The sequence below is a fragment of the Lolium perenne genome, chromosome 6 (genome assembly GCF_019359855.2).
Source record: "Lolium perenne isolate Kyuss_39 chromosome 6, Kyuss_2.0, whole genome shotgun sequence".
NCBI lineage: Eukaryota > Viridiplantae > Streptophyta > Magnoliopsida > Poales > Poaceae > Lolium > Lolium perenne.
Window position 1 is genome coordinate 222,352,452 of NC_067249.2, and position 72,089 is coordinate 222,424,540.

At 44.2% G+C, this 72,089-nt stretch overlaps 2 protein-coding genes across 2 annotated transcripts; one reads left to right on the forward strand and one right to left on the reverse strand.

Moving 5' to 3' along the window:
• Positions 1-29,675: 29,675 nt before the first annotated feature.
• On the forward strand, positions 29,676-30,741 carry LOC127309268 (thaumatin-like protein). Its single transcript, XM_051340177.2, has 2 exons — positions 29,676-29,812; positions 29,909-30,741. Exons 1-2 carry the CDS (start codon positions 29,761-29,763, stop codon positions 30,649-30,651), a joined length of 795 nt encoding a protein of 264 aa, XP_051196137.1. The 5' UTR covers positions 29,676-29,760; the 3' UTR covers positions 30,652-30,741.
• Positions 30,742-33,040: 2,299 nt separating this feature from the next.
• On the reverse strand, positions 33,041-37,814 carry LOC127309269 (probable beta-D-xylosidase 7). Its single transcript, XM_051340178.2, has 6 exons — positions 37,412-37,814; positions 36,913-37,212; positions 36,635-36,804; positions 36,371-36,468; positions 33,832-34,596; positions 33,041-33,750 (listed from the first exon to the last, which is right to left on the reverse strand). The coding sequence occupies exons 1-6, from the start codon at positions 37,811-37,813 to the stop codon at positions 33,161-33,163; spliced, it is 2,325 nt and encodes a 774-aa protein (XP_051196138.1). The 5' UTR covers position 37,814; the 3' UTR covers positions 33,041-33,160.
• Positions 37,815-72,089: the final 34,275 nt, after the last annotated feature.

A 72,089-nucleotide genomic window follows, 5' to 3' on the forward strand; every position in this document is an offset into this window, starting at 1 on the left:
ACCCTAGTTTTCATAATCGTCGAGTACTTTTCGGCTGAAACCTTCGAGATCTACTTGCCCTCTACTTCCAACTAAACCCTAGCCTACAATCCATAGGCATTGACAAGTTGATACCTTGTCACTCGTACCGTGGTATGTGGTCTCTTATGAACTTATTCATATGCTTGCAAGACATTAGACGACATTCCACCGAGAGGGCCCAGAGTATATCTATCCATCATCGGGATGGACAAATCCCACTGTTGATCCATATGCCTCAACTCATACTTTCCGGATACTTAATCCCACCTTTATAACCACCCATTTACGCAGTGGCGTTTGGTGTAATCAAAGTACCTTTCCGGTATAAGTGATTTACATGATCTCATGGTCATAAGGACTAGGTAACTATGTATCGAAAAGCTTATAGCAAATAACTTAATGACGAGATCTTATGCTATGCTTAATTGGGTGTGTCCATTACATCATTCATACAATGATATAACCTTGTTATTAATAACATCCAATGTTCATGATTATGAAACTAATCATCCATTAATCAACAAGCTAGTTAAGAGGCATACTAGGGACTTCTTTGTTTGTCTACATATCACACATGTACTAATGTTTCGGTTAATACAATTATAGCATGATATATAAACATTTATCATAAACATAAAGATATAAATAATAACCACTTTATTATTGCCTCTAGGGCATATCTCCTTCAGTCTCCCACTTGCACTAGAGTCAATAATCTAGATTACATTGTAATATACCTAACACCCATGGCATTCTGGTGTTGGTCATGCTTTGCCCTAGGGAGAGCTTTAGTCAACGGAATCTGCTACATTCAGATCAGTGTGTACTTTGCAAATCTTTACTTCTCCATCTTCGATGTACTCGCGAATCGAGTGGTAACGCAGCTTGATATGCTTCAGCCTCTTGTGTGACCTTGGCTCTTGTGCATTGGCGATGGCACCCATGTTATCACAGTAAATGATTAATGGGTCCAATGCACTAGGAACCACACCAAGCTCTACAATGAACCTCTTCATCCATACCGCTTCTGATGAAGCCTCTGAAGCCGCTATGTACTCTGATTCTGTTGAAGACTTCGCCACCGTGCACTGCTTCGAGCTTGCCCAGCTTACTGCAGCACCATTCAATATAAACACGTACCCAGTGACTTAGAGTCATCAGGATCAGTGTTCCAACTTGCATCGGTGTAACCACTTACAACGAGCTCTTGGTCACCTCCATAACAAAGAAACATATCCTTAGTTCTTTTCAAGTACTTCAGGATATTCTTGACCGCTGTCCAGTGTTCCATTCCTGGATCACTTTGATATCTGCTAGTCAAACTAACAACATGTGCTATATCCGGTCTAGTACATAGCATGGCATACATGATAGATCCTACTGCCGAGGCATAGGGGATATTACTCATCCTTTCTCTTTCTTCTGCCGTAGCCGGTCCTTGAGTCTTACTCAAGACCTTGCCTGGTAACATAGGTAAGAATCCTTTCTTACTTTCGTCCATTCTAAACTTCTTCAGAATCTTGTCCAGGTATGTACTCTGTGATAGCCCTATTAGGCGTCTTGATCTATCTCTATAAATCTTGATGCCTAATATATATGATGCTTCACCAAGGTCTTTCATCGAAAAACTATTATTCAAATAACCTTTAACACTGCTTAATAGTTCTATATCATTCCCGATCAACAATATGTCATCTACATATAATATCAGGAATGCTACAGAGCTCCCACTCACTTTCTTGTAAATACAGGCCTCTCCATGACACTGTATAAACCCGAAGTCTTTGATCACCTTATCAAAGCGTCGGTTCCAACTTCTCGATGCTTGCTTCAGTCCATAGATTGAACGCTGAAGTTTGCATACTTTGTCAGCATTTTTAGGATCGACAAAACCTTTGGGTTGTACCATATACAACTCTTCCTCAATGTCTCCATTAAGGAACGCCGTTTTGACATCCATCTGCCAAATCTCATAATCGAAAAATGCAGCTATTGCTAACAAAATCCTCACAGATTTTAGCTTCGCTACAGGTGAGAAAGTCTCATCGTAGTCAACTCCTTGAATTTGTCGGAAACCCTTTGCGACAAGTCGAGCTTTATAGACAGTAATATTACCATCAGCATCTGTTTTTCTCTTGAAGATCCATTTATTCTCGACAGCCTTTCGGCTATCAGGTAAGTCTACCAAAGTCCATACTTTGTTATCATACATGGATCCCATTTAGGATTTCATGGCTTCTTGCCATTTGTTGGAATCTGGGCTCATCATCGCTTCTTCATACGTCGCAGGGTCCTCATCATTGTTATCCACAATCATGACATTTAGACAAGGATCATACCAATCAGGAGTGGTACGCTCCCTTGTCGATCTGCGAGGTTCAGTAGTTTCCTCGTTCGAAGTTTCATGATCATTATCATTAGCTTCCTCTGTTGCCGGTGTAGGCGGTACAGGTACAACTTCCGATCGCGCTACTCTGATCAACGAGTATAGATTCATCAATCTCATCGAGTTCTACTTTTCTTCCAGTCACTTCTTTAGTGAGAAATTCTTTCTCAAGAAAGGTTCCGTTCTTAGCAACAAAGATTTTACCTTCGGATTTGTGATAGAAAGTGTACCCTATAGTTTCCTTAGGGTATCCTATGAAGACGCATTTCTCCGCTTTGGGTTCTAGCTTGTCCGGTTGTAACTTCTTTACATAGGCTTCGCAACCCCAAACTTTCAGGAACGACAGCTTAGGTTTCTTATTAAACCATAATTCATACGGTGTCGTTTCTACGGATTTTGATGGTGCTCTATTTAAAGTGAATGCGGCTGTCTCTAATGCATAACTCCAAAATGATAACGGCAAATTAGTAAGAGACATCATAGAACGAACCATATCTAAGAGAGTTCGATTACGACGTTCGGACACACCGTTACGTTGAGGTGTTCCCGGCGGTGTCAATTGTGAAAGTATTCCGCATTTCTTTAAATGCATGCCAAACTCATAACTCAGATATTCACCTCCACGATCAGATCGTAGAAATTTAACCTTCTTGTTACGTTGATTTTCTACTTCACTTTGGAATTCCTTAAACTTCTCGAAAGTTTCGGATTTATGTTTCATGAAATAGATATACCCATATCTACTCATATCATCTGTGAAGGTTAGAACATAGCGATAACCACCGCGCGATGCTACGCTCATTGGTCCGCACACATCGGTATGTATGATTTCCAATAAGTCAGTAGCTCGCTCCATCATACCAGAAAATGGAGTCTTAGTCATTTTTCCCATTAGACATGCTTCGCATCTATCAAGTGACTCAAAGTCAAGTGATTCAAGTAATCCATCAGTATGGAGTTTCTTCATGCGTTTCACTCCAATATGACCAAGACGACAGTGCCACATATAAGTAGAATTATCATTCAATTTAATTCGCTTAGCATCAATGTTATGTATATGCGTATCACTACTATCGAGATCTAACAGAAATAAGCCATTCTTTTCTGGTGCTCGACCATAAAAGATATTATTCATAAAAATAGAACAACCATTATTCTCAGACTTGAATGAATAACCGTCTTGCATTAAACAAGATCCAGATATAATGTTCATGCTCAACGCGGGTACAAAATAACAATTATTTAGGCTTAAAACTAATCCCGAAGGTAGATGTAGAGGAAGTGTGCCGACAGCGATCACATCGACTTTGGATCCATTTCCAACGCGCATCGTCACTTCATCTTTCAGTAGTCTTCGTTTATTCTTTAGTTCTTGTTTCGAGTTACAAATATGAGCAACCGAACCAGTATCAAACACCCAGGTACTAGAACGAGAACCAGTGAGATAAACATCTATAACATGTATATCAGATATACCTTCTTTCTTCTTCTTGACAAGGCCGCTCTTTAGATCAGCCAGATACTTGGAGCAATTACGCTTCCAGTGTCCCTTCTCCTTGCAGTAATAGCACTCAGCATCAGGCTTAGGGCCGTTCTTAGGTTTCATAGGAGGCGTGACAGCTTTCTTGCCACCCTTCTTGAATTTTCCCTTAGACTTGCCCTGTTTCTTGAAACTGGTGGTCTTGTTGACCATCAACACTTGGTGCTCTTTCTTGATCTCAATCTCAGCAGCTTTTAGCATGCCAAAGAGTTCAGGTAACTCTTTGTTCATGTTCTGCATATTGTAGTTCATCACAAAGTTCTTGTAACTTGGTGGCAGTGATTGAAGGACACGATTAATCCCCAGTCTGTTAGGAATCACTATTCCCAAGTCACTGAGTTTCTTCGCATGCCCGGTCATGGCGAGCATGTGCTCACTAACGGAGCTGCCTTCTTCCATCATACAGCTGAAGAAATGTTTCGATGCTTCATAGCATTCCACAGCCGCATGAGTCTTGAATATAGCTTTCAGCTCATTCATCAACTCATGAGGATCGTGGTGCTCAAAACGTTTTTGAAGATCGGATTCCAGACTGCACAGGATGGCACACTGAACTTGAGAGTACCGAGTTTTTCGAGTCTCGTAAACAGCTTTTACTTCATCGGTTTCAGTTTCTGCAGGAGGGTCACCTAGCGGTGCATCAAGCACATATTGCAGATTTCCGCCAGAGAGGAAGATCCTCACATGACGGAACCAGTCGGTGAAGTTGCTACCGTTGCTCTTAAGTTTTTCTTTCTCTAGGAACTGGTTAAAATTGATTGGGGACGCCATCTCTACAACATATATTTGCAAAAGTTTAGACTAAGTTTATGACAAATTGAGTTCAAATTTTAATTCAACATAATTAAAAATCTAGGTGAACTCCCACTCAAAACAATATCCCTCGCATTGTCTTAGTGATCACACGAACCAAATCCACCGCACCTATGTCCGATCATCACGAGACAAGGTGTGATTTCAATGGCGAACACTCGAAGTGTTCATCATATCAACCATATGATTCATGCTCTACCTTTCGGTATCATGTGTTCCGAGACCATGTCTGTACATGCTAGGCTCGTCAAGGCCACCTTAGTATCCGCATGTACAAAACTGTTTTGCACCCGTTGTATGCACTTGTTGATTCTATCACACCCGATCATCACGAGATGCTTCGAAACGACAAGTCTTGGGAACGGTGCTACTAAGGATTAACACTTTATTATCTTGAGATTTTAGTGAGGGATCATCTTATAATGCTACCGTCGCGATCTAAGCAAAATAAGATGCATAAAAGGATTAACATCACATGCAGTTCATATGTGATATGATATGGCCCTTTTGTCTTTGCGCCTTTGATCTTCATCTCCAAAGCACAGACATGATCTCCATCATCTTCGGGCATGATCTCCATCATCGTCGGCGTAGCGTCAAGGTCAATGGCGCCATCTTCATAATTGTCCTCCATGTAGCAACTATTACAACTACTTTGAAATACTACTCAACATGAAATTTAAAGACAACCATAAGGCTCCTGCCGGTTGCCACAATACAATAATGATCATCTCATACATATTCATCATCACATTATGGCCATATCACATCACCAAACCCTGCAAAAACAAGTTAGACGTCTCTAATTTGGTTTGCATATTTTACGTGGTTTAGGGTTTTCGAGAGAGATCTAATCTACCTACGAACATGAACCACAACGTTGATACTAATGTTTTCAATAGAAGAGTAAATTGAATCTTCACTATAGTAGGAGAGACATACACCCGCAAAGCCTCTTATGCAATACAAGTTGCATGTCGAACGAGGAACAAGTCTCATGAACGCGGTCATGTAAAGTTAGTCCGAGCCGCTTCATCCCACTATGCCACGAAGATGCAAAGTACTCAAACTAAAGATAACAAGAGCATCAACGCCCACAAAACCATTGTGTGCTACTCGTGCAACCATCTATGCATAGACACAGCTCTGATACCACTGTAGGATAACGTTGCATAGAAAACAAAAAAAATTCCTACCGCGAACACACAATCCAAGCCAAGATGCAATCTAGAAGACGGTAGCAACGAGGGGTTATCGAGTCTCACCCTTGAAGAGATTCCAAAGCCTACAAGATGAGGCTCTTGTTGCTGCGGTAGACGATCACTTGCCGCTTGCAAAAGCGCGTAGAAGATCTTGATCACCGGCGCCACGAACGGGCAGCACCTCCGTACTCGGTCACACGTTCGGTTGTTGATGAAGACGACGTCCACCTCCCGTTCCAGCGGGCAGCGGAAGTAGTAGCTCCTCTTGAATCCGACAGCACGACGGCGTGGTGTCGGTGGCGGTGGAGAACTCCGGCGGAGCTTCGCTAAAGCACACGGGAGATATGGAGGAGAGGGGGGGCTAGGGTTTGGGAGGGGGTGGCCGGCCACTTCAAGGGGGGCGGCCAGCTTGTGGTCTTGGGGTTGGCCGGCCCCCTCCCTTGGCCCCTCATTATATAGGTGGAACCCCAAGTGTTGGACTACAAGTCTTCGAATAAGACCCGAACCCAAAACCTTCCATAGAATAGGGAAACCTACCCAAGCTAGGACTCCCACTTGAGGTGGGAGTTCCACCTTCCATGGAGGGGGTGGCCGGCCCCCTATGGGGGAGTCCACTTGGGACTCCTCCCCCTCTAGGGTTGGCCAGCCATGGAGGTGGAGTCCCTCCGGGACTCCACCTTCCTTGGTGGTTTCTTCCGGACTTTTCTAGAACCTTCTAGAACCTTCCATAGAACCTTCCGCATCATTTTAATTCACATAAAATGACATCCTATATATGAATCTTATTCTCCGGACCATTCCGGAACTCCTCGTGATGTCCGGGATCTCATCCGGGACTCCGAACAAATATTCGAACTCCATTCCATATTCAAGTTCTACCATTTCAACATCCAACTTTAAGTGTGTCACCCTACGGTTCGTGAACTATGCGGACATGGTTGAGTACTCACTCCGACCAATAACCAATAGCGGGATCTGGAGATCCATAATGGCTCCCACATATTCAACGATGACTTTAGTGACCGAATGAACCATTCACATACGATACCAATTCCCTTTGTCACGCGATATTTTACTTGTCCGAGGTTTGATCTTCGGTATCACACTATACCTTGTTCAACCTCGTCTCCTGACAAGTACTCTTTACTCGTACCATGGTATGTGGTCTCTTATGAACTTATTCATATGCTTGCAAGACATTAGACGACATTCCACCGAGAGGGCCCAGAGTATATCTATCCGTCATCGGGATGGACAAATCCCACTGTTGATCCATATGCCTCAACTCATACTTTCCGGATACTTAATCCCACCTTTATAACCACCCATTTACGCAGTGGCGTTTGGTGTAATCAAAGTACCTTTCCGGTATAAGTGATTTACATGATCTCATGGTCATAAGGACTAGGTAACTATGTATCGAAAAGCTTATAGCAAATAACTTAATGACGAGATCTTATGCTATGCTTAATTGGGTGTGTCCATTACATCATTCATACAATGATATAACCTTGTTATTAATAACATCCAATGTTCATGATTATGAAACTAATCATCCATTAATCAACAAGCTAGTTAAGAGGCATACTAGGGACTTCTTTGTTTGTCTACATATCACACATGTACTAATGTTTCGGTTAATACAATTATAGCATGATATATAAACATTTATCATAAACATAAAGATATAAATAATAACCACTTTATTATTGCCTCTAGGGCATATCTCCTTCAGAAACAACAAAGAGACAACGCCGTCGTCCGATCCCGCGGGATCTAGGTTTTCACCCGAAGTTGTGAGCCCGAGGGCAGCGAAGGTCGGAGAGCTCCACGACCGCCCCCCAAGAAGGACGGCGACATCCACAGACGCCGCGCGGTTAGGCTTTCGCCCGGAGCTTACGAGCCACCACACCCTCACGCGGCCAAACAGCGAGAAGAAGGCCGAACGCTGCCGGCCCGCACTCCACAGACACACCTCATGTGCAGAAGCGGCGCCACAGCCGCACACAAGCCACCACCTGATATGGGGAGGCCCGATCTTCTCAGTAAGCAACGGTGGTGATGATGATCACGGGGTGATGGCAGCGGAGAAACATGACGATGTAGTGGATGATAACTTGTATGACGCAACGAGATCTCTCGATTGGTCCCTGTCGCCAATGCAACAGCTCTCAACCCTGCAAGATATTCGCAACTCCACACACTTGCGCACGTAACCGCCGACCACGAAGCGGTAAGTTGCAACCGTCTAATTCCCAATGGAACAGCAGATCACACAAGACTTTTTCAGGATCTACACAATATCAAGCAATATGGTGTAGGGATTCAATAGTTTTGCTAGAGCAAACAACTAAGAACTAGGGTTTATCTTAAACGTGGTCTAAAACAGCTAGGGGCGTCCTGGGCACTTATATAGGCGTCCGGGATGACTTCTGGTCGAAAAGATACAAGAATAACCGACCCAGAATAGATCTGGTCGAGCCAGACTCGAACGAATCCGGTCTGGAATCCGGTCAACCGGGCCAGGGACCGGATCGGCCGGTCTGGCGTCCGGTCAACCGGGCGGCAACCGGAAACTTCGCAACTTTCATCCGGTTATGCCCGGTACGATGCATCCGGTTGGCGCCCGGTCAACCGGGCCAGGGACCGGACTGGCCGGTCTGGAGGCCGGTCTAACCGGGTGCTGGACCGGCCTGGACGTCTTCTTCTCCTCTCGCGCATGCCTCCCGCTCCTCCCTCGCGCGTCCATGAGATATCTTCATGTCCAGCTCCATGTCTAGCTTCACGTCCATCTTGACGTCCATATTCATGTCCAGCTGCTCCTCTCCTCCTCGTGCGATGCTCGTCTCCTCTTGATACCTGATGATACATAAGTAATAGGACTTAGGCAGTATAAAGTTCTCATCAATCAAAGTACCGTTTAGAAACAAGTTCACCTGTTGTTTAAGTAGCTTCGCACGAGCCCTTGTAATTGGTTGATACGTCTCCGACGTATCGATAATTTCTTATGTTCCATGCCACATTATTGATGATATCTACATGTTTTATGCACACTTTATGTCATATTTATGCATTTTCTGGAACTAACCTATTAACAAGATGTCGAAGAGCCAGTTGCTGTTTTCTGCTGTTTTTGGTTTCAGAAATCCTAGTAAGGAAATATTCTCGGAATTGGACGAAATCAACGCTCAGGGTCCTATTTTGCCACGAAGCTTCCAGAAGACCGAAGAGTCAACGAAGTGGGGCCACGAGGTGGCCAGGAGGGTAGGCGGCGCGGCCCCACCCTTGGCCGCGCCGACCTGTCTCCTGGGCCCCTTGCGACGCCCCCTGACCTACCCTTCCGCCTACAAATAGCCTTCGTCGCGAAACCCCCAGTACCGAGAGCCACGATACGGAAAACCTTCCAGAGACTCCGCCGCCGCCAATCCCATCTCGGGGGATTCAGGAGATCGCCTCCGGCACCCTGCCGGAGAGGGGAATCATCTCCCGGAGGACTCTACGCCGCCATGGTCGCCTCCGGAGTGATGTGTGAGTAGTCTACCCCTGGACTATGGGTCCATAGCAGTAGCTAGATGGTTGTCTTCTCCTCATTGTGCTTAATTGTCGGGTCTTGTGAGCTGCCGAACATGATCACGATCATCTATCTGTAATTCTATATGTTGTGTTTGTTGGGATCCGATGAATAGAGAATACCATGTTATGTTGATTATCAATTTATATCTATGTGTTGTTTATGATCTTGCATGCTCTCCGTTATTAGTAGATGCTCTGGCCAAGTTGATGCTAGTAACTCCAAGAGGGAGTATTTATGCTCGATAGTGGGTTCATGTCTCCGTGAATCTGGGGGAGTGAGAGAAACCTCTAAGATTATGGATGTGCTGTTGCCACTAGGGATAAAACATTGATGCTATGTCCGAGGATGTAGTTATTGATTACATTACGCGCAATACTTAATGCAATTGTCTGTTGTTAGCAACTTAATACTGGAGGGGGTTCGGATGATAACCTGAAGGTGGACTTTTTAGGCATAGATGCATGCTGGATAGCGGTCTATGTACTTTGTCGTAATGCCCAATTAAATCTCACTATACTCATCATAATATGTATGTGCATGGTCATGCCCTCTCTATTTGTCAATTGCCCAACTGTAATTTGTTCACCCAACATGCTGTTTATCTTATGGGAGAGACACCTCTCGTGAACTGTGGACCCCGGTCCAATTCTCTATACTGAAATACAATCTACTGCAATTGTTCTACTGTTCTCTGCAAACAATCATCATCCACACTATACATCTAATCCTTTGTTACAGCAAGCCGGTGAGATTGACAACCTCAATGTTTCGTTGGGGCAAAGTACTTAGTTTGTGTTGTGCAGGTTCCACGTTGGCGCCGGAATCCCTGGTGTTGCGCCGCACTACATCTCGCCGCCATCAACCTTCAATGTGCTTCTTGGCTCCTACTGGTTCGATAAACCTTGGTTTCATACTGAGGGAAAACTTGCCGCTGTACGCATCACACCTTCCTCTTGGGGTTCCCAACGGACGCGTGCTGTACGCGTATCAAGCTCTTTTTCTGGCGCCGTTGCCGGGGAGATCAAGACACGCTGCAAGGGGAGTCTCCACATCGCAATCTCTTTACTTTGTTTTTGTCTTACTTAATTTTATTTACTACTTTGTTTGCTGCACTAAATCAAAATACAAAAAAATTAGTTGCTAGTTTTACTTTATTTGCTATCTTGTTTGCTATATCAAAAACACACAAAAATTAGTTACTCGCATTTACTTTATTATCATGTCTAGTCCCGTAGCTGTTACTCTATCACCTGAGGAATCAATCTTCACTTTTAAACAAGGAGGTGAAGAGAATTTTAAAGAAGCATGGTCTAGAATTTTTGATTCTTATAGTAAAACTGAACCTAAAATGACCTTAAGTTTGCTTCTTAGTAATTTTTATTTTGGGCTTATTCTTCGCTATAGATATGCCTTAGATGTTGTAGTGGGAGGAGATTTCCTTCATTGTGATGGGGATCAAGCTTTTAATGCCATAAGGAAATTGATTACATCATTTAGTTCCGATAATAATTTTGATCCATCTCATACTAGCATGCATAATAGATTAAACACTATTGAAACAAATATATCCTGTTTAAAAGAAGTGTATAACCAAATTCGCGAATACTATGATTATGTTCCATTAAGCTTCGAACCTTCAATGTGGGTGCCTACCGTTAAAGCTACTATTGGTGGTGAAACTTTTCCTGCTCGTTGTGATATTATGTCTGAGTTTTGCCTTATGCCTGAAAGTATTTATAAATCTTTGACACTTTGGGAACTTACTGAAGGGGGAGAAGAAATAACTCTTACGGATAACTCTGTTGTAATTCCTAAGGGTATAGCTGAAGGTGTTTTCACAACCTTTCTTGGAAGGACGGTATCCACTGATTATCTCGTTATTGAATGTGTAGGGACAGGACAAATCACGCTTGGAAGATCCCTGCTGAAACTCATGGGAGCAGTCATAGATGTTGGGAAAGGCACTCTAAATTTTACCTCTACACCCGGATGCGGTCATGTATTCCCCAGACCAAAGAGTAGGAATAAGAGTAAGAAAGGTAAGAGCAACACCCCTGGTAAGAATGCCAACGCATCATCTCTTGATAATACTTGATACACACTTTCTGCGCCTAGCTGAAAGGCGTTAAAGAAAAGCGCTTATGGGAGACAACCCATGTTTTTACTACAGTAATTTTGTTTTATATTTGAGTCTTGGAAGTTGTTTACTACTGTAGCAACCTCTCCTTATCTTAGTTTTGTGTTTTGTTGTGCCAAGTAAAGTCGTTGATAGTAAGGTTCATACTAGATTTGGATTACTGCGCAGAAACAGATTTCTTTGCTGTCACGAATCTGGGCAAAATTCTCTGTAGGTAACTCAGAAAATTATGCCAATTTACGTGAGTGATCCTCAGATATGTACGCAACTTTCATTCAATTTGAGCATTTTCATTTGAGCAAGTCTGGTGCCTCAATAAAATTCGTCATTACGAACTGTTCTGTTTTCACAGATTCTGTCTTTTATTTCGCATTGCCTGTTTTGTTATGTTCGATGGATATTTCGATTCCATTGACTTTCAGTAGCTTTGTGCAATGTCCAGAAGTGTTAAGAATGATTATGTCACCTCTGAACATGTATATTTTGATTGTGCACTAACCCTCTAATGAGTTGTTTTGAGTTTGGTGTGGAGGAAGTTTTCAAGGATCAAGAGAGGGAGATGATACAACATGATCAAGGAGAGTGAAAGCTCTAAGCTTGGGGATGCCCCGGTGGTTCACCCCTGCATATATCAAGAAGACTCAAGCGTCTAAGCTTGGGGATGCCCAAGACATCCCCTTCTTCATCGACAACATTATCAGGTTCCTCCCCTGAAACTATATTTTTATTCCATCACATCTTATGTACTTTGCTTGGAGCGTCGGTTTGTTTTGTTTTTGTTTTGTTTGAATAAAATGGATTCTAGCATTCATTGTGTTGGAGAGAGACACGCTCCGCTGTTGCATATGGACAAATATGTCCTAGGGCTTTACTCATAATATTCATGGCGAAGTTTCTTCTTCGTTAAATTGTTATATGGTTGGAATTGGAAAATGATACATGTAGTAATTGCTATAATGTCTTGGATAATGTGATACTTGGCAATTGTTGTGCTCATGTTTAAGCTCTTGCATCATATACTTTGCACCTATTAATGAAGAAATACATAGAGCATGCTAAAATTTGGTTTGCATATTTGGTCTCTCTAAAGTCTAGATAATTTCTAGTATTGAGTTTGAACAACAAGGAAGACGGTGTAGAGTCTTATAATGTTTACAATATGTCTTTTATGTGAGTTTTGCTGCACCGCTTCATCCTTGTGTTTGTTTCAAATAGCCTTGCTAGCCTAAACCTTGTATCGAGAGGGAATACTTCTCATGCATCCAAATACTTGAGCCAACCACTATGCCATTTGTGTCCACCATACCTACCTACTACATGGTATTTCTCCGTGATACGTCTCCGACGTATCGATAATTTCTTATGTTCCATGCCACATTATTGATGTTATCTACATGTTTTATGCACACTTTATGTCATATTCGTGCATTTTCTGGAACTAACCTATTAACAAGATGCCGAAGTGCCGTTCTTTGTTTCAAGCTGTTTTTGGTTTCAGAAATCCTAGTAAGGAAATATTCTCGGAATTGGACGAAATCAAAGCCCAGGGGCCTATTTTCTCACGAAGCTTCCAGAAGTCCGAAGGAGAGACGAAGAGGGGCCACGGAGGGGCCACACCATAGGGCGGCGCGGCCCCCCCCTTGGCCGCGCCGGCCTGTAGTGTGGGGCCCCCGTGCCGCCTCTTGACCTGCCCTTCCGCCTATAAAAAGTCTCCGTGACGAAACCCCCGCACCGAGAGCCACGATACGGAAAACCTTCCAGAGACGCCGCCGCCGCCGATCCCATCTCGGGGGATCCAGGAGATCGCCTCCGGCACCCTGCCGGAGAGGGGAATCATCTCCCGAAGGACTCTACGCCGCCATGGTCGCCTCCGGTGTGATGTGTGAGTAGTCTACCCCTGGACTATGGGTCCATAGCAGTAGCTAGATGGTTGTCTTCTCCCCATTGTGCTATCATTGTCGGATCTTGTGAGCTGCCTAACATGATCAAGATCATCTATCTGTAATTCTATATGTTGCGTTTGTTGGGATCCGATGAATAGAGAATACTTGTTATGTTGATTATCAAAGTTATGCTATGTGTTGTTTATGATCTTGCATGCTCTCCGTTATTAGTAGATGCTCTGGCCAAGTTGATGCTAGTAACTCCAAGAGGGAGTATTTATGCTCGATAGTGGGTTCATGTCTCCGTGAATCTGGAGGAGTGACAAGAACCACTAAGGTTATGGATGTGTTGTTGCCACTAGGGATAAAACATTAGTTCTATGTTCAAGGATGTAGTCACTAGTTACATTACGCACCATACTTAATGCAATTGTCTGTTGTTAGCAACTTAATACTGGAGGGGGTTCGGATGATAACCTGAAGGTGGACTTTTTAGGCATAGATGCAGTTGGATGACGGTCTATGTACTTTGTCGTAATGCCCAATTAAATCTCACAATACTCATCATGATATGTATGTGCATGGTCATGCTCTCTTTATTTGTCAATTGCCCAACTGTAATTTGTTCACCCAACATGCTGTTTATCTTATGGGAGAGACACCTCTAGTGAACTGTGGACCCCGGTCCAATTCTCTTTACTGAAATACAATCTACTGCAATACTTGTTCTACTGTTTTCTGCAAACAATCATCTTCCACACAATACGGTTAACTCTTTGTTACAGCAAGCCGGTGAGATTGACAACCTCACTGTTTCGTTGGGGCAAAGTACTTTGGTTGTGTTGTGCAGGTTCCACGTTGGCGCCGGAATCCCTGGTGTTGCGCCGCACTACATCTCGCCGCCATCAACCTTCAACGTGCTTCTTGGCTCCTCCTGGTTCGATAAACCTTGGTTTCTTTCTGAGGGAAAACTTGCTGCTGTGCGCATCATACCTTCCTCTTGGGGTTGCCCAACGAACGTGTGAAATACACGCCATCAAGCTCTTTTTCTGGCGCCGTTGCCGGGGAACTGAAGAAAAGCTACACCACAGAGAATTGCCTCCCACGACAACAGCTCTTTTTCTGGCGCCGTTGCCGGGGAGATCAAGACACGCTGCAAGGGGAGTCTCCACTTCTCAATCTCTTTACTTTGTTTTTGTCTTGCTTAGTTTTATTTACTATTTTGTTTGCTGCACTAAAATCAAAATACAAAAAAATTAGTTGCTAGTTTTACTTTATTTGCTATCTTGTTTGCTATATCAAAAACACAAAAAAAATTAGTTACTTGTTTTACTTTACTTAATATCATGCATGTTTTTATTTCACTAGTTAAGCATAATGGAAAACAACAAAAATATGAGAGATCTTTATGAACTTTATCTTGAATTAGGACATGATGTGTTTGAAGAGAGAATTAAAAAACCCATGGAACTTTATATGTATGCTAATGGGAATGTTATTACTATGAATGCTTTGAACACCATTGTTGCTAATGCTATGGAAAATTCTAAGCTTGGGGAAGCTGGCTTTGATGAGCATGATCTTTTTAGTCCCCCAAGCATTGAGGAGAAAATTTTCTTTTATGATTACAATATGCCTCCTATATATGATGATAGCTACTTTGTTGAATTTGCTCCCACTACAACTACTAATAAAATTGATTATGCTTATGTGGAGAGTAATAATTTTATGCATGAGACTCATGATAAGAATGCTTTATGTGATAGTTATATTGTTGAGTTTGCTCATGATGCTACTGAAAGTTATTATGAGAGAGGAAAATATGGTTGTAGAAATTTTCATGTTACTAAAACACCTCTCTATGTGCTGAAATTTTTGAAGCTACACTTGTTTTATCTTTCTACGCTTGTTACATTATGCTTCTTGAACTTGTTTATTTACAAGATTCCTCTTCATAGGAAGCATGTTAGACTTAAATGTGTTTTGAATTTGCCTCTTGAAGCTCTCTTTTGCTTCAAATACTATTTCTTGCGAGTGCATCATCAAAACTGCTGAGCCCATCTTAATGGCTATAAAGAAAGAACTTCTTGGGAGATAACCCATGTGTTATTTTGCTACAGTACTTTGTTTTTATTTTGTGTCTTGGAAGTTGTTTACTACTGTAGCAACCTCCCGTTATCTTAGTTTTGTGTTTTGTTGTGCCAAGTTAAGCCGTTGATAGAAAAGTAAGTACTAGATTTGGATTACTGCACAGTTCCAGATTTCTTTGCTGTCACGAATCTGGGTCCACCTCCCTGTAGGTAGCTCAGAAAATTAAGCCAATTTACGTGCATGATCCTCAGATATGTACGCAACTTTCATTCAATTTGAGCATTTTCATTTGAGCAAGTCTGGTGCCATTTTAAAATTCGTCAATACGAACTGTTCTGTTTTGACAGATTCTGCCTTTTATTTCGCATTGCCTCTTTCGCTATGTTGGATGAATTTCTTTGATCCACTAATGTCCAGTAGCATTATGCAATGTCCAGAAGTGTTAAGAATGATTGTGTCACCTCTGAATATGTCAATTTATATTGTGCACTAACCCTCAAATGAGTTGTTTCGAGTTTGGTGTGGAGGAAGTTTTCAAGGATCAAGAGAGGAGTATGATGCAACATGATCAAGGAGAGTGAAAGCTCTAAGCTTGGGGATGCACCCGGTGGTTCACCCCTGCATATATCAAGAAGACTCAAGCGTCTAAGCTTGGAGATGCCCAAGGCATCCCCTTCTTCATCGACAACATTATCAGGTTCCTCCCCTGAAACTATATTTTTATTCCATCACATCTTATGTGCTTTTTCTTGGAGCGTCGGTTTGTTTTTGTTTTTTGTTTTGTTTGAATAAAATGGATCCTAGCATTCACTTTATGGGAGAGAGACACGCTCCGCTGTAGCATATGGACAAGTATGTCCTTGGTTTCTACTCATAGTATTCATGGCGAAGTTTCTCCTTCGTTAAATTGTTATATGGTTGGAATTGGAAAATGATACATGTAGTAATTGCTATAAATGTTTTGGGTAATGTGATACTTGGCAATTGTTGTGCTCATGATTAAGCTCTTGCATCATATGCTTTGCACCCATTAATGAAGAAATACATAGAGCATGCTAAAATTTGGTTTGCATATTTGGTATCTCTAAGGTCTAGATAATTTCTAGTATTGAGTTTGAACAACAAGGAAGACGGTGTAGAGTCTTATAATGTTTTCAATATGTCTTTTATGTGAGTTTTGCTGCACCGGTTCATCCTTGTGTTTGTTTCAAATAAGCCTTGCTAGCCTAAACCTTGTATCGAGAGGGAATACTTCTCATGCATCCAAAATACTTGAGCCAACCACTATGCCATTTGTGTCCACCATACCTACCTATACTACATGGTATTTTTCCGCCATTCCAAAGTAAATTGCTTGAGTGCTACCTTTAAAATTCCATCATTCACCTTTGCAATATATAGCTCATGGGACAAATAGCTTAAAAACTATTGTGGTATTGAATATGTAATTATGCACTTTATCTCTTATTAAGTTGCTTGTTGTGCGATAACCATGTTCACTGGGGACGCCATCAACTATTCATTGTTGAATTTCATGTGAGTTGCTATGCATGTCCGTCTTGTCTGAAGTAAGAGAGATCTACCACCATATGGTTAAGCATGCATATGTTAGAGAAGAACATTGGGCCGCTAACTAAAGCCATGCTCCATGGTGGAAGTTTCAGTTTTGGACAACAATCCTCAAATCTCAAATGAGAAAATTATTAATTGTTGGTATATGCTTATGCATAAAAGAGGAGTCCATTATCTGTTGTCTATGTTGTCCCGGTATGGATGTCTAAGTTGAAGAATAATCAATAGCGAGAAATCCAATGCGAGCTTTCTCCTTAGACCTTTGTACAGGCGGCATAGAGGTACCCCTTTGTGACACTTGGTAAAAACAATGCATTGTGATGACCCGGTAGTCCAAGCTAATTAGGACAAGGTGCGGGCACTATTAGTACGCTATGCATGAGGCTTGCAACTTATAAGATATAATTTACATGATGCATATGCTTTATTACTACCGTTGACAAAATTGTTTCATGTTTTCAAAATCAAAGCTCTAGCACAAATATAGCAATCGATGCTTTTCCTCTATGGAGGACCATTCTTTTACTTTCAATGTTGAGTCAGTTCACCTATTTCTCTCCACCTCAAGAAGCAAACACTTGTGTGAACTGTGCATTGATTCCTACATACTTGCTTATTGCACTTATTATATTACTCTATGTTGACAATATCCATGAGATATACATGTTACAAGTTGAAAGCAACCGCTGAAACTTAATCTTCTTTTGTGTTGCTTCAATGCCTTTACTTTGAATTATTGCTTTATGAGTTAACTCTTATGCAAGACTTATTGATGCTTGTCTTGAAGTGCTATTCATGAAAAGTCTTTGCTATATGATTCACTTGTTTACTCATGTCATATACATTGTTTCGATCGCTGCATTCACTACATATGCTTTACAAATAGTATGATCAAGATTATGATGGCATGTCACTCCAGAAATTATCTGTGTTATCGTTTTACCTGCTCGGGACGAGCAGAACTAAGCTTGGGGATGCTGATACGTCTCCGACATATCGATAATTTCTTATGTTCCATGCCACATTATTGATGTTATCTACATGTTTTATGCACACTTTATGTCATATTCGTGCATTTTCTGGAACTAACCTATTAACAAGATGCCGAAGTGCCAGTTGTTGTTTTCTGCTGTTTTTGGTTTCAGAAATCCTAGTAAGGAAATATTCTCGGAATTGGACGAAATCAAAGCCCAGGGGCCTATTTTCTCACGAAGCTTCCAGAAGTCCGAAGGAGAGACGAAGAGGGGCCACGGAGGGGCCACACCATAGGGCGGCGCGGTCCCCCCCTTGGCCGCGCCGGCCTGTAGTGTGGGGCCCCCGTGCCGCCTCTTGACCTGCCCTTCCGCCTATAAAAAGTCTCCGTGACGAAACCCCTAGTACCGAGAGCCACGATACGGAAAACCTTCCAGAGACGCCGCCGCCGTCGATCCCATCTCGGGGGATCCAGGAGATCGCCTCCGGCACCCTGCCGGAGAGGGGAATCATCTCCCGGAGGACTCTACGCCGCCATGGTCGCCTCCGGTGTGATGTGTGAGTAGTCTACCCCTGGACTATGGGTCCATAGCAGTAGCTAGATGGTTGTCTTCTCCCCATTGTTCTATCATTGTCGGATCTTGTGAGCTGCCTAACATGATCAAGATCATCTATCTGTAATTCTATATGTTGCGTTTGTTGGGATCCGATGAATAGAGAATACTTGTTATGTTGATTATCAAAGTTATGCTATGTGTTGTTTATGATCTTGCATGCCCTCCGTTATTAGTAGATGCTCTGGCCAAGTTGATGCTAGTAACTCCAAGAGGGAGTATTTATGCTCGATAGTGGGTTCATGTCTCCGTGAATCTGGAGGAGTGACAAGAACCACTAAGGTTATGGATGTGCTGTTGCCACTAGGGATAAAACATTAGTGCTATGTTCAAGGATGTAGTCACTAGTTACATTACGCACCATACTTAATGCAATTGTCTGTTGTTAGCAACTTAATACTGGAGGGGGTTCGGATGATAACCTGAAGGTGGACTTTTTAGGCATAGATGCAGTTGGATGACGGTCTATGTACTTTGTCGTAATGCCCAATTAAATCTCACAATACTCATCATGATATGTATGTGCATGGTCATGCTCTCTTTATTTGTCAATTGCCCAACTGTAATTTGTTCACCCAACATGCTGTTTATCTTATGGGAGAGACACCTCTAGTGAACTGTGGACCCCGGTCCAATTCTCTTTACTGAAATACAATCTACTGCAATACTTGTTCTCTTGTTTTCGCAAACAATCATCTTCCACACAATACGGTTAACTCTTTGTTACAGCAAGCCGGTGAGATTGACAACCTCACTGTTTCGTTGGGGCAAAGTACTTTGGTTGTGTTGTGCAGGTTCCACGTTGGCGCCGGAATCCCTGGTGTTGCGCCGCACTACATCTCGCCGCCATCAACCTTCAACGTGCTTCTTGGCTCCTCCTGGTTCGATAAACCTTGGTTTCTTTCTGAGGGAAAACTTGCTGCTGTGCGCATCATACCTTCCTCTTGGGGTTGCCCAACGAACGTGTGAAATACACGCCATCACTCCGCCATTCCAAAGTAAATTGCTTGAGTGCTACCTTTAAACAATTCAAAATTTATCACCTCTGATTTGTGTCAATGTTTTATAGCTCATGAGGAAGTATGTGGTGTTTATCTTTCAATCTTGTTGGGCAACTTTCACCAATGGACTAGTGGCTTCATCCGCTTATCCAATAATTTTGCAAAAAGAGCTGGCAATGGGATTCCCAGTCCCAAATTAATTAATAAAAATAGACACTCCTCCATGGTATGTGATTGTTGGACGGCACCCGAAGGATTCAGTTAGCCATGGCTTGAGAAAGCAAAGGTGGGGAGGAGTGTCATCATAATAAAACTAAAATAAAAAGGCACTCCTTCATGGTATGAGATTGTTGGCAGGCACCCGAAGGATTCGGTTAGCCATGGTTTGTGAAAGAAAGGTTGGAAGGAGTGCCACACAAAAATAAAATAAAATGGGAGCCGCTCTTTGAAGGTTTGTCTGGCAAGGGGGTTAGAGTGCCCACTACCATTCGTTGACAACAACAAACACCTCTCAAAATTTTACTTTTATTGCTCTCTATATGTTTTCAAAATCAAAGCTCTAGCACAAATATAGCAATCGATGCTTTCCTCTTTGAAGGACCATTCTTTTACTTTTATTGTTGAGTCAGTTCACCTATCTCTCTCCACCTCAAGAAGCAAACACTTGTGTGAACTGTGCATTGATTCCTACATACTTGCATATTGCACTTATTATATTACTTTACATTGACAATATCCATGAGATATACATGTTACAAGTTGAAAGCAACCGCTGAAACTTAATCTGCCTTTGTGTTGCTTCAATGCCTCTACTTTGAATTATTGCTTTATGAGTTAACTCTTATGCAAGACTTATTGATGCTTGTCTTGAAGTACTATTCATGAAAAGTCTTTGCTATATGATTCAGTTGTTTACTCATGTCATTTACATTGTTTTGGTCGCTGCATTCACTACATATGCTTACAATAGTATGATCAAGGTTATGATGGCATGTCACTCCAGAAATTATCTTTGTTTATCGTTTACCTGCTCGGGACGAGCAGAAACTAAGCTTGGGGATGCTGATACGTCTCCGACGTATCGATAATTTCTTATGTTCCATGCCACATTATTGATGATATCTACATGTTTTATGCACACTTTATGTCATATTTATGCATTTTCTGGAACTAACCTATTAACAAGATGCCGAAGAGCCAGTTGTTGTTTTCTGCTGTTTTTGGTTTCATAAATCCTAGTAAGGAAATATTCTCGGAATTGGACGAAATCAACGCACAGGGTCCTATTTTGCCACGAAGCTTCCAGAAGACCGAAGAGTCAACGAAGTGGGGCCACGAGGTGGCCGGGGAGGGGGTGGCGGCGCGGCCCCACCCTTGGCCGCGCCGACCTGTCTCTGGGCCCTCGCGACGCCCCGACCTACCCTTCCGCCTACAAATAGCCTTCATCGCGAAACCCCCAGGACCGCGAGCCACGATACGGAAAACCTTCCAGAGACGCCGCCGCCGCCAATCCCATCTCGGGGGATTCAGGAGATCGCCTCCGGCACCCTGCCGGAGAGGGGAATCATCTCCCGGAGGACTCTACGCCGCCATGGTCGCCTCCGGAGTGATGTGTGAGTAGTCTACCCCTGGACTATGGGTCCATAGCAGTAGCTAGATGGTTGTATTCTCCTCATTGTGCTTAATTGTCGGGTCTTGTGAGCTGCCGAACATGATCAAGATCATCTATCTGTAATTCTATATGTTGTGTTTGTTGGGATCCGATGAATAGAGAATACCATGTTATGTTGATTATCAATTTATATCTATGTGTTGTTTATGATCTTGCATGCTCTCCGTTATTAGTAGATGCTCTGGCCAAGTTGATGCTAGTAACTCCAAGAGGGAGTATTTATGCTCGATAGTGGGTTCATGTCTCCGTGAATGCAGGGGAGTGAGAGAAACCTCTAAGATTATGGATGTCTTTGTTGCCACTAGGGATAAAACATTGATGCTATGTCCGAGGATGTAGTTATTGATTACATTACGCGCAATACTTAATGCAATTGTACGTTGTTAGCAACTTAATGTTTGGAGGGGTTCGGATGATAACCTGAAGGTGGACTTTTTAGGCATAGATGCATGCTGGATAGCGGTCTATGTACTTTGTCGTAATGCCCAATTAAATCTCACTATACTCATCATAATATGTATGTGCATGGTCATGCCCTCTCTATTTGTCATTGCCCAACTGTAATTTGTTCACCCAACATGCTGTTTATCTTATGGGAGAGACACCTCTAGTGAACTGTGGACCCCGGTCCAATTCTCTATACTGAAATACAATCTACTGCAATTGTTCTACTGTTCTCTGCAAACAATCATCATCCACACTATACATCTAATCCTTTGTTACAGCAAGCCGGTGAGATTGACAACCTCACTGTTTCGTTGGGGCAAAGTACTTGGTTTGTGTTGTGCAGGTTCCACGTTGGCGCCGGAATCCCTGGTGTTGCGCCGCACTACATCTCGCTGCCATCAACCTTCAATGTGCTTCTTGGCTCCTACTGGTTCGATAAACCTTGGTTTCATACTGAGGGAAAACTTGCCGCTGTACGCATCACACCTTCCTCTTGGGGTTCCCAACGGACGCGTGCTGTACGCGTATCATTGGTCCAATCCGAACTTCATTGGACTTGAGCTTCACAGCAGGTTCATCTTTATTTATCAGTGACAGAGGTAATGGTGTAGTAGGTATGTCCTCATCATCTCCCCCCCCCCCCCCTTCAAAAGGCGTCGACCTCGATGCTCCAAGGTCTTCTCCGTCATATGGTGTCAAATCAGCAACATTGAAAGAATTACTGACACCAAACTCATCAACTACAAGATCTATCGAGTATGCATTATCATTGATCTTGGCAAGCACTTTGTAAAGACCAGCTCCACGAGGCTTCAACTTAGACTTCCGCAGATTCGGGAACCTATCCTTGCGAAAATGTACCCAGACCATATCACCAGGCTTGAACAACATCTCTTTGCGCTTCTTATTCATCCTTGCAGCATTGCTCTTGCCTTTCTTCTCTATCAACTCTTTAGTCTTCACATGTATTTTGCGCACAAAATCTGCCCTCTTGGATGCCTCCATATTAACTCTCTCATGTATGGGCAAAGGCAACAAGTCAAGTGGAGTAATGGGTTTAAAACCATACACCACCTCAAAAGGACATAGCTCCGTGGTAGAATGTACCGCCCTGTTGTAAGCAAACTCGACATGAGGCAAACACTCTTCCCACTCCTTCAGGTTCTTCTTGATCATGGATCTCAATAGTTGTGACAAGGTTCGATTCACCACCTCAGTTTGACCATCAGCTTGGGGATGACAAGTAGTACTGAACAGCAGCTTTGTCCCTAGCTTTCCCCAAAGTGTCTTCCAGAAGTAGCTCATGAACTTCACATCACGATCAGAAACAATAGTCTTCGGGACTCCATGTAGTCAAACAATCTCCCTGAAAAACAGGTTAGCAATATGCGACGCATCGTCGCTTTTGTGGCAGGCAATAAAATGTGACATTTTAGAAAATCTGTCCACTACCACAAATATAGAATCATGGCCTCTTTTAGTACGCGGAAAACCCAACACAAAATCCATACTAATATCTTCCCAAGGTGTAGTAGGTGCCGGTAATGGAGTATACAAACCGTGAGGCTTCAGCTTGGACTTGGACTTGTTGAAAGTAATGCATCTCTTCACATACCTGTCCACATCCCGCCTCATCTTTGGCCAATAAAAGTGATCAGCGAGCATGAGTAGCGTCTTCTCACGCCCAAAGTGACCCATCAAACCTCCAGCATGTGATTCCTGCAATAAGAGCAAACGCACAGACGATTCTGGAACACATAGTTTGTTAGCTCGAAACAAGAACCCATCATGTATGTGATATTTTTCCCATGCTGTACCAAGAGCACATAAGCGATATGGTTCAGCAAAATCATGATCCGTAGCATACAAATCACATAGCACTTATAATCCAGGAATTTTAACATCAAGTTGAGTTAATAGCATATTCTTCCTAGATAAAGTATCAGCAACAATGTTATCTTTTCCCTTCTTATGCTTAATAATGTATGGAAAAGACTCAATGAACTCAACCCACTTAGCAAGATGCCTATGCAAAGTAGATTGGGCTTTCAAATATTTCAAAGCTTCATGATCAGAATGTATGATAAATTCTTTTGGCCACAAATAATGTTGCCAAACCTCAAGAACTCTAATTAAAGCATACAATTTTTTATCATATATTGGATAGTTCAACTTAGCACCAGAAAGTTTCTCAGAAAAATATGCAATTGGACGACCCTCTTGCATCAACACACCACCAATTCCAATACCACTAGCATCACATTCAATCTCAAATTGCTTATTGAAATCAGGAAGTGCAAGCAACGGTGCAGAAGTTAACAATCGTTTCAGTTCATCAAAAGCATGATCTTGGGCAACGCCCCACTCAAATGCAACACCCTTTTTAGTCAATTCATTCAAAGGTGCAGCAATAGTAGAAAAATTGGGCACAAAACGGCGATAAAACCCAGCTAGACCATGAAAACTTCTAACTTGACTCACATTCATGGGAGTTGGCCAATTTTGAATAGCTTCAATTTTAGACACATCTACTTCTACTCCATGCTTAGAGACAACATAACCCAGAAATATGACCTTATCTTTGCAAAATGTGCACTTCTCAAGATTACCATAGAGTTTACTATCACGCAACACTTGCAAAACATGTCGAATATGTATAATATGATTAGATTTATTGCGGCTGTAAATTAATATGTCATCAAAATGCACAACCACAAATTTGCCAATAAAATCACGCAAAACATGGTTCATCAGTCTCATGAAAGTGCTAGGTGCATTAGTCAAACCAAAAGGCATTACTAACCACTCATATAAACCAAATTTTGTTTTAAAGGTGGTTTTCCACTCATCCCCTTCTTTCATCCTAATTTGATGATAACCACTACGCAAATCAATTTTAGATAACACAGCAGCACCACTCAATTCATCTAGCATATCCTCTAAACGGGGAATAGGGTGACGATATCGAATAGTGATATTGTTTATAGCTCTACAATCTACGCACATACGCCATGTACCATCTTTCTTAGGAACAAGAATAACAGGAACAGCACAAGGACTAAGGCTTATGCGGATATAACCTTTGTCGAGTAGCGCTTGTACTTGCTTCTGTATCTCCTTCGTCTCTTCGGGGTTCGTTCTATATGGTGCCCGATTGGGTAGCGAAGCTCCGGGAAATCAAGTCAATTTGATGCTCAATACCTCGCAATGGTGGAAGTCCTACGGGTACCTCATCCGGAAACACGTCGCCAAATTCCTGCAAAATATTAGAAACACCAAGAGGAAGAGGGGTCATGTCGTTAAAAACCAAAACCGTACCCCTGTACCAGAGCACAAGAGGCATGGTTGTAGGATCCTCACTAAATTCTCTCATGTCTTCTTTGGTGGCTAATGAGACTAAGGAATTCACTCTCTCACTTTTCGTTATATCACTCACAACATTACAATTCTCTCGCCTATCTAAAGAAGCATCCTCCAAGTTGACTTCAACTTTCTGACGAGACTCATTGACAATTTGCTGTGGTGTCATAGGTTGTAAATTGATTTTCTTGCCCTTGAACTCCAAGTGATATGTATTGGCACGGCCATTATGTTGCACATAACGGTCATAGAGCCAAGGCCGACCCAATAGTAGGTGACACACCGTCATAGGAACGACATCAAAATCAATGCAATCCTTATACGGTCCAATAGCAAACTCAACACGCACCATGTGGTTTACCTTCATCTCACCATTGTCGCTCAACCACTGAATATAGTATGGATGCGGGTGCGGTAGATACTTCAACTTCAGCTTGGTACACAACTCCTTGCTTGCTAAATTGCGGCAACTCCCGCCATCAATAATGACCTTGCAAGCCTTGTCAGGACCAACTAAAGCCTTTGTTTAGAACAAATTGCAGCACTGAGTAGATGCACTAGGCAACACATTAAGAGCACGCTGCGACACAACAATGGTGCGACATCAGACGGATATGCATATTCACCATCAGTGTCATAGTCATCATCTTCTGGAGCATTAGGATCAACATCATCTCCAGTCTCGTATTCATTGTCCTCATTGATAATCATGACCTTGCGGTTAGGACAATCTCTCTTGAAGTGACCCTTGCCACCACATGTATGACAAAGCATGTCACGGTTATGCGCAGTAGACACATTAGAGCCACTCATACTTGCAGCAGATTCGGACTTCTTTGTGTTAGACACATTGGAGACCGGCTTACTAGACGGAGTAGAGTAAGGTGCGGAGCGCGTCGAAGGCGCCGGCGCCGTAGATGGGGCCGCACGGGGTGTGAAACGCCCAGCTCCTGTAGCTCGACCTTTGATCTTTGCTTCGTCAGCCAACTGTGATTCAGCTTCTCTTGCATGATGTAACAATTGATTCATATTGGTGTAGCTGTAGTGACGAACAATGCCTTTGATATCATACTTCAAACCTGTAGTATTCATCCACAGTCTTCACACCTTGTCTCAATAGAGTCAGCTTATCATATATATTCCGCAAGTAATTTGTAGGCACAAAGCGAGAAGTCATCGTCTCCTTCATGGCACGCCATGTGCATATAGGTTGCTCACGATCCTCTTCGCGGTTACGAACAAAAGCATCCCACCAACGCAAAGCATAGCCATCAAATTCGGAAGAAGCAAGCTTGATCTTCCGATCTTTAGTATAATGTGGATGTAAGCTCCACAACTTCTCAATCTTGAGCTCCCAAGTGAGGTATTCTTCAACATCAGCTCCTCCTTCAAACTTGGGTATCGAAAACTTGGTTTACCCAAACCATCTTCCTCATCTTGTCCACGAACATTGCGGCCAAGTGGAGCCCAACCACGAGGACGATTACCACGTGGTGCATCACGAGCATTGTGTGCGTCATCTTGAAGCTCAGGATCATCGTCATCTTCTTGTTGTTGTTGCGCGGTCAAATTCTCAACAGCTAAGCGCAAATCAGCAAGATTGCGTTGTACATCCATCATTTGATCTTGCATTGTAGTGACGGTCACATGAGTAGTATCCAGCTTTTGGGAGATCTCGTCAATCTTCCCATTAAGCACCTCGTCCTGAGTGCGGAATTCACGTCGCATCTCATTACGAAGAGCCTCATACTCCCTCCATGTGATGATATCTGCAGCACTCTTGTTTTCCTGGTTAACAATTCTATGATCACTAGCAGACATCGTTAGTAGATTAGTGCACTAAATCAAAAATATATGGTGGTACTCTCACAACTCACTCAAAACTGATAAGAAAAGGAGATCTTACCGTTCCAAAGTAAATTAGTGTTGCTTACCACTTGTAGTAACAACTAGTGCACTGATGTAGCGAAGCGAATATCAAGGGTATAAGAACAAATCACACGACAAAGCAGGGTATATGTGGGGCTGTAGGTAGGCTACCTATTTGCACCAATAACAAGCTCTAGCGCTGACCGTAGACAACCAATGATACTCACACAAGGCGATATAATAGGGCAATGCAACTATATGTGGGAAAAAAGGTTGCAATGCACAAGAGAGACGCTAGCAAAGCTCAACGAGACAAGCACAAGATTGCTCAACTACGGGTGCAGTAAAGTAAACTTAGGCCTTCACTTGATTCAACTAGCACTTCACTTTTCTTTTTGGATTTTTCTTTTTGTAGAACACACGCAGCTATGTAGCTCTTTTTGCTTCTTTTCAATTTTCTCTTTTTTTTGATTTTCTGACACAACTCCTTGATAACACGGCCAACAGAAATATGCAAAGCACCGATAACCTAACGAGCAGCCTGTCGAGCGGTAAAACTAGTCTCTTCTGGGGAAGTTCCTAGTCACTTTATATCGAAAGGCTGTGTCTATGGTTGGGAACAAGCACACTGTACGCTATGTGGACTCGGAGTAACAAAAACTGCAACTAGACGACAAAGAAATACAAGATGATAGAGTAAACTCAAACCCTAAAAGATTAGATGGAAAGAAAAGATACGCAAAAATAACTACGAAAAGCAACTAAAACTTGAAATTAGTGCAATCTAAGGCTATGGCAAACCCTAACCCTAACTTTTTATGGCTTTTTCTAGATAGGAAAACACTCACAACTCAACTATGGGGTGGATTGTGGATGGCTTACCGAGGAAACCTAGAAATCTGATACCAAGATGATATATGGAGGCCCGATCTTCTCAGTAAGCAACGGTGGTGATGATGATCACGGGGTGATGGCAGCGGAGAAACACGACGATGTAGTGGATGATAACTTGTATGACGCAACGAGATCTCTCGATTGGTCCCTGTCGCCAATGCAACAGCTCTCAACCCTGCAAGATATTCGCAACTCCACACACTTGCGCACGTAGCCACCGACCACGAAGCGGTAAGTTGCAACCGTCTAATTCCCAATGGAACAGCAGATCACACAAGACTTTTTCAGGATCTACACAATATCAAGCAATATGGTGTAGGGATTCAATAGTTTTGCTAGAGCAAACAACTAAGAACTAGGGTTTATCTTAAACGTGGTCTAAGCTAGGGGGCGTCCTGGGCACTTATATAGGCGTCCGGGACGACTTCTGGTCGAAAAGATACAAGAATAACCGACCCAGAATAGATCTGGTCGAGACAGACTCGGACGAATCCGGTCTGGAATCCGGTCAACCGGGCCAGGGACCGGATCGGCCGGTCTGGCGTCCGGTCAACCGGGCGGCAACCGGAAACTTCGCAACTTTCGTCCGGTTTTGGCCCGGTATGATGCATCCGGTTGGCGCCCGGTCAACCGGGCCAGGGACCGGACTGGCCGGTCTGAAGGCCGGTCTAACCGGGTGCTGGACCGGCCTGGACGTCTTCTTCTCCTCTCGCGCATGCCTCCCGCTCCTCCCTCGCGCGTCCATGAGATATCTTCATGTCCAGCTCCATGTCCAGCTTCACGTCCATCTTGACGTCCGTCTTCATGTCCAGCTGCTCCTCTCCTCCTCGTGCGATGCTCGTCTCCTCTTGATACCTGATGATACATAAGTAATAGGACTTAGGCAGTATAAAGTTCTCATCAATCAAAGTACCGTTTAGAAACAAGTTCACCTGTTGTTTAAGTAGCTTCGCACGAGCCCTTGTAATTGGTCCAATCCGAACTTCATTGGACTTGAGCTTCACAGCAGGTTCATCTTCATTTATCAGTGACGGAGGTAATGGTGTAGTAGGGATGTCCTCATCACCACCACCACCACAACCAGACCAAGGAGCTCCGCGAGCTCCACTGCCACCACCCGCACCGCGCGGGGCTAAAGAGCCGAGTCGCACCACCACTGCCGACCAAGCTCACCGAGAAGAGCTCCGCGGGCGCCGCCAACCGCCACAGAGAGGCAGCTTCAACGAACGCCAACAGAGGGTTCCAACATCGAGCCGTCGGCCGCAGCAGCGCGAGCTCCCCGGTCTAGCCACCATGTCGCCCTAGCAGCCACAGCGGCCGCCAAGTCACCCAGAGCACACGCAGGGCCGCCGCCCCGCAGCACTGCGCCCACCCGTGCACTGCCCGCAGCCCCGCCTCCAGCAGGGCGTCTCCACTGAAGTGTTCAACAGTTCAAGCTTACCTAGTGCTAACAGATAAAATTTCCTTACCCACCGAATCTTTTTTCGGCCCAGCAGGTCTCTGCACTCGGCCGCTCTCATAATGCCCTAGCTTTACTTCCATTGCAATGCAAGTCACACTAATGCTAATCTCCTCCTCCCAGTCCTAGGTAGGCTTAGTTAAACTCAATCAGTCCTCATCTCTTCCCTGCATTTTGCAAGTATAAAGCTCGGCCGGCTACATCTCCATTTGCATTGCAGATTTGTAGGTGTCCTCCTCAACAGATTGGAGAGATGGCTGTTCTTCCTCTAGTTTTCTTGTGCATCCTCGCGCTGGTTCTCCCAGGTGAGTCTGCTCGCGACGAACGCCAACACCTTCAAGTGCTGCGTTTTGCGTTGTACTGAACACGTACTTATACATCATCGTAATATGGTATTGCAGGGTCGGTGGTGGGCGTCACGTTCCACGTAAACAACAAGTGCCCCTTCCCGGTGTGGCCGGCGGCGGCGCCCAACTCCGGCCACCCCGTGATCGGCGACGGCGGCTTCTTCCTCCCGCCCGGCCAGTCGAAGCGCGTCATGGCGCCGGCCACCTGGAACGGCCGCATCTGGGGCCGCACCGGCTGCGACTTCAGCGCTACCAACGCCGCCGGCCGCTGCCTCACCGGCGACTGCGGCGGCCACCTCGTCTGCAACGGGTCCATCGGCGCCCCGCCTGCCACGCTCGTGGAGGTGAACCTGCACGAGGACGAGAGCAAGGGGAGCTCCTACGACGTGAGCGTGGTGGACGGGTACAACCTCCCGGTGGCCGTGTGGACCAGGCCGGCGAACCGCAGCAGCAAGTGCTTCATCGCCGGGTGCGCCAAGGACATGAACGCGCTGTGCCCGCCGGAGCTGCAGGTGAGGACGAGCGGCGGCGGGAAGGGCAAGACGACGGTGGTGGCGTGCAGGAGCGCGTGCCTGGCGTTCGGGCTGGACGCCTTCTGCTGCCGCGGCGCGTACGGCACGGCGGAGACGTGCCGGGGCAGCGTCTACTCGCGCATGTTCAGGGACGCCTGCCCTGGCTACTACAGCTACGCGTACGACCAGGCCGCCGTCGCGCCGCGCTGCTACGCGCCGGAATACGTGGTCACTTTCTGCCCGTCCAGATGGGGCGCCGCGCCTGATCGTGTGGCCCAGCTTTGATCTCTGTCGGGAGCAGCACGCCGCGCGCGCTCTTCCACTGCCACTAGCAAAACCAACTAATATCGCGTATACCTGCGGCGTATATTTTTCGATAAAAAGAATATATTAATATTAAAAGATACCAATTACATTCAGTTTTTGCAACAATGCAACACACTAATGGCAGTACGAATGCAAACAACTAAAAAAGAGAAAAGAAATATAAGAAACAAAAGTCCCGCTACATCATCCTAGACCTGGCAACAGCAATACATCCACAACCAAGACAACACCTGGAATACAGACTCTCCAAAAGAGACGCCTTCAAGAAGGGAACAGTGCACCAGCGCCACCGTCGCCCGACCAGAGATCTTAGGTTTTCACCCCGAAGATAGTCCCCGCTCTCAAAACAATGCCTCCAACAAGGTCATTGCCAGACTTTCACTGTGGAAGGTAGTGTTGTCGCCCCCACTTTCATAACACTGTTGCGGAGCCCGGAACGCCAAGCAAGTCTCTCAACATCGCGGAGACTTGAACCTCCCTTAGCTAGTCCTCCAATCCGGCCTTCATGATATTCCTTCTTCTGACTTCACCATAGACCAAAAAGTCACTTGATGTCAACACAAAATAGAGCTTTGTGCCGCTCCCTTCAGAACCAAACGGTCGGAATAAAAGCATGGATGCGCGGGACCGAATACCACCCGATCCATCAAACTCCAGGCAAAATATGCACTGTTCTATTGGCCGGCGGCACCTTCCAAAAGTCATCATTCCAGCCAAATCAAGGCAGACTGGCCTCCTGCAGGTCTTCATCTTCACATGAGAGAAACCCGAGGACCGCCACCAAAAAAAGCTAGACCAGCAGCCCCCACCCCACCAGTCACTCCTGCCGGATCACCAGAGAGGAAAAAGGCGGCGCGTATCATGCGTACCACCGCCGAACCGCCACCGGGGGCGAAGGCCGCCACCGCTCCACCCACTCCTCTATGGCTACTGGCGAAGTGCATCAGGCCACGGCCAAGCAGCCATGCCACCCGTCATCCTCAACCTGCGCCTCATCGCCTCCCATGATGCGCCGCCGCGGAAGCCCTTTCCTTCCCATCGTCGTTCGACGGGAGGGGCGCCGCCATCACCACCGGAGACAGCAGCAGTGGCGGCCTGAGGGGCGGTGGCCGAGGGACAGCTGCTATTTGTACTGGCATGGTGCACATATAAACTATGTGATATTTAGACTAAAATCGTTACATGTATACACTATATGATAGCATCTCTAAACTTTTCCCTAAATTCGCTCAGCTACTTATTTAAAAATAAACCTTAGCAATACAAATATAACATTTTGCACAAATATATTAACTCTCAAAAATAGCGAAAGATCATAAAAACTTCGATTGATGCACTAGACAACTCAAGCAAAAGTCCAAACTTGATGAGGCAAGGCAATATATTTCAACAAACAGTTGTCCCAAGTGTAGGAAAATAAAACCATTTGTTTATGTTCATCACTATCAGCTTTTTTTTGTTGTACCAAGCATTTCTGCCCGAAATCATAAACTGACCTTGCCTCTAGCACCATCCCTGGGGGAATGGATCGTGCCACTCTTCAAATCTCCACAATCTCACCCCCGACTCCTAGGCGACGAAGAAGCAGGGCAAGGTCATGCTATCCGCCGCGCTAGCATAGAGGCACCACTTCATGTGCTAGCCGCCGCAGGCAAGAACCACCTCGCACTCTCTATCGCATTCAACCTGCCTCCCAAGTGTCGCCACGGCCAGTGAGGCCAAAGATGATGTGGTGGATCAGAAGCAGGTTGTGTTGTTGCCGCCCCCTCCCCCTCCATTAGGCACCTACGGTGGCCCACTGCCCTTCCACCTCCCCATCTGGTGCCTACTGTGGCCTCCGATGTCGTTGATGCTGACCTGGTTGATTCCTCCTCTGAGGTGTTTAGCGAAATGTTTGAAGAAAAAAAGGTTGCCGAACTACAAACCGAGGAGGATGAAACTGTGTACTATGCATGGACGAGTGTCTCTCTTGATGCCAAGGTTGACAGGGATCAAACCCAAGAAACCTTTTGGGAGAGTATGAAACTTTGTTTCATGTGGTCGATTTCAATTGAATTTGTGTTTGCTTTGAGTTTGAAAGAATATTAAATTTGTGACTTAAAATTTTTGTTCAATGTGTGCTGTAGATAAGACAAGGTTTGAATTGTTTATAGAGTTGAGATGAGATGTATTAGAACTGATATTCATGCATACAAATGGGTGTGAGAAATGGCCAAAGATTAAAAGTTAAGTTTAGGGTTAGGGGAATGACTAGATGCAAAAACTTCCAAACTCCTCAATTTATTGGAGATAAGTTTAAGATGGTGGTACGAGGTTTTACAAGCTTGTTACCTCTACCTTCTACCATGCCGACTGTAAATTATCCATTCTCTTTTTCAGGTAAGTTAGAGAGAAAACATGTAGGTGACTACACCAGTCCTGTGGATATAATCTATGGCTTCATCGCCTGAACACACAAGCATGAAACTCAAGCCATGAAACTAATCTCGAACTCGTCCTCGCCGACCCCGACGAAGTGCGACCCTTGGTCGATCACCTTCCTGCCATCCTCCGCCGCCCGGATGAAGTGCTTGCATGGGCTCACCTCGAACTCCACGTGCGCCGTCTGCGCCGCCCTTAGGTGCACGCTCTGGAACCCGATCAATTGGCTTGTCGGCCGCCCGTCGGTCGCATTCGGCCACCGCAGGAAGAGCAGCACGGGGTGCCTTCCGTCCATGGGCCCGTGGTTCTGCACTCTCACAAGTGTCGGGAACTTGAGCTTGTCACACGCCTCGGCGCCGATCTCCTCCACGTCGTAGCTCACGGTGCCTGTCGCTGACTCAATCGCCTTGAGACCGTCGATATTGGTCTTGGATGGTGGCTTTGTGCCCTTGGACACGAAGTTGTGGGAGTACTTTGAGTAGCTGAGGCCGTAGCCGAAGTTGTACACGGTCTTGCCTTTGTAGAACCTGTAGGTGCGCCCAGGATAGCCCGTGGCCGGGTCGGCGCGCATCCGCATGTCAGTCATCGGCACAGATGTGAACTCCTTCGGGTACCACGTCACCGGCAGCCTCCCACCTGATGATCCAGCAATTAGTACAGCTTAATTATACCTGATGAAGATGTTCAGAATGAGTGAAACTGTGAAAGAAATCTCACCGGGGTTGTGCTCGCCGAAGAGGACTTGGGCAATGGCAATGCCCCCAGCCTGGCCCGGGTACCCAGCCCAGACAATGGCGCCGATCTTGGGATTGTTCTTTGCAAACGTCACGTCCACCGGGCCACCGCAAAGCAGCACCAGGATCACCGGCTTCTTCGCGGCGTCAGCTACGCTGTTAACGAGGTGCTCCTGCATCCCGGGGAGCCCCAGCTCCAGCCGATCGACCTCCTCCCTCTCCTGATCCTGATCCAGCCCCATGAACAAGACCACGTAGTCCGCCGAGCTCGCGACGTGCACCGCCTCGCCGATGTTGGACACGTTACAGACGGCGGCGTTGCACCCGGCGACGAACCTGGCGTCCTTGACGTACCTCTGCAGCGCCTGGAGCGGCGTGACGGAGATGCACGGCGGCCCGTGGTAGTTCCCGAGCAGCAACCCGGCGTTGTTCGCGTTGGGCCCGATGACGGCGATGGACGAGACCTTGGTCTTTGACAGGGGGAGGGCGCCGCGGTCGTTCTTGAGCAGGACGGTGCCGTCCTGCGCCGCCTGGAGGGCCAGGTTCTGGTGCTCCTGCTTACACACCTGGTCGGCGCCGATGTTGCCGTACCGGTTGTACTTGGGGTTGCCGTTGAAGAGACCCAGCCTCATCCTGATTGTGAAGAGGTTGTGGAGGGCTCTGTCGATGTCCTGCTCCGTGATCTTCCCTTTCCGGATCGCGGACAGGCCATACGTCTGCGCGTAGCCGCCGCATTCCACGTCCAATCCTGAACAATAATACTAGAGTTACGGACTGTGAGGTTACGGAGAGACCTACGGACATACTACGAGTCTGTAGGCTATTTTTGTAAAACATGCCCATTAGGTGAAAGGGTTTACTCATTCCTGAAAGGGTTTCAGGTTACAGAATACAGATGGTAAGCATTTCTTTACTGAAGTTTCTCTTAGCACGGTTCTTATTGTTTTACTATTAAGAAAGTCCTTCGTTTAATTATCTATTGTTGCAGGTGTGTGGGTTGTCGCATTATTGGTTTGATCGATTTGGACTGTCATTGTTGACTTGTGCCACATGATCAAACACCAGCCTTACTGCATAAGCACTTCGGCACTTCTGAACTTGCATGCTGAGGTGGTCTTCCTTTTGTAAGGGACAGCTCACAGCTGGATGATATCATGATATTTAGTGGCCAGGCATGAATTATTTCTAGCGGATTCAAGTGCCCAAATCAGCCAAAAAAATAATAGAGAGATTTAGTAGTGGGGATCAAATGAAGAATCACCAAATCAACTTTTGGTAGGGACCTAACCTAACCTCCAGGGGCGGAGCTCCCCTTTGGGCAAGGTATGGCAGCTGCCCTACCTTAATTTTTTGCAAAAAATCGCATATATATATGCATGTATACACATACAATCTGTTTTGTAGAATTTCTGTTCGTTTTTGAAGAAAAAACAAAAGAGAAGAGAGGGAATGGGCTCAAGGGACGGGGCTGCTAGCTAGCTGGGCCGGCCGTGCGATCTGCGCTGATCGTGGTTCGTGGACTCGTGGTCGATCGACAAGTCTGCGCCATATACCAATATACGTATACGGAACGAGATCGCTTCCAGCAAAACAACCCGCGATCGCGTGCCCCCAGGAAAAAGAGCCGGCCGCCTGCGTTCTCTTCGCGTGATCATCGGATCAGCCGCCAGCCGATCAGCCGATCAGGCGAGTACGGGACAGGATACAGCACCCCAGCCTTGACGTCTTTCATTGCGCCTCCCGGCCTCCGTCCCAACGTCCCTAACCGCTTATCACTGTTCCTGCTACAGGCTTCAGATCACCCGGTGTCGGTTTAGGTTTTCTACGAGATTTTGCAGTTCAAAGTTCGAACAGTTTGTCGCTGTGATTTTGTGATCGAGGTTCGAGAAGAACCAAGATGGACAGAAAAGGGAAGAACGCTGCAGCTAAAGGGGAGGTACAATTGTAGATGTTTTTGTCAATTGGATAAAGTTAAATTTGTGAATTGTGAGCTAGGTAACATGGGAAAACTAGTAATGTATTTTATGTTTTCAAATTTCAATTGCAGATTTGAAGAGATATTTTATGCCCATTGCTAGCAGCAGCCAATCTAACCAAACACCCATGAGAAAACTGCAAATGTTATGCCAAATCAAGATGAAGAGCACGGGGAAGAAGAGACCAGAACTTCTAGACGGCATTAAAGCTTCATTATCGGTATGTTTGTAGGTTCTACTTATATTTGAACATGTTGCTATTACCATATTACTGAGAGACTATGCTTACCATCATATAAACTATTAATGTGTTAAAATAGTTTATTCTTTTACGTCATTTTTTCTACGTTTAAAATTTCGCCCGACCTCAATTTTTTTTCGTCCTTCGCCACTGCTAACCTCTATACATTTGTCATATTATCTTATGCAAGAATTATGCTTTTAATTTTCAGTTATTATTGTGAAAGGGTTTACTCATCTTTTGAGAACTGTAGCAGGTCATCTAACATGTATCAACTAGCTAGAGTCATGCTTCAAAACACATACCGGCCTTGAGGACATCTGCAACTGCATCTTCGGGCTCTTTGGCATAATGTTGGACGTCATGGATGATGGCCACGGCGCCACAGTCGGAAGCGATATAGCTGGTCAACAGATGAAACTTGCAAGCGTCAGTAACTGCTCATTATAGTCTTTCTTTTCTGGATAATTAGGCCAAGTCTTTTCGGAATCTGAATAATTCAAGGCTAGTCTTTTCTGAAGTAATAGTAGGTACTAGCACTTTGCACTTCTTTACTGAACCCTTCTTACCCGTTAAACCCCCAGTCCCCTCTTGCGGTTTTGGTGAGTAGGTTATAATCGGCGCAGGTGGGCACGCCGTTGACGCGGTTGTAGGAGCACATGATGCCGCTGGCGCCGCCTTCCTCGACGCAGCTCTTGAATGGTGGATTGTAGGTGTCGGCCAGGTCCTGCGCTGTCACCTGAACGAAAATGCGCATATCATCAGACATCAGTTCAGTCTTCCAAGAAAGAAACGACGACACCGAGTTGTCGAGGGTACGTAGGAGTTAGGACAGCGGTTGCATTACCTTGGCGTCGAAAGCGAAGCGGGTGACGCCCTTCCAGTTGTCGAGGTCGTAGGCGGTGAAGTGCTTGCAGCAGGCGGAGGCCTCGAGGTCGGAGGAGTTGATGGCGCCGGCCATGGCGTAGCCCTGCACGCCGCGGACGAACACGGCGGCGTACTTGCCCGACATCGTCGGGTCCTCGCCGGGGGTCTCCTGGCCCCTGCCCCACCGCGGGTCCCGGAACACGTTGATGTTGGGTGCCCAGAAGGTGAGCCCCTCCGCGTGGCCGTTGTTGTAGATGCCCCGCGCCTCCACCCCGATCGCCTGAGGCCAGGGAAAATAATGAAGTTCAGAAGATACTCTCATGGTCGCTACAGTATTTCTTATGGTATTTCTCGTTCTAGAAGGTCAGTGGTCACTGTAATCGATCCCAATACAGTATTACGGATGATAATTGTGACTCTAGAGTAAGTGTGATGAAACAGTCGCTAGCTAGGAGGAGTAAGTGTGTTGGTGTACGTACCTGGCCAATGCGGTACCAGAGGTCCGGGTTGAAGGAGGCGGCGGTGAGGATGACCTGCGGGAAGCTGGTGGCGGCGCGGAGAGAACCGTTGAGGTGGATGCCCCTGCTCCACGCCACGCCATGCAGCGCCTCCGACCACCACTTGTACGCCGGCACGCCCAGCCGGTCCACTGCCGGCGACAAGTCACCGAGCTGCGAGATCTTCTCCTCCAGGGTCAGCTTCGACACTAGGTCCCCGGCCCGCTGCTCGATCGGCAGCTTCCGGTCGCAGAACGGGGCGCTGGACGGCGCGCCGCAGGAAAAAGGCGGGTCGGCGGCTGACGACGACGTGAGCAGCTGGACGAAGACGAGCAGTAACGCTGCCGCCGTGGCAGCTTGGACGACGTGCGTGCGGCGTGCCATGGCGGCGTGTGCGTGTGCGTGTGTCACACTGTCGGATGAATGCGGACTGGCTGGCTTGGCTATGGCGAGCGTGTGTATATAAGGGCACGCATGGGAGTACTATGGGCTACTAGGAGTGGAGCCAATTGATCCAAGTATCCAACTAAATCCTATCCACGATCTATATGTTTAGAACTGTTTTAATATGCTCCAATTTAAGAGATGTATTCGATCCGGGCAATCCATCGATATATAAGAGTAAGATGTCCATATATTCTCCTGCTATAGAAAGTTATAGTTGAAATGTAATGTCTTCGATACTGCCCATCCAAGTATCCAGCGACGCGATCCTATCCACGATTTATATGTTTGGAACTATTTTAATGCTCTCCAATTTTAGAGGGGATCCGGGCAGTCGATTGATAAGGGAGTTTGGCCATTTTTTCCAGCTATGGAAAGTACTAAGTCTTCGGTCTCAAAATATGGCAATTAATGTTTTAGATTTACTTGCATCTCTGGTATATAAAAAAAATCCATAATGACTTGCAAAGATTCTGACTATAGATTCGTAAAAAATATGATGCATACGAGTTTTTTTGCATGGGCTGGATCTTGGAGTGGGCCGTTTGGTTGCCTGCAGGCCGCCGCGTTCTTGCAGGAACCGGGTTTTAAAGCAAGCCCGGGACAGACCCTGGAGAAACACCCGGAATGGAAAAGTTTCTCTCTCGACACCTTACAGGGTTAGGGTTTCGAGAGTGCGATAGACTTGGACCTAAATGACCTAAACTAGGGTTTTCGAGAAGAGAGGGGAACTTTGCATCTCAAGTTAAGTTGCATGATTGAATTCAAATAAGATGTGTGTGAATTTCAAAATTCAAACATCAATTGATCATGTCATAATTCAAATTGAGATCAATTATTAAATAAATAGATAAGTAAGTATATAAAATAACATAACACTAATATAAAGCTCATTAAGGAAAACTTGAGCTTTATTGATTCACACACAAGATACAATGCCAATTACAATATCCAGATTGAATTATGGAAATTACAACACATTACAAAAATTGAATAAATGGAAAAAGAAAAAGGAAAATTACAAGCAAATGAAATGTTCTAAACTACACAAGTTAATCTTCATGAAATTCTTGTTCAAGATGATCTTGAACTTCTTCTGATCATTCATTGATCCCTACACATAATCAAAAACAACAAAAGAAAAACAAGGATTAAGCCAAGTGGTAAAACCACTTGGCAGGTTAGTCAAAGAAATGTGAGTGGTGGATAATACCACACCCTGCCGAGCTGATCCACTCACATTCACAAGTCCCAAACACACACACACACAGGCAGCTCACACTGCTGGTGTGCATGCTAAACAGCAACCCAAGATTGCTGCATGCACTCCACACACACACAGCCAGTGGAGAAGCACCAGCACAGCATGGCTGTCGACCAGAGAGGCATGGAGAGGGCCAGTATAAGGGCTTCTCATCAGCAAACCCTAACCATTCCATCGCCAAGACTCCCAAGGGGTAAGAACACCAAGAACAGATAGAACAGCAAGAACAGCACACCTCTAGAAAGTATACAGACACAGTTTCCACCAAGAACTGTGCATGTTAAGCAAGCTCAAGGTACAGTAGATCAAGCATAAGCTAGCCAGGAGGAGCAGGGCAAGCAAATCAACCATCCAGAAGAAATCCTCTACACCAACAACCTTTCTAGGAGCTGGAGTGAGGTATACAAAGATCAACCTGAGCAAAATCATGTTTTGCTCATAAACAAGCATGACATGCATCACAGGAGCACAGAAGGGTAGAAACCCTGTTTGTGTCATCATCTGGCTATCTAGCCATTTGGTGCAAGCAAACACAGGGAAAGCCAAAAGGAAACTAACCCAAGGGAACACTGGTTATACCAAACTAGTGGTTTAACCAAAGAAATCCAGCATGGATATGAGCCTATTTAGCTAGCCAACATCACTTAGCACCTATGACTATTACACCATCAGACAGATAGACAATCAAGTGTCTATTTATGTTTGTCAACATCAAAAGCCACTGTAAATCCAACCATGGATCAAACAGATAGCATGTGAGAGCCACAGCAAAGCCACAGAAGGGGAGCTACCCTTGGACAGCACCAAAGTGTTGTCAGGGCCACCTCAAACCCACAGCCAACACACTAAGCCACCACATCATCACCCAATAGGGTTCAGAAGTAAGCTAGGGTTCCCAACCAGTGGTTGGCATCCATCTAGCTACAACTAATCAGTTAATAGGATCATCACTGTCAAACAGTTCACCTCATTTATCTATTTAATCAAGCCAGACTACATAGATAAATGAGATGCATAATTAAACAGTACACAAGACCATTGCAAATGATCCAGATGATCACTGCAAGCAACAGCTGGAGCTGAGGTAAGCAAGAGCATGCACCAGCACAGGTCTGTGTGTCACACAGACACAAGGGAGAGCATCAGCAAGACACCAGCATGGTAAAGCAACCATTTACCAAGCAATTGATGATCATGTGATCATCAGGACCTGACAGAGCATGCAAGTACATGCTAGAGCCAACCTAGCAACAATCCACGAATCATATAACTCACATAGCCACAAATCATCAACAGTTACTTCACAGATAATCAAATCAATAATTTACAATTGTATCCAGAAGCACATCAAATACATGATGTATCACTAGATCAAGCTAGACATGATTAGCACACATCACTGACCTTGCTCAAGCAATAATTACTCAAGTAATCCAACCAGGGATACATATATGGATGGCACACACATATAAATAATCCATATCAACAACCAGGGCCAGCAAGCAAGCAATTGAATAAATTGTAGCATGACCAGGAGCATAACAGAAGCAACTTAGAAGTCCATGAGCGTTTCAAGATGCTCATGAGCAAGCACATATCAGTACAACAGCAATAATAGCAAGCTCACAGGTATAAGCCAGAAAGATGAGAGCATCAGTACCAGCATGGCAATAGGGCTAGGCAGAGCATAGAAAGAAAATAGCAGCAGCTGTAGCAAAGGCATAAGATGGCCATGAACACGGCACATCAGTGGAGGAGCAACTGCTGGTGTACTGGCAAGGCCAGCACGCCAAGCAGATGGATGCTAGAGCATCCAGAGGAAGAAGAAGAGGTAGAACAAGTAAGAGAGAAAGGGAGGCGAACTTACCTGGAGCAGGAGCACCACGGCGTGCCCATGGCGGCACGGCGGCACGGCTCGACTACGACAGCGCCAAGCTGTGGCCAAGCCTGGCGTCGCCGAGCACAAGTGCTCCAGCACCACCACGGCGAGGCACACGGCCGCGTCACCGCGTTTGGTTCGCCGGCGAATGAAGAATCGCCGCGGAACCCCACGGCCTTGCGGGCAGACGAGTTGGGGGCAAGCAGAGGAGGCGACGGGGGCCAGATCGACGCGGAGGATCTGGTGCGCCATTGAAAGGCAAATTTGGCGCATCTGATCTCGCCGGCGGGGATGGCCGGAATAAATCAGCGACGGCGCAGGCGACGCGAGCGTCGCGTGAGCGTAAGGGATTAGGGTTTCGCGAGAGAGAGTGAGGAAGGGGGCGATTGAGTCCGACCGAGCCGGACGGTGCGGCTCGGGTTAGACTCAACCCGATGGGCTCCACTGTCAAGTGGGCCCAAGGGGCAATTTGGTCATTTCACAATTTCAAATAAACTAGAAACTTTGAAATTGAATAGAAAATGAATAAGAGCTCTAAAAAATAATTAAAAATATGAAAACTGCTCAGCATAAAATTCTCCATCAGAGTAAAATATAAAAAGGAATATTTGGAAACAAATAAGAATAAGTCATAATTAGATAAATATTTAATTCATTAAAAATAACCCACTCTATTTTAAATGATAAAATAAGTCCATAAATCATTTTGGACTTTAAAAACACCTTGAGAACATTTCAAGGTAGTATTTTACCCTAAATAGAGTATCCCTAAATCATTCTTAGTAATTACCTCTAACATAAAATAATAAGCATCGGTAAGGGGGGAACAAACCCTAAAAATGGAAATCATGCATAATTGCTTCTTTAACCATTGCCCTTATCGGACAATGATGCTATTTTCAGCAACATAGGACAAGGGTCAGTCCACACCATCCAACTGCAACAATTTGCAGTCTTCAGGCAAGTTCATCACTTTCTCATGTCATTTTAGTATTTTTACCAAATTACTTGCAAAATACTATATTTATCACTTGTGCATAAAAAGGCAAAACCACTATTTTCATAACTATGAATATGACTATGTGGTTGGCAATGGAACCATGGATTAAGTTGACATGGTGGAGGTTCCATTGCAATGGGTTTATTGTTGGAGATATACCCAAGAGGCAATAATAAAAGGGTTATTATAATATATCTTTGTGTTTATGATAATGTTTACATACCATGCTATAATTGTATTAACCGAAACATTGGTACATTTGTGTTATGTAAACAACAAGGAGTCCCTAGTAAGCCTCTTGTATAACTAGCTTGTTGATTAATAGATGATCATAGTTTCATGATCATGAACATTGGATGTTATTAATAACAAGGTTATATCATTATATGAATGATGTAATGGACACACCCATTTAAGCGTAGCATAAGATCACGCCATTAAGTTATTTGCTATAAGCTTTCGATACATAGTTACCTAGTCCTTTGATCATGAGATCATGTAAATCACTTATACCGGAAGGGTACTTTGATTACATCAAACGCCACTGCGTAAATGGGTGGTTATAAAGGTGGGATTAAGTATCTGGAAAGTATGAGTTGAGGCATATGGATCAACAGTGAGATTTGTCCATCCCGATGACGGATAGATATACTCTAGGCCCTCTCGGTGGAATGTCGTCTAAATTAGCTTGCAAGCATATGAATGGTTCATAAGAGACCACATACCACGGTACGAGAAAAGAGTACTTGTCAGGATACGAGGTTGAACGAGGTATAGAGATACCAATGATCAAACCTCGGACAAGTAAAATATCGCGTGACAAAGGGAATCGGTATCATATGTGAATGGTTCAATCGATCACTAAAGTCATCGTTGAATATATGGGAGCCATTATGGATCTCCAGATCCCGCTATTGGTTATTGGTCGGAGAGAGGTCTCAACCATGTCTGCATAGTTCGCGAACCGTAGGGTGACACACTTAAGGTTTGATGTCGTTTAAGTAGATATGGAATATGGAATGGAGTTCGAAGTTTTGTTCGGAGTCTCGGATGGGATCCAGGACATCACGAGGAGTTCTGGAATGGTCCGGAGAATAAGATTGATATATAGGAAGTCATTTTATAAGTTTGAAAATGATCCGGTGCATTATGGAAGGTTCTAGAAGGTTCTAGAAAAGTCCGGAAGAAATCACTATGGAAGGCGGAGTCCCGGAGGGACTCCACTAGCTAGGCCGGCCAACCCTAAGGGGGTGGAGTCCCAGGTGGACTCCACCATAGGTGGCCGGCCACCCCACCTAAAGGAAAGGTGGGAGTCCCACCTTGGGTAGGACTCCCCCCTTGAGTAGGTTTCCCACCTATGGGAGGTTTTGTTGTTGGGGTCTTATTCGAAGACTTGGACTACAACTCTTGGGGATTTCCACCTATATAATGAGGAGGAGAGGGAGGGGAAGCCCACTCTTGGCCGCACCACCTAGGGCCCCCATGGCCGGCGCCCTACCCCTCTCTCTCCCCAAACCCTAGCGCCCCTCCTCCACATTATACTCCCACAGCGCATAGGCGAAGCCCTCCCGGAGTTCTCCATCGACACCGCCACCACGCCGTCGTGCTGCCGGGATTCCGAGGAGGATCTACTACTTCCGCTGCCCGCTGGAACGGGGAGAAGGACGTCGTCTTCATCAACACCGAACGTGTGACCGAGTACGGAGGTGCTGCCCGTTTGTGGCACCGTCAAGATCTTCCACGCGCTTTTGAAAGCGGCAAGTGATCATCTTCTGCATCAACGAGATCTAATCTCGTAGGCTTTGGAAATCTTCAAGGGTCAGTCTCGTTCATCCCCTTGTTGCTACCATCTTCTAGATTGCATCTTGGCTTGGATTGCGTTCTCGCGGTAGGAAATTTTTTGTTTTTTATGCTACGAATCCCATCAGTGGTATCAGAGCCATGTCTATGCATAGATTGGTTGCACGAGTAGAACACAATTGTTTTGTGGGTGTTGATGCTTTGTTGTCTTTACTTCGAGTACTTTGCATCTTTGTGGCATGGTGGGATGAAGCGGCTCGGGCTAACTTTACATGACCACGTTCATGAGACTTGCTCCACGTTCGACATGCAACTTGTATTGCATAAGTGGCTTTGCGGGTGTCTGTCTCTCCCACCATAGTGAAGATTCAATTTACTCTTTCTATCGACAACACTAGTATCGCCGTTGTGGTTCATGTTCGTAGGTAGATTGGATCTTACTCGAAAACCCTAAACCACGTAAAATATGCAAACCAAATTAGAGACGTCTAACTTGTTTTTGCAGGGTTTGGTGATGTGATATGGCCATAATGTGATGATGAATATGTATGAGATGATCATTATTGTATTGTGGCAACCGGCAGGAGCCTTATGGTTGTCTTTAAATTTCATGTTGAGTAGTATTTCAAAGTAGTTGTAATAGTTGATACATGAGGTGAACAACCATGAAGACGGCGCCATGGACCTTGACGCTACGTCGACGATGATGGAGATCATGCCCGTTGATGATGGAGATCATGTCCGTGCTTTGGAGATAAAGATCGAAGGCACAAAGACTAAAGGGTCATATCATATCACATATGAATTGCATGTGATGTTAATCCTTTATGCATCTTATTTTGCTTAGAACGCGACGGTAGCATTATAAGATGATCCCTCGCATTAATATCAAGATAATAAAGTGTTTTCCCCTCGTATGCACCGTTGATATAGTTCGTCGTTTCGAAGCATCTCGTGATGATCGGATGTGATAGACTCAACGTTCACATACAACGGGTGTAAGCCAAGTTGCACACGCGAAATACTTGGGTTTGCTTGACGAGCCTAGCATGTACAGACATGGCCTCGGGACAACAGAACTGAAAGGTTGAACACGAGTCATATGGATGATATGATCAACATGTTGATGTTCACCATTGAAGCTACATCATCTCACGTGATGATCGGTTTTGGTGTAGTGGATGTGGATCGTGTACCACTTAACAACTATGAGGGATGTTGTATTAAGTGGGAGTTCATTAGTAATTAGATTAAAACATGAACGAATTATCATAAACATAGTCTGAGTAGTATTTTGAATTAATTTGTTGTATTGGCATCCGTTTTCTACCAAGCGCTAGTCTTCTTATTGAGATAGAAATACTGTTAAAATCTGACAATAAACTTTACAGACTGGTACCGTATTGTTAAAGAATCAAGAAATGATTAAGTCCTATTTGCAAACTTTTAGTAAACCTCACATTGTTGATTCAAAGAAGTATGATTTCAATTAGTACCTAAAGTTATCTTGTCTCCGTGAAACTTGAAGTTCAAATCTGTTTGAAAAGTAAGGAGCTGAAAATTTAGTTTTCAGAAATAATCAAGGTATGAGATATATGTGATATCTAAGACCTTATTTGCAAGATGATAGAATATAATTTGGCGAGACTACATAAACTCATAAGTTTTATGGGAATGTACGAAGGTTGAAGACGCAAGGCGTCCCAATCCTCCAACTATTAGGGCACTAACAATATTCGCATATCCATAAAGTAATTGTCCTTAGTATGCACCGTTGCTAAGACTCGTCGTATCGAAGCATCACGTGATGATCGGGTGTTATAGATTCTACGTGTGCATACAACGGGTGCAAGCCAGATTTGCACATGCGAATACTGAGGTTAAACTTTACGAGCCTAGCATGTACAGACATGGTCTCGGAAAAATCGTCATGATATGATGGATAAAATTATGAGTGAAATTGTTCATCATATTACAAAGTTACTAATAGTGAAATCTGAAATACTTGTCATATGATGATCAACTTCAAAGTAAGAACCTCAAGGTTATTGGTATTTGACCAACAAACTTAGAAGTTATTGAAGGTGAAGTATTTTCTGAGAATGAGGAAAGCTAAAAGAGAAACTACAAAAGATATTTTGGCAGAAAGAAAGAAAAGACTAGAAGGTCTAGCTCAGGTGTATATAAATGATATACATGTTATGGATATATTCTTTGTTTTGGTCACATAATAAAATTCTTGGGTATTCGTACCAGATTGGTTGGTATGAGATGTCATACAGTACAACGCAATACAAGAATACGATGGCAAAAGTGACTGATAAGGAATATGGTAATAATGCACATCTGGAACATAATAAAGTGTTATTATGTTTGTCGTTGGCATTCTACCTAGCCCTTAGAATTTATAATAAAGAACTTAATAATTGTTATTTTGCTCTGGTCAAATGAAAACAATGGGTTGTTCAAATTATGACATTACTCCATGTACGATGGATAAGTTATTATAAATCTTAATGGTGAAACACACATACAAAACACTGACGCTAATATGCCGTAAGGCAAATGATTTGAATTCCACTTATTTGTGGAACCGCCATTTAGTTCATGTTGGAAAGGAACGCATGAAGAAACTCCATGCAAATGGATTATTGGAGTCATTTGATTTATGAATCATTTGGCGCTTGCAAATCTCTTCTAAAATGAATGACTGAAATACCGTTCATAGGCCAAGATTTGAAGGGCAACTAACTTAGTGGAAACATACATGATGATGTATATGGTTCACTGGGCATAGTTGTGTGCGGGAGATTCTTCTACTTCATAAAAACTTCCAACAATGAATTGAGTATATATATGTGGATATATTCGATAAGGAAGAAGTTTGAAACATTTGAATGGATTCAAATAAATTTCAGCATGAAGTGGAAATCATCGTAATAGAAAATTCAAATATCTATGATTGGATCATAGTGGAAATATTTGAATTACTAGTTTTAGCGAACATCTAAGAGAGTCATGAAATTGTTCTACAACTCACATTTCTTGGAGTATCATAATGATGATGTAGTATCCGAGAGATGTATCCAAACCTTGTTGGATTAATGATGAGATAAAATATTATGACGCCATTATATTTTTGTGGATTATGCTTCAGTGACTACCGCTTTTACACTAAATAGAGCACCATCATGATCCGTTGAAATGACACCATACGTGTTATGGCATGGGTATGAACCCTGATAGTCCTTTCTTAAAATTTTGGTATGCATAGCATAAGTAAATAAGTTTACAACCAAAATCGGATGAATGTCTTTGTTGGTTATCCCAGAGATTTGATTGGGAATTCTTCCCACGAGACAAAGACAAAAGTGTTTGTCAATGTTTCTTATTTCCGAGAAATTGTTTCTAGCGAAGTATTTGAATGGGAGGACAATAGAACTTGATAAGGTTTATGAACCTGAGCATAATGATCAGAGTAGCGCAGCATCGGAAATTGGTTCCGGAAGCGGCCACGACGATCATGGCTCCCATGACTACAAAGTGTTTTAGCCATGGAGATCGAAGTACATATTGAACCTTGTAGGTATGGTTTACTTTGTGATCAAATAAATGATTTGTGGACAAAGGATTGATTTTGAACAATGATAAACCAACTACAAACAAAGAAGTTATCATGGGCCCTGACTCCGTTAAAATGGCTATACGCCATGAAATCCAAGATAGATGAATACTTATTGAAAGTAAATGGATCTATAAAATTGATGGACTTGGATGCAATATCCTTGATGAAGCTTGACTTATCGAAAAGTTGTTTACGACAAAGTTCAAAGAGTTGACTACGATAATATTAGATCTTCCGTAGCAATGCTTATAGTCTATGTGGATTATTCTAGTAATCACTACATATTTCTTTTATAAGATATGTTAGTAGGATGGAAAAATATATTACTTAACCGAAGTACGTATTAAAGGTGTATACAAGATACAAACCAAGAGTTTTGCTAGTCCATGGAATACTAGATAGGTATACAAACTTCAATTGGATAAAGGAAGTATCACGGGGTTGAAATCTTCACCGGATGAAATAGTCAAAGAGTTTTTGATTTCATCAGAAACGATGAAAATGCTTGCATTTGCAAGAAATTAAGTGGGAGCGCTGAGACATATTTATAATACTTTATGTAGATGACATATAGTTGATTATAAATAATGTAATTATATAATTGATTAACAAGTTTCATTGAGAAATTAACTTCAATGAAAGGATATGGACTGAAACAAATTTAGTGTCAAGATCTATGAAGATAGATTGAAACACATAATAAGTTTGAGAGTGGATTTGCTACCCACATGGGTAGCTACGCATGCGCCTATCACCGTCTGATCTACACAGAGATTCGTACACACTTGGTTTGCCTTTGACCGTATCTAACGCTGCATACAGTAATCCAATTACCTAATCCGCTAATCCCGACACGCTCACTGACCGTGATAGAACCTGTACAGCGAACCGAAGTAGTAATCGCCGCTCCGCACGCGCGGCTGCGAGCCCCGTCCTCCGCCGATCCGCCGTCGACAAATTTCATCGGTGCTCCACCGCCAGTAGCTGCACAAGGCCTTCTCGCACCATGCCGATGCGCTCTGAAGCTCCATCCCGCACCATGCCGATGCCCTCTAAGCTCCGACCCTGCCATTCTTCTCTGTCTTCGGTCGAGCGTCGCCGCCGCGTTGATCTGCTCAACCGCATCGCCCTGGCCTCCCTCGTCGTTTCCTGGAGCCGCCTCCCACAGCGCCATGGCCTAGGCTTGGGCTCCGCTCCTCCGCTCCATTCTCCAGGTCAACGTGGACGCTCCAATCCTCCCAGCGTCGATGTGCGGGTTCGATTCCGTGTGGCAGCTCGAATCTGCTTGTGACGGCGGGTATCTCTCTCGATCTATGCGGGCAGCATCTCCCTCGATCTGATCGGGTGGCGTTGATGGTGCGGTTGGGGAAGAATCCGCACCCGATGGCGGCGGCGTTTACCGGCCAGGGGCCAAGGGGCGGCGGCCTTAAGCGCCTTCGCCGAGGACACAGGCGGGACTGCCCTGCCGCGCCGCACCCGATGAAGGATGCAATTGACGCGGGGGTGTACGGGAGGCCGGAGCCTGAGACGAAGGTCGTGCGCGTCGTTGCGATGTGGCCGCTGGCGGTGCACGGTCGTCTCGACGAAGGGCGGCGCGGAGGAGCTTGAGGTAGGGGAGGCCACCATGGACATCTCAACGGAGGGCGGCACAAAGCCGCTGCGGAGGAGTTTGAGGGTGGTGCCGGTGACAAGGTATCAACTTGTCAATGCCTACGGGTTGTAGACTAGGGTTTAGTTGGAAGTAGAGGGCAAGTAGATCTCGAAGGTTTCAGCCGAAAAGTACTCGACGATTATGAAAACTAGGGTTTGAGAGACAATGATTCGATGATTTCTTTGTCCCTCGACTCCCCCTTATATAGGAGGCGGAGCCGAGGGATTCGTATTGTACAAGTTACAGAGTCCGGGGAGGTTTCTAACTCATCCCGCAAGATTACAAATAATGCTTCCTATTACAACTCTAGCTTTCCTTAATAATACCTTGGGCTTCCGAATCTTCTTATTCTTCGGGTAGTGGGCCTTCAGTAAACCCCGGGTACTATCTTCGGCAGGCCCATTGGGGATGCCTATGTCAGTAGCCCCCGAGATTTTGCTTGAATCGTAGAGTCAGGGAAAATCTCCACTGTTTATTTTTACTGGACAACTTAAAACTTTTCTATATTTCTTCACATAAATTTCTATATTGTACAGGGATAATGGTAGTTGGGGCTAGTTCATCTGACGGATCAGGTACTAGTTAACTGCTCTAGTGGCAATCCGCAAAAACCTACTTCAAGATCACGTCCCCGGACATGATCTCGGGATACTGGTGTAAACTTCGACAGGTGCCGCTTAAGGTCTTACCATTCTGTCGAGTCCCAGTCATATTTATCGGGTACCTAACGCGTCCGTTAGGATTTTTCTTCGTATCTGTTGATACGGATAAAAGTAGCAAACCGACGTCAGAGACGGCGCCACGCCACACAGAACGGATCTGGGGTCTTACCTTCGCAAATTAGCGGCATTCAGAAATTGATCGCAACTTTGTCGTTCTGAGAATATATTGTCGAGTGCTTATTCGGCTGTTGGAATGGCACATTTTATTGAGTCAAAGATGACTTATATTGCTCTCCCGATGGGAGTATATGCAGAGTTATTTATAACTCGAAATATACTCTTTTGCTCTTTGATCTTTCTTCTTCTCGTTCTTTCTTTCTTTTTTATAATTTCATCGGGCACGCGAACAACGTTCCCGATGGGAGTAGCCCCCGAGGCTACAACCAAGGACTTGTGCTTGGCTGTAGGCTCCACGTCTTATGCCGCTATATTTTCTTTCTCTCCCGAAGTTTTACAATTTCTCAGGTGCGCGAACAGCGCTCCCGATGGGAGTAGCCCCCGAGGCTATGAGCAAATATTTGTATTTGATCATAGGCTCACGCCATTTCTATTTTGTCTTTCTTGATCTTTTTATTTTTTCAAAGTAGCCCCCGAGCATTTGATCAAAAACTTGTATTTGATCAAAGGCTCATCAATATTTTCCATATCGCCTTTTTATGAAGCTGTTGAAGCAAATTTTTCCTTCTGCCAAGGTGACGTTATTGCTGACGATAGCCACGATTGCGAGTCCGAAAATCACGAGAAGTTTTCTCCCGCTGCCTTGCGGGCCCAAATTATCCATTATCTTGACACGTCGTGCAGGTGGGGGACACACGTCCTCCGCTTTTCCTGGCGCACGTACCGTAACTTCTCCAATGTAAAATACTTTTTTACCCCTGTTTCCACATGGTTATCATTTGCCGCACACATTTTTCATCCAACGGTCCGCCGCTTCACCGCACCTCTATATAAGATCCCCTTCTTCTTCCTCGAGCACTTCCGCTCGCGCCGTTCCCCTGCTTTCCTCTGCAAAACTTCCTCCTGCGCCCCACAACTCCCTGAGCTCATCCTCTCCAAGCTGCATTCCCGCGCCATTGTTGATGCCACCTCGTCGGTTGATCAAACACAGCACGCCGGAGTCGTCAATGGCTGTCGTACATCTGGGCAGCGCGGAGTGGGAAAGGTCCAAAATTTCCACTCAGGACATCAATCTCTTGAAGAAGCTGGGGATCAGCAAGAAGCCCAAGGCGTTATGCTTCCCTAGTGAAGAAAGCTACCCAACCCCTCCAATGGGGTATCGGGCAAGTTTCGTCGACCATCTCATCCGCGGTCTTTCCGCCCCCATTCATCCTTTCCTCCGCGGACTGCATTTTGTTTATGGTCTGCAACTTCACCACCTCACGCCCAATTCTATCCTCCATATCTCCATTTTCATCACTCTCTGCGAAGCCTTCCTTGGCGTCCAGCCTAACTGGGCGTTATGGAAGCGCATTTTCTTTTGTCGCCGTAATGGCTCTCCCAATGTCGCCTACAATATAGGCGGCGTTGTTATTTCCGTTCGCCCCACAGTCGATTACTTCGACGTCAAACTCCCTGACTCAGTTCAAGGGTGGCGCAAGAAGTGGTTGTACATTCAGGAGGAGAACCATGGATGTGCTGAAGACAACATCCCTCCTTTCGATGGTGCCGAGAAAATCCTCCGCCGCCGCTCCTGGGATGCAGAGGCTACCGAGGAAGAAAAAATATCGACAGAAGCCCTGATGACTCGCATCCATGAGTTGCAGAATACTCGCGGCAAAGAGCTGTCAGGTATTCAAATCACAGCGTATTTTCTTAGAACCAGAGTGCAGCCTCTTTAGGCTCGCAAATTCCCTCTCTGGAAGTATGCTGGCGACAAGGACGCAGATCGGTTGTCGGCGGATTTAGAGGTCAAGGACTTAGAGAAACTTGTCCGAAAAATCTCCTCCCTCAGCAAAAAAGATCCTGTCCCTTCTTCTTGTCGTGTAAAACCGTACAGCGCCACCAATGCGCTTCCCAAGGCAAACTTTGTCGATTGATTTGATATTGCCTTGCTATCTTTTTTGTAACTCCTTTTTTGACATCTTCCCCTGGTTTTTATATAGAACCATCCAAATATTGTCTCGCTTCCTCCCTGATGACCCACAAGTATAGGGGGTGTATCGCAGTATCTTCGATAAGTAAGAATGTCGATCCCAACGAGGAGCAGAAGGTGTTGACAAGCAGTTTCGATGAAGGATTCACTGTAAATGCTCACAGACAAGTATTCAGGGGGTTTTGATGTAATAGTTGAATAAAGTACGAGTAAGTAAAGTGCGAGAGAAATAATTGCAGCGAGTGGCCCAATCCTTTTTAGCACAAAGGACAAGCCGGTTTCTTTACTTATAATGACCAAACGTTCTCGAGGACACACGGGATTTTAGTCTAGTGCTTTCGCTACATACGGCTAAATAATCTTCATTGTTATGATAAGTGTTGTGTGGGTGAACCTATGCTAATGTACCGCCCTTCCTAGGACTAATACATACTTGTGATTATACCCCTTGCAAGCATCCGCAACTACAAGAAAGTAATTAAGAATAAATCTAACCACAGCCTTAAACTCTGAGATCCTGCGATCCCTCCTGCATCGATATACCAACGGGGGTTTAGGTTTTCATCACTCCTCAGCAACCCCGCAATTGGCAAACGAATACAAGATGCATTCCCCTAGGCCCATAAATGGTGAAGTGTCATGTAGTCGACGTTCACATGACACCACTAGAAGAATAACACCACAACTTAAATATCATACCATTGAATATTACTCAACCATAGTTCACTACTAACATTTAGACTTCACCCATGTCCTCAAGAACTAAACAAACTACTCACGAGACATCATATGGAACATGATCAGAGGTGATATGATGATGAATAACAATCTGAACATAAACTTGGTTCAATGGTTTCACTCAATAGCATCAACAACAAGTAGAGATCGATACCGGGAGAGTTTCCCCTATCAAACAATCAAGATCAAACCCAAATTGCTACGGCGGTGACGGTGTCCAGCGGTGGAGATGGCGGTGATGATGGTGGAGATGATGATGGTGATGGAGATGATGTCCAGCTCGATGACGGTGACGATGGCGTCGATTTCCCCCTCCCGGAGGGAATTTCCCCGGCGGATTCCTGCCCGCCGGAGAGCTCTTTTCTCTCTGGTGTTCTCCGCCCCGCAGAGGCGGCTGTAACTCTTCGCGAGGTACCCTCTGTGGCTTAGGTTTTCGAGACGAAGGATTTCGCGAAGAAAAGGAGGCGAAAGGGGTCGTGGGCCCCCCAAACCACATGGCGGCGCGGCCAGGGCATGGGCCGCGCCGCCCTAGGGTGTGGGCCCACCCTGGGTCCTCCTGGCTCCTCCTTCTGGCTTTCTTCGTCATCTTGAAAAATAGGATTTTTGGTATAATTTCCTTCCACAGTTGATCTTCCGAAATATTGCGTTCTGACGGTGCTTTTTCCCGCAGAATCCTGGCTCCGGTGCTTGATCCTCCAATAATGATGAAACATGCAAAATAGATGAAATAACATAAGTATTGTGTCCCAATATGAAATATATCAATGAATAACAGCAAATTATGATATAAAATAGTGATGCAAATTGGACGTATCAACTCCCCCCAAGCTTAGACTTCGCTTGTCCCCAAGCGAAACTGAGCTCGATAGACAGGACCACATGTTTATGGAGTGAAGAGTCGATAAATAAAATACGGACAAGAAGCATCATATTCATTCACACAAGACATTATAGTAGACAACTTCCTCATATAACTCAACTTGAAACAAGTATAAGGTAATCACAAATAAAGGTGCATAAGAAATCATAATTGGTGATGGCAAACTTCGTTCTTGGTCAAAGAACAATTAACAGATTATACTTATCTCATTGAGCAGCGCTCTCATGTTAAAGTTTATATGGCACAACTTGCATACTCAATCATAATGGTCTCTTCATAATCATTAATAACGTGCAAAGCTATATTCATTCAGATAAAACTTGTACTAAACAAGGAAGAATAAAAGACATGATGAAGCAAATCACAATATAATGGTTTGATCACAACTACTCAAATGCTTGCTTGAGATGGAGGGAAATAGGTTTACTGACTCAACATAAAGTAAAAGACAGGCCCTTCGCAGAGGGAAGCAGTGATTAAATCATGTGCTAGAGCTTTTTCAGTTTTTGCAATCATATAAAGAGAATAAAAGTAACATTTTGAGAGGTGTTTGTTGTTGTCAACGACTGGTAGCGGGTACTCTAACCCCCTTGCCAAACAACCTCCAAAGAGCGGCTCCCATATTATTTTCATTTTACTTGGCACTCCTTCCAACCTTTTCTTTCACAAACCATGGCTAACCGAATCCTCGGGTGCCTGCCAACAATCTCATACCATGAAGGAGTGCCTTTTTATTTTGGTTTTATTATGATGATGACACTCCCCCCAACCTTTGCTTTCTCAAGCCATGGCTAACCGAATCCTTCGGGTGCCGTCCATCAATCACATACCATGGAGGAGTGTCTATTTAGTTTAATTAATTTGGGACTGGGAATCCCATTGCCAGCTCTTTTTGCAAAATTATTGGATAAGCGGATGAAGCCACTAGTCCATTGGTGGAAGTTGCCCAACAAGATTGAAAGATAAAACACCACATACTTCCTCATGAGCTATGAAACATTGACACAAATAAGAGATACTAAGTTTTGAATTGTTTAAAGGTAGCACATGAAGTATTTACTTGGAATGGCAGAAAATACCATGTAGTAGGTAGGTATTGTGGACACAAATGACATAAGTTTGGGCTAAGGTTTGGATGCACGAGAAGTATTCCCTCTCAGTACAGGTTTTTGGCTAGCAAGGTTAATTAGCAAGCATAAGAGTCGAGGGAAACAAACAAATATACATATGATAGAAACAATCATGCATCTTCCTTGTAAGTACAAACAATTTTAACTTCAGAATAATAAGCTATGAGCTAACAAGAAAGACAATGAAACATCTACATGTATTTCTCTTTTCTACTTAAACCTCAAAGTGTTGTTGCTATTGACCAATGCTAAGTTTGCCAAAACCAAATAGATTTATTCAATGCTCCCAAAGTGATACCAATACTAACAACAAGGTAAATCATATAGTAGAGATTGCAAACTAAAATAAGATGTGCAATATGTAAATGATAAGACTTCTCATTAATATTCCATAACGATAACTCACACCAAGGGATACATAGATAACCAACTAAAGGAGAGATACTTCCAAACGCAACCCATCTTATATGATAACTTCCCTACTCATGATATGACACTACTTGACAATAAAAGTAAAAGGTAGTGATAATGTGATACCGCGGCACTCCCCCAAGCTTAGAACAAACCAAGGGGATGCCAATACCGATGATGAATTACTCCTTTGGCGATGGTGGTGATGAATTCCTGACAAGCTTCTCAATAAGCTCCTGAAGCTCATCAATCCTGTATATGAGATTGCGAATCATCTCTGAATTGTGCTCGACGCGGTTAAGGAGTCTGTCCGACGGCGAGTCCCAGCTCTTGGAGTTATTTCCCCACTCTTCAGCCTCAGGCTCCTTCTCTCCTGCAGTGTTAGAGCGATCTATATCCCACTGGCTAGGCAATGCTGCCTTGGGAGTCCCTTCAATTTGATTATTGAAAATTAGATTGTGGAAGGGATGGTGAATGCCTGATAGAGATGTTTTCGAAGCTAGGTAATGACGTGGAACCCCTCCTCCAGTGCGAATTCTTGCGCTCTTGTTTGCACTAAAAGGGTTGTCCACCACCTTGATGCTTGCGATGGTAGCACGCGGGTGTGCGCGCGAATCTTCCTCCACCTCTTCTTCATCCTCCTCCTTGACGTCCTTGTCTTCCTCTTTCCAACCAAGATCTCGATCATCTTCATCCGGAAACTCCTTGCCCTTGTTCTTGGAGACCATGGTGCTTCTAGACTGAAAACAGATCCTGGCAGAAACAGCTCGAAACAAAACACGTCGAAAACACGATATACGGACCTCCAGGGGTCCGGGGGATTATATAGCAAAAATTTTCACGACACAAGGAAAGTACCAGATCGAACCAGAGTCGGAAAGGGGCGACGGGGCGGCCAAACCATAGGGCGGCGCGGGCCCAGGCTTGGCCGCGCCGGCCTATGGTGGCGCCCCCTCGTGCGTCCTTTCCACTCCGTTTCGAACTCGTAATTTTTCATATTTTCCAAAAACAGCGAAAATATTGTTCGGAAAGTAAATTTCGTACTTTTCATTACCAGTACTGTTACCTATTCAAAATCGAGTTCTGGCGGACTGTCAATTTGCCCTTTGATGAAGGCCTCCGGTGTTTCCACTTGAAAAATATCAACATCAACATTATAGGAATCACCCGAGATATAATGCTTGAGTCTTTGTCCATTCACTACTTGCGTAGCATTGCCTTGGAGAGAGCTAATTTTGATTGCTCCTGAACGATACACCTCCTCGACAACATATGGTCCTTCCCATTTCGAGAGTAATTTCCCTGCAAAGAATCTGAGACGAGACCGATACAATAGGACTTTATCCCCAATATTAAATTCTCTTTTGATAATCCTTCTATCATGCCATTTTTTAACTTTCTCTTTAAAGAGTTTAGCATTTTCATAAGCTTCACTTCTCCATTCATCTAGAGAACTTAATTGCAACAACCTCTTATCACCAGCAAGTTTAGGATCTTTATTTAATTCTCTAACAGCCCAATAAGCTTTGTGCTCTAGTTCTAAAGGTAAATGACAAGCTTTCCCATAAACCATTTTATAAGGTGACATTCCCATGGGATTTTTATAAGCAGTTCTATAAGCCCATAGTGCATCCTTCAATTTACTAGCCCAATTCTTTCTAGTTTTATTAACGGTCTTTCCCAAAATAGATTTAATCTCTCTATTTGATAATTCTACTTGACCACTAGTTTGAGGATGATAAGCGGAAGCAATTCTATGATTAATACCATACTTAGCAAGAGTTTTTCTAAAACCTCCATGAATAAAATGAGAACCTCCATCAGTCATAATATATCTAGGTACTCCAAATCTAGGAAAAATAATATCTAAAAGCATTCTTAAAGAGGTCTCACCATCAACACTTTTTGTAGGTATAGCTTCCACCCATTTAGTAACATAATCAACAGCAACAAGTATATGAGTGTTACCTTCTGAAGACGGAAAAGGTCCCATGAAGTCAAATCCCCAACAATCAAACGGTTCAATAACAAGAGTATAATTCATGGGCATTTCATTACGTCTGGAGATATTACCAACCCTTTGGCATTCGTCACAAGATAAAATAAACTTTCTCGCATCTTTGAAGAGAGTTGGCCAATAAAAACCTGATTGTAGAACCTTTTGCGCGGTTCTTTCTCCGGCGTGATGTCCTCCATAAGCACTACCATGACATTTACTCAATATCTCCCGTTGTTCATATTCGGGAACACATCTTCGCATAATACCATCCACTCCTTCTTTATATAAGTGTGGGTCATCCCAGAAATAATGCCTCAAATCATAAAAGAATTTCCTCCTTTGCTGAGCTGAAAAGGTTGGAGGCAAGTACTTGGAAACAATAAAGTTAGCATAATCAGCATACCAAGGACTGTCTCGCGAGCTCACCTTTATTACAGCCAATTGTTCATTTGGAAAACTATCATTAACAGGAACAGGATCATAAGCAATATTTTCCAATCTAGACAAATTATCAGCAACAGGATTATCAGCACCTTTCCTATCTACAATATGTAAATCAAATTCTTGCAAAAGAAGTACCCATCTAATAAGCCTCGGCTTAGCATCTTTCTTTGTCATAAGGTATCTAATTGCAGCATGATCAGTATGAATAGTAACTTTTGAATCAACAATATAAGATCTAAATTTATCGCAAGCAAAGACTACAGCTAATAATTCTTTTTCAGTTGTAGCATAATTTCTTTGAGCAGCATCAAGAGTTTTACTAGCATAATGAATAACATTCAGCTTTTTATCTACTCGTTGTCCAAGAACAGCACCTACAAAGAAAATCACTAGCATCACACATAATTTCAAAGGGTAAGTTCCAATCAGAGGTTCAACTATAGGAGCAGTTGTTAAGGCTTTCTTAAGAGTTTCAAAACCTTCCTTACAATCATTATCAAAAACAAATGGTACATCTTTTTGAAGAAGATTAGTAAGAGGCTTTGAAATCTTGGAGAAATCTTTAATAAATCTCCTATAAAACCCAAAGATGACCAAGAACACTACGAATACCTTTAACATCCCTCGGATAGGGCATCTTCTCAATCGCTTCAACTTTAGCTCTATCAACTTCAATACCTCTCTCAGAAATTTTATGTCCCAATACAATTCCTTCATTAACCATAAAGTGGCATTTCTCCCAATTAAGAACAAGGTTAGTTTCTTCACATCTCTGCAAAACTTTATCAAGGTTTCGCAAGCAACTATCAAAAGAATTCCCATAGACGGAAAAATCATCCATGAATACCTCTACAATACTTTCACAAAAACCATGAAAAATAGCAGACATGCATCTTTGAAAAGTAGCAGGAGCATTACATAAACCAAAAGGCATGCGTCTATAAGCATAAGTTCCATAGGGACAAGTAAAAGTGGTTTTCTCTTGATCTTTAGCTTTAACAAAGAATTTGTGAAAACCCAGAATAACCATCAAGAAAACAAAAATGTGTATTTTTAGACAATCTTTCTAGCATTTGATCAATAAATGGTAAAGGGTAATGATCTTTCTTAGTAACTTTATTAACTTTTCGAAAATCAATGCACATTCTATACCCTACAACTACTCTTTGAGGGATGAGCTCATCATTATCATTAGGCACAACAGTCATTCCTCCTTTCTTGGGAACGCAGTGCACAGGACTAACCCATCTACTATCAGCAATAGGATATATAATACCTGCTTCAAGAAGTCTTAATACCTCATTCCTTACCACTTCCTTCATCTTCGGAATTAGACGACACTGATGTTCAACAACAGGCTTTGCATCCTCTTCCATATTAATAGCATGTTGGCAAATAGAAGGAGAAATCCCTTTCAAATCATCAAGAGTATAGCCAATAGCTCCTCGGTGCTTCCTCAATATTTCCAATAACCTTTCTTCTTCAATCTCTGAAAGCTTAGAACTAATAATAACAGGATATATTTTCTTATCATCAATATGAGCATATTTAAGATTATCAGGCAAAGGCTTTAAATCAAAAACAGGATCTTCCTTTGGTGGAGGTGTTGTACCCAAATCTTCTACCGGTAAATCATGCTTGAGAATAGGTTGGCGGAGAAAAATTTCCTCAAGCTCATCTCTTTCTTTCCTAAAAACTTCACTCTCGCTCTCCTCCAAGTGTTGCTGCAAAGGATTGTTAGGAACAAGAACAATAGATGCACACTGCTCCATTTTAAAATCATTACTAGGCAAATCAGCTTTATAAGGAGTTTTGGTAAATTTAGAGAAGTTAAACTCATAAGATTCACCAGCAAATTTAGTCAAAATTTTCTCTTTCTTGCAATCTATAATAGCTCCACAAGTATTTAGAAAAGGTATACCAAAAATAATAGGACAATAATCACTAGCAATGAGTAACCAAGTACCAAAAAGTCAGCAGGATATTTAATCTTACCGCATAAAACTTCCACATCTCGAACAATACCAATTGGAGAAATAGTTTCTCTATTAGCCAGCTGAATAACCACATCAATATCTTCAAGTTCACAAGAATCAATTTCGTGCATAATCTCCGTGTAAAGCTCATAAGGAATAGCACTAACGCTTGCACCAATATCACATAATCCATAATAGCAATGATCACCAATTCTAACAGATAGCATAGGAACACTAGCTTGTTTGGGTTTATTAGGATGTGAAACAATATTAGAAGCATCTTCACAGAAAATAATATGACCATCCTCCACATTTTCAAATACAAGATCTTTAACTATTGCAACAAGCAGGTTCAACTTTTATTTGTTCTTCGGGTTCTACTGTGTTTCTTTTCACTTTTATGAACCGCACTATTTATAACAGAGTACTCCTTCATTTTAGCAGGAAAGGAGTTTTTTCAATATAAGCTTGTGAATAACATGATCGCCAGTCTCAACTACAACGCATTTATTAATAGATGAATCAATTTTATCTTTATACGGTTCATGATACTTATCAAAATTCTTCTTTGGCAATTCATAATGAGAGGCAAAAGCTTTATAAAGATTTACAGCAACTTGAGAATCAAGACCATATGTAGCACTCATATTACGAAATTTATCAGTATCCATACAAGCTTCAATGCATTTATAATCATAAATTATACCTGATTCTCTATCCTTGTCGTTCTCCCATCCTTCAGTATTTTCTTGGATCCGATCAAGAAGGTCCCTTTTAAACTCTTCTTTGTTGCGTGTAAATGATCCAACAAGAAGTATCCAGCAAGGTCTTGTCTTGAAAAGAAAGTCTTGCATAGAAATTATCAATAATAACATTACCAGGAAGCTCATGAATGGGGCATTTGAGCATTAAAGACTTCAATCTCCCCCAAGCTTGGGCAATACTCTCTCCATCATGAGGCCAAAAATTATATGTGCGATTCCGATCCTTGTGAATTTCACTTGGAGGATAGAACTTAGAATAAAACCGGGGCACAATATCATTCCATTCAAGAGAATCCCCATTATCCAAGAATTTATACCAATGCGCCGCCTTACCGTACAGCGATAAAGAGAATAGTTTCTTCCTCACTTCATCCATAGCAATACCTGCACATTTGAATAAACCGCATAATTCATGCAAAAACAGTAAATGATCACCAGGATGGACAGTTCCATCCCCTTCATAGCGGTTATCCATAACACGTTCAATAATTTTCATAGGTATTTTATATGGTATTACTTCCTCACCTGGCGCCTCATCCACTACCGTTGCAGTAGTAGTAGATTTCCCAAATAAAAATTGAAGAGAAGATCTCTCCATAATGACTTATAGCAGCAGTGTAAATAAAATCAGCACAACAAGAAAGGTTTTCCTTACCAATTCCACTTACCAATAGCGCTTCACTCCCCGGCAACGGCGCTTTAAAATAGTCTTGATGACCCACAAGTATAGGGGGTGTATCGCAGTATCTTCGATAAGTAAGAATGTCGATCCCAACGAGGAGCAGAAGGTGTTGACAAGCAGTTTAGATGAAGGATTCACTGTAAATGCTCACAGACAAGTATTCAGGGGGTTTTGATGTAATAGTTGAATAAAGTACGAGTAAGTAAAGTGCGAGAGAAATAATTGCAGCGAGTGGCCCAATCCTTTTTAGCACAAAGGACAAGCCGGTTTCTTTACTTATAATGACCAAACGTTCTCGAGGACACACGGGATTTTAGTCTAGTGCTTTCGCTACATACGGCTAAATAATCTTCATTGTTATGATAAGTGTTGTGTGGGTGAACCTATGCTAATGTACCGCCCTTCCTAGGACTAATACATACTTGTGATTATACCCCTTGCAAGCATCCGCAACTACAAGAAAGTAATTAAGAATAAATCTAACCACAGCCTTAAACTCTGAGATCCTGCGATCCCTCCTGCATCGATATACCAACGGGGGTTTAGGTTTCTGTCACTCCGGCAACCCCGCAATTGGCAAACGAATACAAGATGCATTCCCCTAGGCCCATAAATGGTGAAGTGTCATGTAGTCGACGTTCACATGACACCACTAGAAGAATAACACCACAACTTAAATATCATACCATTGAATATTACTCAACCATAGTTCACTACTAACATTTAGACTTCACCCATGTCCTCAAGAACTAAACGAACTACTCACGAGACATCATATGGAACATGATCAGAGGTGATATGATGATGAATAACAATCTGAACATAAACTTGGTTCAATGGTTTCACTCAATAGCATCAACAACAAGTAGAGATCGATACAGGGAGAGTTTCCCCTATCAAACAATCAAGATCAAACCCAAATTGCTACGGCGGTGACGGTGTCCAGCGGTGGAGACGGCGGTGATGATGGTGGAGATGATGATGATGGTGATGGAGATGATGTCCAGCTCGATGACGGTGACGATGGCGTCGATTTCCCCCTCCCGGAGGGAATTTCCCCGGCGGATTCCTGCCCGCCGGAGAGCTCTTTTCTCTCTGGTGTTCTCCGCCCCGCAGAGGCGGCTGTAACTCTTCGCGAGGTACCCTCTGTGGCTTAGGTTTTCGAGACGAAGGATTTCGCGAAGAAAAGGAGGCGAAAGGGGTCATGGGCCCCCCAAACCACATGGCGGCGCGGCCAGGGCATGGGCCGCGCCGCCCTAGGGTGTGGGCCCACCCTGGGTCCTCCTGGCTCCTCCTTCTGGCTTTCTTCGTCATCTTGAAAAATAGGATTTTTGGTATAATTTCCTTCCACAGTTGATCTTCCGAAATATTGCGTTCTGACGGTGCTTTTTCCCGCAGAATCCTGGCTCCGGTGCTTGATCCTCCAATAATGATGAAACATGCAAAATAGATGAAATAACATAAGTATTGTGTCCCAATATGAAATATATCAATGAATAACAGCAAATTATGATATAAAATAGTGATGCAAATTGGACGTATCACTCCCCTTCCTGAAGGTGGAGAAGTCGAAGAAAGGGCCGTTGTCACCGATGACAACCAAGATGCCCCCTCTTTTGTGAATGAACCCGTAGATTCTCAAAAATCTGCGGGATCTTCTGAAGGCACTGCATCGGCACAATCTCCTCCTCCTGCTGTTTCTCCAAGGAACAAAAGGAAAAGGGACGATGTCGAAGATTCCGGCACCTCCAAAGCCGAAGAAGTTGTTCCTTCACGCCAGAAGGCAGCTTATGATCCATACCTCAAAGCCCTCATCAGCTCGTAAGTTACCTTTCATTTGCCTTTATTTTTGTACTCGAAGATTTTTGTCTATTTTGCTCTTTATGTTGCCGACATTTAATCGCAGTGATGATGAGGAAGAAGTACCAGCTGTTGATGTGGCTGCTCGAACGAGTACGTCACATACTCTGGTTGTTTCGGAGACGCCAGTCGAAGGAGAGGAATCCTCGCCTCCTCAACAAAACGTCGGCGCTCCTACTCCTCCTTCAAGCCCTCTTGTCCCTTCGCCAAAAAGGACAAGGGTTGAAACAATCCCGGAGCCTACCCTCCAATTGGGTAGCTCCTCTAGCCCTCTCTTGGATGATGTAAGTTCTTAATTTTCTTGTCACTGTCTATATTTCCTCTGTTTGCTTTTTTATGCCATCATATTTTTCCCATATCGACATTTTCTTTCTTTGTCCTTCTTTGACAGCCTATGATCAAAGAGCTTGTTCGCATCGGTGCCCAATTCATTGGGTACCGTGAGTATGCCAGCAAGACTGAAGGTAATAATTCTTTGCTGGCCCTTGTTTATAACTTCTTGCTCCTGTTTTGTCGCAATTTTGACGATTCTTAACTATTTTGGCAGAAAAACTTGCGGAAGCCAACAAGCTTGTCGACACGCTTGCTCAGAAATTAGAACAAAGTGAAGCGGCTCGCAAGAAGGCTGAACTTGATGCTAGCAAAGCTAAAGCGGAGGCTGATAAGGCCAAAGCAGAAGCTGCTGGTGTCGAAGATCTGCAAAAAAGACTTGATGAAGCCGAAACTGCTTTAAACGAGCACAAAGCCGCGCAGGCTACTCGTGAAAAGGCGATCATCAAGCGCTTGAACACGCAGAATCAGCGTTTTGTCGGTAATTTTGTCGATCCATTCTATTTTTCTTAGACTTGCTTTTCTTTACTTGCTGTCGACCAACATATATTTTCTGCGACAGGTAAAACAAACCAAGAATTTGAACTTGAAGATCCCGACAACGATCCTCTTCTTGACGCACTCTCTATCCTTGAGTTTCATGGAACTGAAGCTCGCGAAGGCATTGGACATGCTGACTCAGGATTGTTACGGCTGTTCCCCTACTTCTTCCCGAAGAAAGAGGAACCCAAGACTTTCCTTACTCTTGCCAAGGACTTCAACCCACCAGAGGATCTTGGACTGAAGATGCGCCAAGAGAACATGAAGATTTCTGTCGAAAGTACTGTTGCCTTGGTTGCCGACAGCCAACAAACTATCAACTGGGCGAAAGTAGGCGACACAGAACAGATAGAGCAAACGAAATGGCGATCACTGATCAAGGCGGCAAAGCCCAACACGAAGAAAATCCTGGCCTATCTCGGAATCAAGCCATCTTCAACTCCTAGCTCATCAATGCCGGAGGTCTAGTTGAATGCCCCTTCTTTTTATTTTTTCTGTTTCTTTAGCTATTGTCGCCATATTAGCTTTGGCGACAATTATCTTAGTAGTCCTTTTGAAGAACTCCTTCTGTAATATCCGTGTAAATTTCTTGAAGATCAATAGAACTCTGTCTTGTGCAATCCTTTGATATTTGAATTTTCTTTTCCAGTTGATATTTGATAACTACTCTGCCAATCCTCATTCTGCCGATACTTCTCCTGCTTCCTCTTTCTCGAAGAAAACACTAGTCAATGATAACCTCATCGAAGGTTCTTCAAGACAACACTTGTCGCAAGATTTGCAAGAACTGCGCCAACAACTCCAATCCATGAAGAAACAAACTCTTGCGATGATGGAACAATCTCGACAAGCATCCGAGAGAGAGAATTGCTCTTCAACAGGCAAAAGAAGCCATTGCTGCAAAGGATGCTACTGTTGCTGAGGATACCGAAGCTTCTTCTCGAGAAAATTATATGCTTCAGCTAATGACTAACGCCAGCCTGGACATGACAGGTATGTTTCCTGTTCATAACCATGCTGGATGTTGTTTTTGCTAATTTTCCTTCCTTGACAATTTACTTGCTGTACCAGGCTCATTTTTGGATACTGCTGCCGAAGATCAACGTGTTGAAGCTCGAGCCAATGTTCTGCTCAGACTGGCTGCACAACATGGTTCTAACTTTTGGGTTACTCCTGAGCGTACCCGCCAAATTGTCAGATTCCAAGATCGCGCGGCTCAGGTCCGTGACTTCCTTGACTTCTGTACGAAGACTTTATTTTTAGTTTATGGAACCATGTTCCCTCGCAACAAAATGCCAGAAACTCTTCCTACTTTAATGGAAAAATTTCGAGATGCTCCTCGAATCCATGGATTTGTGCGGGCTCAACTTTCTGCTGGCGCAAGATTTGCTATGATGATGATAAAGATTTGCTATCCAAAATTGCCCATGAATCAAATTGTTCCCACGTGCCTGGCCAAGATGTCAAAGAAAAAGAGAAACATGGGCAAGATTGATGATCTGGTGACTCCTGTAGCCGAAGATATGATGGATGAACTTCTTCGGATGGATGCTGAATTCTTTGTGAAGGGTAGCTATGCCGAGCATAGTACTCGTCCTTCCAATGAGCGAATAACCATAGACCATGTGCTAGGTATCCGCTGAGGATTTTTTCCTTTTTCTTGCTGTAGTTTCACCATTGATACGTCTTTGTGTATTTGTAAACATGATCTATATTGTAAAGCTGTCAACTCTAAAAATATGTATTGTTTCTATTTTTGATCGTCAAGCCCCCGAGCCTTTGGCTGGAGTTATACTGTTTTGTTATCCCGAAGATTTTTTTCTTGTTGCAAGAAGATATATATATTTTGCTGTCGATGGGTACGAGCCCCCGAGCGTCTTGGTGGTGACGTTCTATATTTTTGCTGCGAGGTTTTCAGACCTAAGCAATAAAATTTTGATGAGTACACTATATTTATAGTTGTTAGCTTCCTATGTTCTATTTGGCGAGGTATTTTTGTACCAAGGCGAAATATTTCGGTAAGTCTAGTTTATCTATATTGCATATATTTTGTAACTTGAAGGCGTTGAGCCTCCGAGCGTGTCGAAGAATAAGAAGTATATCTCCACTATCTTTATTATATTGCAGCACCGCGAGCCCGCCTCATTAAAAACCTTTCCGGCCCCACTCGGTGCCCCGAAAAGGAAAAGAGTGCGTCTGAAAACTCGCGGGCGTTTCAGTACATTGTATTTTTACATAGAAGGACTATATTTCGACTCTAAGCGTAGAACCGCCTGAGCTGCGCCATGTTCCAGTGGTTTTTCTCGGGAGCCCCTGTCTTCTTGTCCTTGATCTTGTATGCACCTCCTTCGATTACTTCTGTGACGATGTAAGGGCCTAGCCATGGCGACTCGAGCTTTTCAGTACTTTTTTGATTTAACCGTAAGACCAAATCTCCGACCTGGAAAGATCTTGGCCTTAACCGTCGACTGTGGTAGTTTTTGAGGTCCTGCTGGTATTTGGTGACTCGTGAAAGTACTTCATCTCGAGCTTCGTCGAGTGCATCTACGTCGTCCTCCAAGGCCTTTCTTGAAGTTTCCTCGTTATACTCTGTCACTCTTGGAGAATCATGCTCTATCTCAATTGGTAGTACTGCTTCGGCTCCGTGGACGAGGAAAAACGGAGTTTCTTGTGTCGCCGTATTTGGTGTTGTTCGGATGCTCCACAAAACACTCGGCAGTTCTTCTGGCCAGGTATGTCGAGCTTTTTCAAGCGGTCCTAGCAAGCGTTTTTTGATACCGTTGCAGATGATGCCATTGGCTTTCTCGACTTGGCCATTGGTTTGCGGGTGCCCAACTGACGCAAAGTGCAATTTAATGCCTACTTCTGCGCAGTATTCCTTGAATTCCTTGGACGTAAAGTTACTGCCATTGTCTGTGACGATGCTGTGAGGTACCCCAAACCGGAAAACGATGCCCTTTACGAATTTGACTGCTGATTCTCCACCTGGTGAATTTATCGGCTTTGCTTCTATCCACTTGGTGAACTTATCGACAGCAACCAACATGTACTCGTATCCTCCTGGCGAAGCTTTATGTAATTTTCCCACCATATCGAGTCCCCATTGGGCAAACGGCCATGACAATGGTATTGGCATCAGCTCTGCCGCTGGAGAGTGAGGTTTTGCGGCGAATCTTTGGCATGCGTCGCAGGTTCGCACTATCTCTTTGGCATCCTGTATTGCTGTCAACCAGTAAAATCCTGCCCGAAAAACCTTGGCCGCAATAGCTCGGCTGCTCGCGTGGTGACCACATATTCCTTCATGCACATCTTTTAGGATTATCCTTCCTTCTTCGGGTGTGACACACCTTTGCAGGACGCCTGAAATACTTCGCTTGTATAACTCTCCTTTGACTACTGTGAAAGCTTTGGATCGCCGAATAATTCGCCTTGCCACAACTGGATCGTCGGGTATTTCTTTCCGAAGGATATATGATATGTACGCTTGCATCCAAGGAACTTCTACTATCATCATAAGTTCTTGGTCTTCTTCGTCCTCTACGGCCTCTTTGAGGGGCGCCGAAGTTTTTTCTTCCTTTGCTTTTTTCTGCGCCTTCTTCAGCTTTGTGGATCTCTCCGCTATTTCTTCCCAAAATACACCTGGCGGGATTGGAAGGCACTGCGACCCGATGTTTGCAAGAACGTCGGCTTCATCATTGCTCAACCTACTGATGTGATTGACCTCGCATCCATCAAACAGCTTCTCTAGCTCATTGTACACCTCCTTATATGCTATCATGCTATCGTTGACTGCATCACATTGGTTCATAACTTGCTGAGCCACCAATTGTGAGTCGCCAAAGATTTTTAGTCGAGTTGCACCGCAAGCTTTCGCCATCTTCATCCCGTGTATGAGGGCTTCGTATTCTGCTTCATTGTTGGATGCGTTTGGGAACGTCATCTGTAGGACATACTTTAATTTGTCGCCTTCGGGTGATATAAGTATTACTCCTGCGCCAGCTCCTTCTACTCTCTTGGATCCATCAAAGTTCATGGTCCAAGTTCTCGACAAATCTGGGGGTCCTGTGTTTTGTAGCTCCATCCACTCTGCAATGAAATCTGGCAAAACTTGCGACTTGATTGCTTTTCTTTTTTCATACGTGATGTCTCGAGGGGAAATTTCTATTCCCCAAAGGGAGACACGCCCTGTAGCTTCTGGATTGTTCAGTATATTTGAGAGAGGTGCTTCATTGACTACTATTATCGGGTGTGCCGAAAAATAGTGGCGCAACTTTCTTGCCGTTGTAATCACTCCATATGCTAGTTTCTGGTACTGCGGGTACCACTATTTGGAAGGCGATAAAACTTCACTGATGAAATATACCGGCCTTTGCACTCCATGGAGTTTCTCTTCTTCTTCTCTTTCGACGACTAGCACCGTGCTAACCACCTGGGGTGTGGCTACAATGTACAGTAGGACAGGTTCCTTTTCCTTCGGCGCCACCAAGATTGGTGGTGTCGAGATTGTGTGTTTCAAATCCTCGAAAGCCCTATCGGCTTCTTCGTTCCACTGGAATTTTTCCCCTTGCTTTATTAAAGCATAGAACGGTAACGCTTTTTTTCCCAGCCTGGCGACGAATCTGCTTAAAGCTGTGACTCGCCCAGTTAATTGATGTATTTCTTTCAACTTTGTTGGCTTCCTCATTGTTACAATAGCTTGTATTTTGTCGGGATTTGCTTCAATCCCTCTTGCTGAAACTAGAAACCCAAGAAGTTCTCCTGCTGGGACGCCGAAGGAGCACTTCGTCGGGTTCAGCTTGAGGCAGAATTTGTCGAGGTTGTCAAAGGTTTCCTTGAGATCCTCGATCAGCGTCGCCCCCTTTTTTGACGTTATGACGACATCGTCGATGTACACTTGCACATTTTTCCCAATCTGTGTCGCCAAACATTTCTGCATCATCCTCTTATATGTTGCTCCCGCGTTTTTCAGACCAAAGGGCATTGTTCTGTAGCAAAACACGCCGTAAGGTGTGATGAACGCTGTTTTTACTTCATCTTCTTCTTTTAACCTGATCTGGTTATAACCAGAATATGCGTCCAAAAAGGAAAGACGTTCACATCCTGCCGTGGAGTCGATAATTTGGTCGATCCTCAGGAGGGGAAAGTGATCCTTTGGACAATGTTTATTGAGACACGTAAAGTCGGCGCACATGCGAAGGACCTTAGTGTTTTTCTTCGGCACCAACACTGGATTTTCTACCCATCTGGCCTCTGTGTGCAGCTCCTTGATAAAATCAGCTTCTCTTAGTCGATCAATTTCTGACAGCATAACCTTGCGGTTTGGTTCCGAAAAACGTCGCAAAGGTTGTTTGATTGGTCTCGCTAGTGGATCCAAGTTTAGGTGGTGCTCGGCAAGTTCCCTGGGTACTCCTGGCATGTCAGCTGGACACCATGTGAAGATTTTCCAGTTCTCACGGAGGAACTCGACGAGCGCGCTTTCCTATGCGAGGTCCATGTCGTTTGCGATGGACGTCGTCTTTTTCGGGTCTGTCGGGTGAATCTGCACCTCCTTAGAATTTTTCTCAGTATTGAAAGTTGATTCTTTATTTGGCCTTCCCACGTCTGGCAGCACGTCGTAGTCAGTCATGAGCCTTGACGCCAAATATTCAGCTTGCATCCTGAAAGTTTCTGATATTCGATGAAAATCCTTATCACATTTATCGGCTAGGGCGAAGCTTCCTTTGACTGTGATTGGCCCCTTGGGTCCAGGCATCCTCCACAACAGGTACGTGTAATGTGGTACCGCCATAAATCTAGCATATGCTGGTCGTCCCAATAGAGCGTGGTACTGTGACGGGAAATCTACGACTTCAAACTCCAACTTCTCGATCCTGTAATTTTCTCGGGTCCCAAACTGAACGTCGAGATTAATCTTCCCCAGCGGATAGCTTGGCTTCTCTGGTGTGATACCGTGGAATCTCGTGTCTGTTGGCTTCAGGTTTGCTGGGGATATGTTCATCTTCCTTAATGTATCTGTGTACATAAGGTTTAAGCTGCTGCCGCCATCTATAAACACGCGAGATACGTCAAATCCTGCGATGACCGCTGGTAGTATGAGTGCTGACTGCCCTGGTCGAGGAACTTGCTGTGGATGATCCGCTATGGTGAAGCCAATGTCTTGCCCTGACCAATTAAGATACTCGACTGTTGGTGGAGGCATTTTTTCTGCCATAAACACCTGCCGCGAGATTACTTTCTGAGCTCTATTGGATGGCCTTCCCTTCTGAATCGTTGAGACCGCTCCGTTAGAGTTAGGATCCACGTAAGGCGGTGGTGGAGGTGCTGCCGCTATTCTGAGTTAATGTCGATTGTCGTCCGTAATCGCAGGAGGAGGTGGCAAGTGAATCTCACTCCTGGGTTCTCGAGGATTTCTCTGTGCTGCCTGAGCATTAGCATGCCCTGCATACCTTAGCATTGCCTGGAAATTGCGACAATCCTTCTGCAGATGCCCTGACTGTCTTTTTCCGTTGCTGTCGAGGAAAAAGTGCATCTGACACGGCCCGTTCATCATTTCTTCGGGAGACACGAAGGGCCTCTGGAACCTTGGCCCGCTATTTTGCCTGTTGTTTCGAGAGTCATCTCTATTGTCGCCTCGTTGCTCGTTGCTTCTCTGGTACTCATCTCTGTTGTTTCCTCCTGCGCTCGCTCGGAACCCAGCCGAGATTTGTCCTGGAGCATCATAGCTCGAGTATTGCCGAGGAAATCGTCGCCTTGGTTGATAATTTCGACCGCGGTCTTCCTCTGGCGACCTATGTCGTTTGTTGTGAACAACATCTTCTCCATCTGCCCATCTGTTTGCTATTTCCATTAACGCGGATACTGTCTTTGGATTGGTCCTCCCCAAATCCTCGACAAAATCTCCACGCCTGATCCCTGCGACAAACGCATCTATTGCTCTCTCGTCAGATATGTTTTCTGCCGAGTTTTTGATTATATTCCACCTTTGGATATATTTTCTCATTGGCTCATCTGGCTTTTGTCGGCACGCTCTCAGCTCTTCTAATGACGCGGGTTTTTTACATGTGGACCGGAAATTCTTGACGAACACGTCCTCGAAGCTATCCCAGCTGTCGATAGATCCTAGAGGAAGTTTCTTTATCCAAGATCGTGCGGCTCCACTCAGATGCACCTGGATGCTTTGCATAGCTGTTGCTCTGGTTCCTCCTGTGAGTTTCACCGTCTCGAGATAATCAACTAGCCAATCCTCTGGATCCTGAAGGCCGTCGAATTTCTTGAAGTTATCAGGTAACTTGAATCCCGAAGGGACTCGAGTTTTTCAAACTCTCCTTGTGAAGCATGGCAACCCACACATATCCTCGTCGTTTAGTGATACGTCTCCGACGTATCGATAATTTCTTATGTTCCATGCCACATTATTGATGTTATCTACATGTTTTATGCACACTTTATGTCATATTCGTGCATTTTCTGGAACTAACCTATTAACAAGATGCCGAAGTGCCGATTCTTTGTTTTACTGCTGTTTTTGGTTTCAGAAATCCTAGTAAGGAAATATTCTCGGAATTGGACGAAATCAAAGCCCAGGGCCTATTTTCTCACGAAGCTTCCGTAAGTCCGAAGGAGAGACGAAGAGGGGCCACGGAGGGGCCACACCCTGGGCCGCGCGGCCCCCCCCGTGGCCGCGCGGCCCTGTGGGGGGGGGCCCCCGGGCCGCCGGGTGGCCTGCCCTTTCGCCTATAAAAGTCTCCGTGACGAAAACCCCGATGCGAGAACCACGATACGGAAAACCTTCCGGAGACGCCGCCGCCGCCGATCCCATCTCGGGGATCCAGAGATCGCCTCCGCACCCTGCCGGAGAGGGGAATCATCTCCCCGGAGGACTCTACGCCGCCATGGTCGCCTCCGGTGTGATGTGTGAGTAGTCTACCCCTGGACTATGGGTCCATAGCAGTAGCTAGATGGTTGTCTTCTCCCCATTGTGCTATCATTGTCGGATCTTGTGAGCTGCCTAACATGATCAAGATCATCTATCTGTAATTCTATATGTTGCGTTTGTTGGGATCCGATGAATAGAGAATACTTGTTATGTTGATTATCAAAGCTATGCTTATGTGTTGTTTATGATCTTGCATGCTCTCCGTTATTAGTAGATGCTCTGGCCAAGTTGATGCTAGTAACTCCAAGAGGGAGTATTTATGCTCGATAGTGGGTTCATGCCTCTGTGAATCTGGAGGAGTGACAAGAACCACTAAGGTTATGGATGTGCTGTTGCCACTAGGGATAAAACATTAGTGCTATGTTCAAGGATGTAGTCACTAGTTACATTACGCGCAATACTTAATGCAATTGTCTGTTGTTAGCAACTTAATACCGGAGGGTTCGGATGATAACCTGAAGGTGGACTTTTTAGGCATAGATGCAGTTGGATG

What these genes read in the sequence shown, in the direction of transcription:
- LOC127309268 (XM_051340177.2), top strand. Translation starts at nt 29,761, where the DNA reads ATGGCTGTTCTTCCTCTAGTTTTCTTGTGCATCCTCGCGCTGGTTCTC. An exon ending in CCTCGCGCTGGTTCTCCCAG is followed by an intron (nt 29,813 to 29,908) that starts GTGAGTCTGCTC and finishes ATGGTATTGCAG; the next exon opens with GGTCGGTGGTGGGCGTCACG.
- LOC127309269 (XM_051340178.2), bottom strand. Translation starts at nt 37,813, where the DNA reads ATGGCACGCCGCACGCACGTCGTCCAAGCTGCCACGGCGGCAGCGTTA. An exon ending in GCTTCGCTTTCGACGCCAAG is followed by an intron (nt 36,805 to 36,912) that starts GTAATGCAACCG and finishes ATTTTCGTTCAG; the next exon opens with GTGACAGCGCAGGACCTGGC. An exon ending in CTTCGGCGAGCACAACCCCG is followed by an intron (nt 33,751 to 33,831) that starts GTGAGATTTCTT and finishes CTGGATCATCAG; the next exon opens with GTGGGAGGCTGCCGGTGACG.